This window comes from Camellia sinensis, chromosome 6, assembly GCF_055761805.1.
Source record: "Camellia sinensis isolate YWXY chromosome 6, ASM5576180v1, whole genome shotgun sequence".
Lineage (NCBI taxonomy): Eukaryota > Viridiplantae > Streptophyta > Magnoliopsida > Ericales > Theaceae > Camellia > Camellia sinensis.
Window position 1 is genome coordinate 91,607,525 of NC_138966.1, and position 72,089 is coordinate 91,679,613.

Consider the following 72,089-nt stretch of genomic DNA (forward strand, 5'->3'; position numbering starts at 1 on the left):
ACTTAGTATTCAGCTGGAGAGTACTGGTAGAATAGATGACACCTGGCTGACTCGCAACAGAAACAGAAGATTCCGGCGGCGGTTCGTCCACCCGGGGGCACTCCGACGATCAAGTCAGTATATCTCTCAAAGATAATTAATTGCTAAACTCACTGTTCTGAGTATAAATTGCGTACCTTAGACCCATCGGGGGTGCCTCTCTTTTATAGCTAACTCAATCCTTGTCCCAATAGAAACCTTGCTCTAATGGACTTTAGCTCAGTGCTTATCCCGGATTCTTTTATAGATAAAGATAAACTCCTAAGAGTTTTTATCCTTATCCAAGCTGAGTTCCTTTCCCATTCTAGGACTCTTGTCCCTTATCCGCTTATCTCAGATTTCGATATCTTCGGAGATAACCTCGGCGTCATGACTAGGGCACGTGGCACCTCGGCTGACACGTCGGCGTCACCTTGGCCACGTGTTGGCATTTAAAAAATATATCCCCATAACTGCCCTCCTAGGTTTTATTACCTCAACATTTCTGAGGTGATAGAACCTATATCGGCACTTCCTGCCAATACATCGGCTTAAAGTTTCTCAACTAAGATCATCATATAGGCCGACATGTCTCTTTAAGGATTAAAAAATTCCAAGATCTCCTTCATGCGTATGAGCTGTCATGCAAAATAATTCAACTGTTTCAGCCACGCGTCTTCCCTTTACTGGATTGTACTCCGTACACGCTTGTAAGTCGTCTCGCGCCTGCATGCGCCGTCTGACAAATCTGTCTTTCTAGGCTCATCAATTCCTTTTTGCCGCCTTTTCGCATTTTGGACAAAACCAATATCCCTTCTCTTCGTCTCTTCACTTTACATCGTTTTTGAAGATCTCTCTCTCTCTCTCTCTCTAGCTTTCTTAAATCCTCCATTGTTTCAAGCTTTCAAGCTCTACTATCACCACTGTTTATCTTCCTCCGGCGAGGCTCTTGCTAATCTTCTCTACTGTTGCCGTTCGTCTGACTTCGGCGAACTCAACACCGGCTTCTTTCCTTCGGTGAGTTACTGTTTCTTCCCAATTTTAGTTCTTGTTGCTCTTCAAGAAGTTTTGCTTCATTATTTGCCATTGCTGTTTTACTCAAGTATTTGATTTATGAATTATGCATCTAAATGTGTTTATTTCATGACTTTGCTCTTGCCCATGTCCTGAATACACATACTGCTCACAATTTTCCAGCACTCTTGCCACTGTTCTTGGCCTTATACCCTTTGCACTTACTTTGGCACAATGTTCTTGATAGTTCATCATTGTTCTTGACTCTGAAGCGCATTCTTGCTTTTCTGTTTTCCAGATTCGTGCCTTCAATCTTCATTTCCATAGATCTAGGTTTGGGATTTGTTTGTAGAACCCACAAATTCTTAGGAAAAACCAAAACGATCCCCACAATTTCTTACCCCACAAATTTTTAGGTTTTTACCGAGGTCCCAATAACCCTTTTAAAACACCTTCTTTCTGAAACCCGGTTCCTCCTAGTTAAGCCGATATCATGGGTATGTGGAAATATAAGGTAGACATCCCAACCAAGTTAGATCACTTTAGGCATGAGTTTGACATCCCGGCCGATGTCCATCTGAGGTTGGCTAGGGAAGATGACTCCATTATGCCTACAACTGATTCTATGCTCTTCCCTGTGGTAGCTTTTATCGAGTGCGGACTTCGGCTCCCACTAAATACCCTTTTCCGTGAGATACTTCATTATTATAAGCTGAACCCGATGCAGCTTGCCATCAACTCCTACCGAGTTATCAATGGCATAATAGCCTTAGCCAAACAAGAAAACGCTAGGGTTACCTTATCCGATATCCAATACTGTTACACTATGTGTGGCCTCAAAAAAGATACGGGCTACGTTTACAACTTCAAGCCGAGATCCACAGAGTACAAAATTGTCGCCGACCTCCCTGACTCCAACAAGGGAGCTGGGGATGACTATTTCATTACCTCGGGGAACTAAGAGTTCGCTCTAGATGAGGACCTCCACCTCTATCCTCTTCCTCGAACAGTTGTTGTAGAGGGTAATGGTAAGAACCATGTGTTCATACTTACTTGTTTTTAATGTCTTCAATACTTTGTTTGTTCTAATGTCTGGTTTTTCTTGCAGCTCTTCTAAAACCAGAAAAAGGCTTCCGCAAGTCTTTTTACCCCAGCAAGGGTCTAAAGAAGCTACTGGACCTACCAGTCCACAAGCGTAGAGCTCCTCCGGTACTCAATTTCATTCCCACCTACAAATCAGTACTCTCCGACGTTCCAAAAAGGAAGAAAAAGAGTCTATCTCCCCCTTCTGCCACAACTCCTCAAGCTGCCTCCACATCTCGGCCAGATCAAGGATCAACTTCTGATCCAGCAGAGCAGCCGTCAACCTCGGCTCCATATCTAATCCCGCCATCTTAACGCCAACGTCGGCGATGAACTATTTTTTCTGCCAAGATGGGCCGCCAGAAAGTAGTTGCTAAGGATCTTTTGGCCAACATTCCATCCTTTGTTGATGCTCAACCAGCTCCAACCCAGCCTCCAAAGCCAAAACAAAAAAAGATAAAGAAGGCTCAGCCAAAGGCAACGGTGACTCAGATTGATTCTGAGAACACCTTGCCAATTTCCAAATTGGCTGAGAGTGAGAAGACCACCTCTGTCCCCGAGAAGAGGTCTGCTGAAACACAACCATCTGAATCCACCAGATCAAAAAGGCCGAGGTCATCCTCTGCAACCACCTCGGGGTCCCTACAATATGATGCCCCCTAGGCCCCCAAAATTGTATTGGAGGACAAGCCAGTTAGGGCTGGCGACAGCGCTGATGACATTAATGTTGGCGTTGCCCTTAGTACCACTCTGCTTCTTCCCGACGATCTCAACTGAAACGCCGAGTTGAGAGAATATGAAAACTATGCTCTGATGCTCCAGCGCTCTGTTCAAGTAAGTGCCTTTATTTGGTATTTTTTTTTTCTTTCTCTTTGTTCTACTTTAGAAATTTTTTTAATAACTTCTACTTTGTATTATTTTTTCTCAGGCAATCCAGTATGCCCATTCCTTCTCACTACAATCTTTTGAGAACCGGAAGGAGCTGGCCGACAAGAAAAGGGAGGTCTCCAGTCTTCAGAAGACTAATTAAAACTTGCAATCAAAGATGAAGATCTTGGAGGATCAAGTTGAGGATGCTATCAAAGCTCAAAATGATGCCGAAGAAAAGGCGGAATCCGCTGAGGCCATCAGGAAAGTTCTCGAGGCCAAAAAAAAAGAGGCCGAGGAAAAGATGTCCCAGGCCTAGAAAGAACTTCAGGATACTCTGGCAACAAAAGAGGCCGAGCTCAAGGCCGCCGATGAGAATGGCTATAACAAGGGGGTGGCCGATGTCACAACAGACTATGAAAAGCAAGGGAAGCAGGCATGCAACAAGGGTTTCACCCTTGGTTAGATGTCTCTTCTAAAAAAGCTTGAAGTCCCCAAGGACTCGCCCCTCAGGAACGCCGACGTCATTCCTCTTCCATTCTCTCCAACTCCAAGTTAATCCGATGACGAATCTGAGTCTGAGGAGGAGACCTTGGTGAGAAATCAAAGGAGGCTGCTAAGACCAAGTCCCCTTCTCTAAATGAGCAAGTCCTGGACTTGACTCAAGATGAGGAGGGTGAGGAAGTCCCCAAGGATGCCACTCCTGAGAAGGCGTTATCGGACGTGCCTCTTGCCGATAAGAGCCTCGATCTAACCCTTCAAGAAATTGACGCCGAGCTTACGGCTGAGAAGGCCGCCGAGATGTCTTCTCAGTAGTCCTCCAAAGTCCAAACCCAGCCTACTAATGATGCTGAAGAATCTTAGTTTTATGTTTTTCTCTTTCTTCTGTGCTCTGTACTTTTGTTTTTCTTTTGAAATAGTGTAAGCTCTTCATATGGCCGAAGTGCCTTCTTATAAATACAACTTCTTTGTTTTGAACTTTTTGTATGTTTTCCTTCTCTTTACTACTCTTGTATGATTCCATACATAGAATATTTTGTGTATCTTGAATATACACTTCAATCTTGTGCAACCTTCTCGGGGTGACACACCTCGGTTATACAAACTGACGATTTACCTCGGCAAGTACCCAAGTACCTTTCTTAGCACAACCTTGGTTTCAACTTGTAAATTTTTTCATAAAATTTCAACAAGTGTTTAACCTTGGTTTAACTTCAACTTGTAAACTTTTCTTGAGTTTCAACAAGTGTTAAACATGATCTCGGTTTAACTTCAACTTGTAAACTTTTCTCAAGTTTCAACAAGTATTAAACATGATCTCGGTTTAATTTCAACTTGTAAACTTTTCTCAAGTTTCAACAAGTGTTAAAACCATTTTTCTACTCTTTGTCCCCTAATGTGAACCTAAGTTCCATTTGGGTTCTCATTATGCATGTATCATAAACTATCTTTTTCAGTCATAAGTGTAAGACATCAAGCTAAAACTTTATTGATTTATTTCGAAAAATAATCAAAAAACACAAAAGTCTAATGATAGAAAAAATTCAAATTGCAAGTATTCTAGGGTCTTGGCAACTCTTTGCCTTCATTACCCTCTAGCCGATATGCCCCATTGCCCAATACCGAGATGATTCTATAGGGTCCTTCCCAATTTGGGCCAAGCTTGCTCTCCCTGGGATCCTTCTTGTTGCCGACGACTTTTTTTAAGACTAGGTCGTCGACTTGGAACTCCCTTGGGTTAACCTTTTTATTGTAAGCCCTGGCAAGCTGCTGGTGGTATGCTGCTAGCTGAATTGCAGCTCTCTCCCTTCTTTCTTCTAGTAGATCCAGATCTCGGGCTAAGAGTACATCATTAGTCCGTTCTCTACTCCCTAGGTTCTGATCCCTGGTATGCCAACCTCTAGTAGAATGACAGCTTTTGTGCCATAGGCCATGGCAAAGGGGGATTCCCTTGTTGATCTTCTCGGCGTAGTCCGATATGCCCAAAGTGCACTTGGCAGATCATCCACCCATTTTCCCTTTGCTGCTTGCAACCTCTTCTTAATCCCATCCAAGATGACTTTGTTGGATGGTTCTTCTTGTCCATTGCTCTGAGGAAAACTCGGGGTGGAAAAGTAATTCTTGATTGGCACAGAAGCTCTTGATTAGCTTACTGTCAAATTGTGTTCCATTGTCTGCAATTATTGCTCTTGGAATCCCAAACTGGGTGATGATGTTCTTCCATATGAAGCTCTTTACATCAACATCTCGAATTTTGGTAAGGGGTTCAGCTTCTATCCACTTGGTGAAGTAATCTGTTGCCACTAGTAGGTACTTCCTTTGTCCAGTTGCTTGGGGTAGTTGTCCAACAAGATCCATGCCCCATTGGGAAAATGGCCAAGGACTGGATACTGGGTTTAAGTCTGCTGCTGGTTGGTATATCAGAGGTGCAAACCTTTGACACTTTTCACACTTCTTCACATAGGCTTCTGTATCTTTCTACATGTAGGGCCACCAATACCCCTGCGTAATGGCCCTATGGGCAAGTGATCTACCCTCAGCGTGGCTTCCACAAACTCTTTCATGTATTTCATATAAAAAATCTTCAATTTGTGAGGGATGTACACACCTCAAAAGGGGTCCAGTGAAGGATCTTCTGTAAAGATGTCCCTTAGCTGTTAAACTGAATCTTGCCGACTTCAATCTGATCTTGTATACCTCCTTGTGGTCATCTGGCAGCTTTCCTTCTTTCAGGAATGCAATAATTGCATCCATCCAGCTTGGTCCCATATCCACACACACTGCTTCACGCTCTGTGGTTAGTGGTTCGATGCTCGGCCCCGACAAGTAGTCGACCATTATCATCCTTGCTTTTTTAGGTTGTATTGCACTAGCCAGGTTGGCCAGTGCATCAGCGTGACTGTTATCATCTCAGCTTACCTGATGTAGTCGGCAATTCTGAAACAAGGCCACCAACCTGTTGACCTCTTTTGCGTAGGCTGACATCCTTTCATCACGAGCTGCAAACTCACCCGTTGTCTGGTTGACTATGAGCTAGGAGTCGTAGAAGACTATTACTTCATCTGCTTCAGCTACTACTGCCAGCTTCAGTCCTGTAATTAATGTTTCATACTCTACTTCATTGTTTGAGGCCTTGAAACCCAAACGAATGGACTGTTCCACTGTCTGTCCATCTGGAGATACCAGTACTACTCCTGCCCCCGCTCCTTGTCGGTTTGAGCTCCCATCGATAAACAGTCGAAAGGAGTCGCCGATGTAAATGCTGTAGGGTCTAAGTTTTTCCTTCTTCCTTTGTTCTGTTGCATTCGGCTGGGTTTCTCCTTGTTTGCTTGGACATCGTTCACCTCGGCTCAACGAAGCCCGATCTACGATGGATTCTGGTGTAAACTCGGCCACGAAGTCGGCCAAAACTTGGCCTTTGATTGTTGTTCTGGGTCTGTACTCCAAGTCATACTATCCCAAGGCCACTGTCTATCTGGCTATTCTTCCTGTTAGGTCTCCCTGCTGCAATAGGGACTTCAATGGATGTTCAGTTAATACCACAATCTTGTAGGCTTGAAAGTAATGGTTCAGCTTCTTTAAAGCCATTACTAGTGCCAGCGCCAACTTCTCTAGGGGTAAATACCTGGTTTCTGCATCAGTCAGGGTTTTGCTTACATAGCAAACAGCCCTTTGTTCCCCTTTTTCTTCTCGGATTACCACTGCATTTACCGCATGTTCTGAAACTGCCAAGTACAAGAACAGCTCCTTCCCAGGTTCTGGATTTGAAAGAACTGGAGCTGTGGTCAAATAGTTCTTTAAGTAGGCCAGGGCGACTTCACATTCTTCGATCCACAAAAAATCTGTGGCTTTCTTTACTAAGTTGAAGAAAGGTTTACACTTGTCTGAGCTTCTGCTTATGAACCTATTCAGGGCTGTGGCCCTTCTAGTCAGCATTTGTACCTGTTTTGCCGATGTCGGGCTCTTCAACTCCAGAATGGCCTTGATCTGATCTGGGCTAGCTTCAATGCCCCTTCTGGTCACCAGGTATCCCAAGAACTTACCAGATCCAACTCCAAATGCACACTTCGATGCATTGAGTCGGAGCCAATATGTTTTAAGGATTTCAAATACTGCTTTTAGGTCGGCCAGATGACCTTCAGGTTCCTTGGTCTTCACGACCATATCGTCAATGTAAACTTCCACCGTTCGACCGATCAGATGTCTGAACATCTTGGTTACCAATCTTTGGTAAGTTGCTCCTGCATTTTTCAACCCAAAAAGCATCACTTTTTAGCAATACAGCCCTTTTGGGGTGATAAACGCAATCTTCTCTTCATCTGGGGGGTACATGGCTATCTGGTGGTACCCCCTGTAGGCATCCAGGAAGCTCATTCTTCTATGCCCTGAAGTGACATCCACTAGCTGGTCAATCTTGGGTAGAGGAAAACTGTCTTTGCGACAGGCCTTGTTTAGGCTGGTAAAGTCTACGCAGACCCTCTATTTACCATTCTTTTTCTTCACCACCACTGTGTTTGACAGCCATGTCGGGTAATTTACCTTTCGAATGGTCCTGGACTCCAGAAATCTGTCTACTTCCTCCTCCACTACCTCGACGTGCATCAACGTCGGTCTTCTTGCTCGTTGGATTACAGGTTTGGCTGACTTGTCAACGTTTAGTCTATGGCAAGTGACCTCGGGGTCAATGCCAGACATCTCGTAAGGCGTCCAAGCAAACACCTCAATATTTGCTCTCAAGAAAGCTTCCAACTCCTTTTCTTCTTCTTCGGCTAAGCCCAAGCCGAGAAGAAAGAAGCGTTCTTCATCCCCTTCCAAGATGAGGATTTTCTTCAGTGTTTCTTCACTCTTCTCGGCTGGCTCCTTGCCGACATCCTCTAAGACCTCCACGTCTTTGTCTTCGATCTCTGCTTTCTCTGGTTCTCGTATGCTGCAGGTGGATTTCATTGCTGCCATAGAGCAATTCTTTGCCTGCAGCTGATCTCCTCTGACCTCCTCAATCCCATGTTCTGTTGGGAACCGCAGCAGTTGATGCAATGTTGAGGGAACAGCCCTCATGGCATGCAGCCATGGTCTTCTCAGGATTGCATTATATGGGGAGGGTATGTCGATTATGGTGAATTTTGTCATTATCTTCCTGGTGCCTGCCTGCACCTCCAAGCTTGTTGTTCCCAGTGGCCATGTCGGCGTTCCATTGAACCCGACCATTGGGCCATTGGATTGCTCCATATCATCTGGATGAAGGCCAAGCTCCTTCTAACACCTGACGTACATGATGTCACAAGAGCTGCCTTGGTCAATTAAGATGCGCTTCACTTGGCACTCCTCAACCTGGAGGGATACTACCAAGGCATCGTTATGTGGATGCTGCACCATCTCAAGGTCGGCTTCTGTAAAGGACACTACTGGTCACTGGCACTCCTCTGCCCGATGTCTCTTCTCCCCGACTTGGTAGACATGCTGCAAGTGCTTTACCTTCTGAGTCTCCCCTCTAATTTCGTTCTCGTTGACCTTTGAGTGAATTATATTAATTACCCGAGGTCCTCCTGCCTGAGGTTGTTGTGCTGGGGAAGGCGAAGCTGCTGGTACCTGTTGCAGTCTTGCCTGTTCTTCCCTTGTCCTGGCCTCATCGACAAGGTCTCGCAGATGGCCTTGCCTCACCAGGTCTTACAAGTGTGTTTTCAGGGCTCTGTAACCCTGAGTCATATGCCCATCTTCATTGTGGTAAGCACAATGCTTGCCAAGGTTTCTTCCCATAAATTCTCCTGGTGCCCTCGCTGGCGCTCTGAAATAGGGTTGGTTTCGAATTTTATTCAGGACTTTGTGAATTGGGATTCGGAACATAGTCGTAACTGCCTGTGTAGCCCTTAGTCCTATCTCTTGCTTGCTGGATCCATTGTTATCTCGGCCTCGCTTCGGCGAGCCGTTTCCTTTTTCTTGCTTTGTCTCCTTAGTCCCTGATGTATCTTCCTCAGCTCTGGTATACTTCTCGATTCTAGCCATGAGCTCTTCCATGCTTTTTGGCAATCTCTTTGCCAAAGATTTTCGCAGTGGACAGTCGTCTCTTAAGCCGTTCTTGAAGGATACGACTGCCACCTCTTGATTGCACTCGGGTATTCGGTTGAACACCTCGTAGTACCTTTTTGCGTAGGCCCTCAGGCCTTCATCCTTACTGATTCTCAGAGCCATCAATGTGTCCACCCACAATGGTTATAGCTTGTTTGTCACGAACCTGGCCACGAACATCTCGGCCAGGCCTTCCTAGGTCTTCACACTTTCCTTCAGCAGTTTGTGGAACCAATCTGATGCAATCTCTCCAAAAGACGAGGGGAACACTTTGCAGAGCAATGGCTCGTTCCCACTATATAATGCCATCGAATTTAGGTACAATCCAACGTGAAAGTTGGGGTCTGACTTATCATCGTATATTTGAAACATCGGCATACTGAATCTCTTTGGAGCCTGAAATTTGCCTAGCTCCACTGAGAATGGTGTTCTCGGCTTATCAGGGGAGGTTACTTTAGCATCGGCATTTTGTTGCTTCCTCTTGAGGTAATCTCTCAAGTCTTCTTTGGTCCGACCAGGAGCTCGGCTATCTCCTGACTTCAGCCTTTTAGGGGCACTGCTCTCAACTTCGTTGTGAACCCTTTTCGACCTTTCTCCATGAGTTGTGTCGAAGCATAGCGCCTGCCCTTGAACAGGCCGATGTTCTTTGGGGTTTGCCTCCTTAGTGCGGTGCGTCCTCTGCGATTCTTCCCTCATTGACTCTCCTCGCCCGACCTCCCTTAAAGGTCGGTGAGAGTGTCTTTCGCTCTTGGTGTGCCGGGGGGGCTGCAGGGATAGTTTTCTATCCTCCTTTCTGGGCATTGGCCGCTGGAATCGGTGTGTCCTGCAGTGGGAATGGTGGTTGCATGACGTTGTTTTGCATCATAAAATTGATGACCGATTGCAGGTCTGCCAATTTGTTTGCCATCTCTTTCACCTCTTCGTCCCTCCGCAGGCATCTATCCTTCCATACCTGGAGGTCATCCTCGTTGTAGCACCCGCTCCGATCTGGTTCCCTTGGCACGTCGCCACCCTGGCCGACGTCTTTCTTGCCGTGATTCTGGTTCTGAGTCTCTTCATTGTGACCATCTCCCTCCATATTAGGATAAGTGTGCTTACCGTTCCCAGCAGGGGTTTCGTTCCCAACCTTATCCTTCTGTCCGTCGCTGGCCATCTATTCTCCTTTCTTTCCCACAGATGGCGCCAAATTGTGTGAGTGAATTTCCGATCACACTGCCAACTTAGTATTCAGCTGGAGAGTACTGGCAGAATAGATGACACCTGGCTGACCCGCAACAAAAACAGAAGATTCCGATGGTGGTTCGTCCACCCGGGGGCACTCCGACGATCAAGTCAGTATATCTCTCAAAGATAATTAATTGCTAAACTCATTGTTCTGAGTATAAATTGCATACCTTAGACCCATAGGGGGTGCCTCTCTTTTATAGCTAACTCAATCCTTGTCCCAATAGAAACCTTGCTCTAATGGACTTTAGCTCAGTGCTTATCCCGGATTCTCTTATAGATAAAGATAAACTCCTAAGAGCTTTTATCCTTATCCAAGCTGAGTTCCTTTTCCATTCTAGGACTCTTGTCCCTTATCCGCTTATCTCGGATTCCAATATCTTCGGAGATAACCTCGACCTAACCGAGATCACCTCGGTGTCATGACCAGGACACGTGGCACCTCGGCTGACACGTCGGCGTCACATTGGCCACATGTTGGCACTTTAAAAATATATCCTCACAAAAGCCAAAAAGCTGACTTTTTACCATTGTTCTGAAAAGACTTAATAAATATTGAAAAATTCTTCCAAACTAATTTTAAGTAAAACATTTATCAAGCCATTGTGTAAAGATTACTTTTGCCTCAAATTAAGAGAACTTTAATAGTGAATGTAACGTTGAGAACCAAATTACAATGAGGAAAATAAATGTGATGAATTGAAGTAAGGAAAGATTAAAGATAAAATTAAAATTAATTAACTGAATAACACAATTACAAGTTGAAAGTTCATTAAATTGCTACTTCCATTGTTTGAAAATAAAAACGCAAGTAAATAAAGTGCTAAAAATAAAAGTACAAGAAATGAAAATATGGCTATGGCTATTCTTACTAGAAAGGAAAATCCTTAATGTCACGTTTATTTGATAGATTAAGTTGAATAAGATTATTAATGAGAGCATGGTTCATGAAGAGATTGTTAATGTGGAGATTGTTAGTGAGGGGATTAAGTAAAAGTATATTTGTTTTGATGAGATTGTTAAATTATTTTTATATAAAATAAATCAATAAATTATTTTTATATTAAAAAGTTAAAACAAATATTAAAACAAACAGATGCACTTGATAAAATAAAAAAATAAAATTTTATATAAAATAGATTCAATCACCTCATTATTTTCCTAATCTCATCCAAAACGCAGTCAAACTAATTCCCTTACTAAGAGGGATTACTAAGCTCCTTAGACTATCAATCCACCCTCCTATGTTACTGCCAAACATGCTATGGGTGGAACCCACAGCCATAGTAGTCCAATCCGGTCACTCATACCGCGAAACAAACATGACCTAAGAGTAAACTAAGTAGGTTTTAGAAAAGAAAACAAGCAAGTGCTCTGTCATTGGCACAATTAAGGTTTTTTTTACTTTTAAAATGGTTTTTAGAATAACTAGGACCTCGTTTAGGAACAGCTTATTTTAATAATTTTATAATTTTTTGACTAGAGTATGAGATAAAAAAAATTAATATGTTTGGGATATTTTTAAGTTTTTTACGAAAAAATGTACAAAAAGTAGAGAGAAAAAAAATCTTTGACTTTTTTTTTTGTATAATTTGTTAAATTTTTGACTTTTTTAATGATTTTTTAATTTTTACGCTAAAGATTGATATTTCCAAACGAGGCCTGAAGTTAACCTTTTATTGCAAAAAATAAGTATTGTCCAAATGAATTAAAACTTTTTGAGCAAAATATTTTTTTAAGGCAAAATTCCAACGAGTCCTACTTTTTTCATTAATGTTTTTATTGAATCCTATTAGCTAATAAATCAGCCCTCTCACTATAGTTTTAATACGACTTGATAAGAATTTTATGAAAAATATGACTCATTATGAATTTTCTAATCTTTTTAACTAATAAGTTGTTTTTTAAAGGGGTGCCAAAAAAACCTTGAGGCATGTTTGTTTGCCGGTTTGAGTGGTTGGACTGGGCTACTAAGCCTATGAGTCCCATCCACAGTATGTTTGGTAGTGAAATGAGAGAGGTGAATTGATAGTCTAGGAGCTTAGTAATCCGCTTTGGTGGGTGGATTAGCTTGGCTGGGAAAAGTGTGAGATTAGGGAAATAGTGAGTGAGAGTCTATCCGGTCATCCTCTTAGACATCCGGAACAGTGCAAATTATTTTTTATTTTTTATTTTTGCAATTGTAACTATTTTTTTTTATAAAAAAAATTATATTTGTTTTAGATAATTTTTAATATAGAATTTTTTTTATAGATTTTTTATAAAAATAATTTAACAATCCTATCGCTAACTATCTCTCATACTATATCATCAAAACAAACACACTTTCACTTAATCTCCTCATTAACAATTTATATATTAACAAACTTTTCACTAATTATTCCGTCACTAACAATTATATCTAACATAATCTGTAAAACAAACATGACATAATTGTTATGTAGCACCATATTATGTGAGATTACATGTTCAAATTCCATAGAGAGGTTTGACACTCTCTCCTTGTTGCCTCATTCCTCCTAATCATATCAATTTATCATGAGCGAGCGAGCCAAAATAAGTAGGAGAATAAATTATATTTTGCACTTTTGTGCTTTACACTAAATTTTACTTTAGTCAATATTTATGAAATTATGACAATCAACTTAGTTACACTTTTGGCAAATCTTACTTTGATTTTTGCACATGAAATCGTGACAGTTAATCTCTTGTACTTTTGGTTTGGTCCCTACACAAGTGTTAATGTCCGCTTCTATTATTTTATTATTTAAATATTTAACAAAATCTAATCATTTGGCAAGAATGTGACAAGAAATGAAGGTAAAAAAGGAAAATCATTCAAATTCCCCAACAGTACACACTTTGTCTCAAAATTTATATCAAATTATGACTGTATTATGCTAAAATAAAATGTAAATTGTGAACGATTAAAAAGATGAATTAGAATTTTACATAAATTGAAATCACGAAACTTATTTTTCAAAGTAACACATTCTTCTATCCATTGCTCTTCCTTTCACTTCGATTCAGTTGCCATCGTCTTTTTTTTTTTTTCCTTTCAAAATCTCTATTTTCTTACCTCTTCATCCAAATTTTAAGCATACGAACATATATATATGTATTATATAACTCTCAGGTACTTATCACGTATGACAAACTATAATATGGATAATTTTCCTTTCTTATCCTTATTTTGTAGTCACATTTTAGTCATATGATTGAATTCTATTAAAGATTTAAATAATGGAATAATAGAAGAAGGACATTAATACTTGTGCATGGGTCAAAGTGAAATTTGATCAAAAGTGTAGAGAATTGACTGTCACAATTTTATATGTACGGATCAAAATTGTCACAATTTTATATGTACGGATCAAAATTGTAGAGGTTTGATTGTTATAATTTTATATGCAGGGATTAAAATAAAATTTGATGTAAAATACAACAGTGTTAAGTGTAATTTACCATAAATAAAATAAAAGTTGCCAGAAGAAGCCTAAAAAATGTGTTAAACTCAACACCGTCTCAAATCAAAACTTTTGTTTCACTGGTTGTTGAGCTTTATTGTATTGTTTAATTAATTTATTTATTTATTATGGAGCCTTTTTTTTATAAAAAGGAAATTAATTATTGAGCTTATATAATTATTAAATTATGTGTGAATATAATTTTTTGTATATTTATAAATAATCTTTTCCACATCTAGCAAAAGAAAAATCTAAGTTTTTATAGGCTTATTTGGTACAACTTGTTAGAGCATCTCCAACGGTGAACTTTTTTCACCAAATCTGAGTAAAAAATGACTCATTTCACCAAATCTGATATCACTAGCTCCAACGATGCATCAAATCCCATAGGGCAACCGGTGGGTCGACCGGTAAGTGTAATTTTTTTTTTATACCCTTTTGAACTGTTTGAACCCACCTTTGCGAACCGGGGAAAGGGGCAACCGGTTGGTCGACCAGCGGGTCAACCGGTCAGCCAATTTTTTTTTTTTCTTTTTGTTTCCCTCCATTCTGTTCCCAATTCTTTTTCCTATTTCTGTTTCCCTCTATTACATATATGTCTGGCATATGGATTATGTTCTCATATAAACCCATTATCCATATGCCAGACAACTCCACACAACTGATACGATCATAGCTTAAACAAAACAGAGCATAATGAATACCTTCAAATTCAAATCCATGATATTGACTTCATTTTCATCCTCTTCTTCTTCCTCTTCCTCTGATGATGATGAATATATCGTCACACTTTTAGGAGCTTATGAGCAGAATAATACTAGTATGTTTCAGATTCTTAAGTCAAGTGATAGCTCAAAGAAAATAGGTGGTTCTGTTGTAGGTCATAGATATATACACAGAGATAGAAGGCAGGGTCATGACAGATTGTTTGCAGATTATTTTGCTGCAAATCCAGTGTATTCACCTACAATATTTCGGAGACGTTTTCGAATGCGTCGTCCTTTGTATCTACACATTTTGAATGCAATCCAAGCACACAATTCATATTTTGTTCAAAAACAAGATGCAGCTTATGTACTTAGATTATCTCCCCTACAAAAAATGACTTCGGCAATGAGAATATTATCATATGGTGTCGCAGCAGATATAATTGATGATTACATTCGTATTGGGGAAAGCACTGCAATGCAAAGTTTGCAACAATTTTGTAATTCAGTGATTGAAATTTTGGAGAAGAATATCTGAGATCTCCGACGCCAACTGACATTGCTAGATTACTTGCTATTGAGGAGGTTCGGGGGTTTCCTGGCATGTTGGAAAGTTTAGATTGAATGCATTGGGAGTGGAAAAATTGTCCAAAGGCATGGCAAAGTCAATATGTAGGCCATCAAAAAAATCAACCATTATTCTTGAAGCAGTAGCATCTTATGACTTATGGATTTGGCATGCATTTTTTGGAATGCCTGGCTCACACAATGACTTGAATGTGTTGGACCGATCGCCTTTGTTTTCTAATCTTGCGCAAGGTAAAGCTCCCCCTGTCCATTACACAATTAATGGACATAGTTACGATATGGGTTATTACCTTGCTGATGGTATATACCCTCAATGGGCAACATTGGTTCAAACAATTTTTTCTCCTCAAGGAGCAAAGAGACAACATTTTGCAATGATGCAAGAGTCAGCCAGGAAAGATGTAGAGCGGGCATTCGGAGTCCTTCAATCTCGATTCACAATTATAAGTGGTGCTGTACGTTATTGGGATTCGAAAATGCTTGCCAACATAATGAAGAGGTGCATCATATTACATAATATGATTGTCGAAGATGAGAGGGAGGAGCACCTTGATTTCAATTATGATATTTCATCAACCAACACACCAGTGCAACTTTCCTCTACTCCTACCAATGACTTTCAATCATTTTTGTCTCGTCATTTAGGTATTAGAGATAAGGATGCATATCATGCCCTCCGTAATGATTTAGTAGAACATATGTGGCATCTTCATGGTGAACACTAAATTCACCACATCAATACATGTAATTTTGTTTATAGTTTTGGAATGGAAGGTTCTCTTGTTTGTAATCTTCATTACGATGCACTATATTAACTAAGTAATTCAGAAGTTATGTGATAATGGGCTGTTGTAATATTCAATCTTTAATATTCAGAATTGTGCAGTGTTCAGTTCATGACAATTACAAATGATAATATATATAACTTAATTAGTTACAAATGATAATTTCACATAAAATTAATATGATTTTCTTAAATTCTTTGTTGATGTGCCACATATGATAATACAACATCCATTTATGCACATTTCATAATCATGTCTTAAATGATAATTTAATAATAATATATTAAATTACTGATGTTCATGTGCATAATCATAATGTTTTCAATTACTGATGTTGAAGTGCATAATCATAATGTCTTCTTTTACTGATGTTGATCTGCATAATCATCATTTAATAATAGTGTCTTAAATTAGTATTCTTAATTCAAGGTCAATTCTTAAATTACTGCATAATCATTATTTTTGCATATACAAATTTATTGATGTGGCATTGATTTACTGATGTTGATCTTGCCATTCATTTATTACCTCACTTAAAATGCATTCAACATACATAGTTAAAAAATACATAATAAGCCATTCATTTAGTCAGTAGATAAATGCATTCCACCTACAAATCATAATGTCTTCAATTATTTATGCACACATTGCATACATTTGAACCACCTACCATTCATTTTACACACACCACCTACCATACATTGAATGCATTCCATCTACCATGCCTCATTTTACACACTGCATACGGTTGTTGAGTATTAATTTCCTCACCACCTACCTCAAGAATGGAGCCTCTATATCAGCTCAAAATTATATACAAGCCTGCCATCAAAAAATTAACAACCTTCACTGAATACCTCTGCCCACAGATTGCTTGTCTGTCCACAAATTGCCTCTAAGAACACAATCAGTGTATTCCCTCCACCACTACCTTCAAATTCGGCTTAACCAAAATCTAATCCCAAACTCTGCATATTCATTGTAGTGTAAGTGTAAATCCACAGACTGAGCAAGGGAAACCATTTGAATCAAGAAAGGCAGGAATAGAAACAAGAAGGCAGCATCCAAGAGGTAGTATGTTGCATGGTGAAAGGCACGGGTCAACCGGCCCTGTTTTTTTTTTTTTTTTTTTTTTTCTTTCAGTGTGTATGTTGTATTTTTTAAGTGTGTATGTTGTATTTGTTCAATTTTATGTTTTATCTGTTCAAGTTTAACTTTCTCAAGAGCATGAAATTCATGTTTGAATCAAACTTTATGTTCAATATTTTAAAACATAAAATTGTTCAATATTTTAAAAATTAACAGAACTGTATGCTCAATTACTGATGTTGTTCAACTTTAACTTTCTCAATATTTTAATCAAACTTTTTGTGGTACTGGCATATGATGATTTTTAGGATTATTCATACAGAACTGTAATTCATACATAATAGAGAATATGTTGAAAGTCAACATAGAATATGAAAATGAACTCCCTATTGATTTTAAGGCAACACAAAACTGTAATACAGCAAATGAATAGAGAATGTGCTGTATGAATTTTCAACTCCCTATTGACTTTCATAGTATATTAATGCAACACATTCATACAGAACTGTAATTCATACAGCATATTCACTATTGACTTTTAGGGTAATTAAAAAAACATGTAATATGAAAATAACATGTAATTAGTATGCATACTGAAATATGGTAATGTTTTTCCATTTTAATATGCATTGTAATATTAAAACTATATTCATTTGAAATTCAACAGATTTTGACATCATGCCTAGAACTAAAAGAGCGAGAGCACAAGTTGGTGAAAGTTCTAACCCTCCACGACGCGAAGAACAACAGCCTCAAATTCAGTCATCTCCTACTGATGATTTTCTCAGTGAAAGTCATGCACTAGTCTTTCCAAACTTCTCTAGCTGACTAATTGTAACAGGGAGGAGGGTAAATCTTCCATCTCAATATGATGCACTATTAATTAGTAAACTTGAAGCAATGGGATGGCTAAACTTAATTAATTTGCCCCAAAATGTATATCCACAGCTGGTATCTCTATTTTATGTTCACCTAAGAGATACTCAGGAAGAAGATGAAAATTTTACTCTTTTGTCATATGTGAAAGGAAATGGTATACAGTTTGATATTCCTACTTTGGCAAGCATTATTGGAGTTGAGTTAGGTGATGAAAGTATTCATTTTCAGACTGAGGTTGAGTTAGCTAATATCGTTGGTAAATGCTACTGATGTCTATACTACTATTTGTCGGAACAGATTTACTGGGACTAGTTTACAAGCAAGACATTTAAAACCTTATCTTCAGATTCTCCACCGGTGGATTGTAGAAAATGTCACTCCAAAAAAAGGACATCATGATGCGGTCCCATATTTTAATGCCTATTTGTTATACTGTTTTGAAGTTGGTCAGAAGTTAGATTTGTGTTACATAATTATGAAAGAAATGATACTGGCAAATCAAGGTCAATTCACGGGTCGGTCATTACTATTTGGGGCACTTTTAACAAAAATTTTCAAACATTTTAAGGTTCACCTTGTAGATGAAATGGATATCAAAATCCGTTCACCAATTAATCAGTATATAGTGACTCGTGTTAGTGCAGCTCTAATTCAATGGGAAGTGTTAATGCTCCAGAAGATTCAGAAGATGAAGTCCCAGAAGATGATGCTCCAGAAGGTTCTCATGCCAATGTGATGCCATCAACTGAACAACCTCAACATTGGACTGAGTTTTTGGCCATGGAAGAACAACGTTATAATCAACGCGTTCAATGGGAACATCAAATGGCTAATCAGGTCAATTCGTTGGGTACTCAGTTTGATACATTTGCCACTGCACAGAACTCATTAATTCAACAATTTGGTGATTTTCGTGTGGACATTGAGCATCACGTAAGTGACATATACCATCACTACTACCCTTCTCCACCACCACCACCACCAGATAATGACTATTAATGTGTTTCACATTATGTATTTGTATTGTTTTGTATTTTGTTATTTTAAAAACCTTTTGTTCGGTCAATTTGTTAAAGAGAACGACATTAATTAAAACCTATTCAGTTATGACCATTGGCCTATGCAGTTATTATCACTTTATATTGTAATTTTTCATTTTAATGCCTAGTTGACAAAGGACATGATTATGTACATCCTGAAAATATCACAAAAAGGTCATTATCCAGTTATGATTTCTCTGGTACAAATCATGTTATAGTAGTCAATGACTTCACTTTAAATATCATTTTAAAGAAGAGGAGGTTAATTAAAAAAAAAAACACATTAAACTACAGGCCAAAGATCTCCCTATGCAAAAAACATGGCAACAATTAGATATTGAACTTGAAATATGGCAAAAATACGTATCGGGGGAAATTCATAAAACCAATAAAATTAACCAATACAAGTTAGACGTAATATTTTTAAATAATTAAACCAATAGATGAAACCCACAAATATGGAACCTTTCAAGGCAATCTATTAGTTGTTCGAAATAAAATCTGTCGTTGAAGATCTTCGTAGTACGCCATTTGCATAGGATTTAAAATTGTCATGTCCATTAACATAATTTTATAATCTTCATTTTGTTGTTCTCTTTCATTCATCATAGATAGGAGTTTTAGTTGTTCTTCCCTATCTTCGGCCCTTCTTCGACGCTCTGTAGCCTTCTGCTCACGGTCTATCGCCTTTTGTTCATCTCGCTGAATAGTTCTGGTGGAGATAGTTGATAACACTTCAACAATTTTGGATTGGTTGGCAGCCATTTCATCAAATCTACTATCGTGCGTTGTTTGATTCTTCAACTTCTCTTTCGCTGCCTTAGTACCAATTGGTCGTGTTGATGTATTAGATGGTTGTTCGTGCACCGCATTATTCTGGTTGGATTGAGAAACCTCATATTCACTTGGTGGATTCGAACATGGATCAGCATGTTGCGTGCTTTTTTTTGATTGAAATTCATCCCACTTACAACTTTGGCGCAAAATCTCCCAACATGTATCAAATGTGAAGTGTTTTTTCTGTATTGCATGATACATCCGCTTCGCTTCAGTGACCGACAAAAAAAAATTACAAAGATTTCAATAACAAGTATACATTTAAAAAAGAAAATTGATATTTAATAACACAAATAAATTTTACCATATCTGCCTCAGTTGTTCCATGTTGTTGCCTCAGTTGAATTTGTTTAAGAAAACCACAGAATTTATTAATTGCATTTTGCATGGCAGACCAACGGTGAGTCAAAGAAATATGATTTTGATTTGATTCACTGCTCAATTGTGAATTAAAATAAACAAGTACTCGTTCCCAAAATATAGCCATAGTCTGACTATTACCAGTAATGGGATCTTGAGAGACTGCTAACCAAGATCTACATAAAGTTTCATCTTCTATAATTGTGAATGCTTTACCACGAGAAACACGAGAAGTTTCTGAAATAAAATGATTATCACTGTTCTGCGTGTTCTGTTCTCGTGAAGATTCCGACATAAAATTAATATGAGTGTTGTGCTCAAACATTTGTGATTCCTCAAACATTTCGAAATCTTCCATAGTTTAGAAAAAATACAATACACTTACTGAAAAATATTGTAATGATATAAAGCTCAAACTCAGAATCAGATAATTTAATCAGATAATATTAATTAAAATTTCAAGGGAAACAAATATCTAATGACACAAAAGAAAAAAAATTCACAACATATAAATGCTATTTTGAAAATGAAATACTCTGTCAGCTTGATATAGAAACCAGATCTATTTTATAGAGCACATCATTAACGGTAAATTTTCAAAATACTCTGTTCATCCAACGGTAAATTATTGTAACGGCTAGTTGTGAAATATGTATGTCAAATATATAAGGAATTAAAATTTATATCACCCTTCAAATTATTCATAATCTACAAATTAACCTATGTCTAAATAAACCAGCTCAAACAAGTTGAAACCAACTAGTTCAAACCTGTTCTTGCTAGTTGTGCACTGTAGCCGAATTGCCTAACCCGGTCGACCGATTGGTCAACCAGGTGGTTGACCGGTTGCTCTCCAACGGTCACGCGAGGCACCAGTTCAAACCAACCAGTTCAAACCAACCAGCTGAGGATTCAAACGAACCAGTGGCTTAAATGGTGCATCGGTCAACCGGTTGGTCAACCGGCCGGACAACCGACTGGTTGACCGGTTCCTCCCTCCAACGGTCACACACAGTGTTTTGGTGAAATCTGCATGTTGTCCTCAGTTTGATGAATTGTTTGGTGAAATCTCAATTTGATATCGATTTGGTGCAACCGTTGGAGCACCAAACAGTAACTTTTTCATCAAAATTTAAATTTGATGTCAACTTTGGTGAACCGTTGGAGATGGTCTTATGAGTTAAAAGTTGATAATAAAAAAATAAATGTCAAAAGAACTTCTCCATTTTTTTTTAGTTTATTTAACCTATTTATGCTTAATAAATTATAAATAAAAAAATTACACCAAATAATTTGATACAAACTTTCAAAACAAAGTAAAGGAGCTCAGGACGGAGCTACATCGGGTCTAAGGGGCACATGCCTCTCTTATTTTTTTAAAATTACACTTTTATATCTAATTGGAAAAAGTTTTTCATTTAACTCCCTTTCAATTTCCAAATATAGTTCAAAATATTTATATCTCATCTTTCTTTTCTCTTTCTTTTTAATAAAATCCTTATAATATACCATTATAAATATTTAATTTTATTGAAATATTCTCTTATAATTATTTCTATCTCTAGCATTTTTCTTTTTTCTTTTTTTTCACTCCACATCTATCTTCTTTTTTTCTTTTTTCTTTGTATTTTGAATATATGTTATTACATTTTAAATTGTGATTATCATCATATTTGGTAACTAAAATAGTAAATAAAAAAAGCATTCGTTAATTAAAATATATCTAAAGTACATAATTTTAACATTATATTAATCTTTGATCATTATATCAAATAAAAAATAATTTTATAATTAATACCGTTAAGGATTAATAGCATCCCTATTAATGAAAATTTTTGCTCCGCCAAGCAATGCATCAAACCAAGGCTCTATTTTGTGAGAAACTGGTAAAACTGGCCTATTTTGTGAGAATCGGTCGGGGTTTGATGCACAAATTTAGATCACTTTAAATTTTTGCTTCGTTGATTGGTCGGGGTTCCAGTCTGGATACACCCAGTAAACCGTTCGTAATAAAAAATTGGCCTATTTTGTGAGAACCGAGAAAATCGACAGTTGAACCACCGAACTGGTCGATCCGAGGGCAGTTCACCAGGTCAATAAAATCGAAATTTTGTTTTTTTTTTTCCTTTCTTTTTTTATTATATATATATACTAGCGTATACCCGTGCCTGAAGGCACGGTGTAAATAAGGTTGCAATTAGAATATAATTGTAATCCCAATACTATTTAATAAATTATCAATTATCAATTATTAATTTAATATAATTGTAATCCCAACTCTTCTTGTCTTAAAAATAAATTATCAATTATAGAGATGAAATTATGCCTTCAACCTGAAAATCCCTATTTCTATACCAAGAAAATGGCATAGGCAAACAACCATTGTTGAGCTTTGGTGACCCACCACGAAACAAACTCAAAAACATCTATCTAAGTTCACAGAAGCTGTGGGAGTTTCCAATCAAATGAAAGGATTTGAAATTAAACTTTATAAGAACATAGGCGAGTTTTCAAATGAAATTCAATTAATGCCCAAATAGTTTTATTTTAGTTTAATTACGTGTTTATGTGATCTTTAAATTGCTGTTATGTTATTTCATTTACAGTCAATAATAAAGCAAAAAGTTTTGCGAACAGGTAAAGAACAAAGTTTTCCAACAATCAAAGCAATGCAAACTCAATGTTTGAACTTTCAAAGAAGGAGAAAAAAAGAAGCTTGAAAACAAAAACCTATTTGGTAAATTTTTGGCAAATTTTCGACAGACTTAGAAGCCTAGAAATAAAACGCTTACTGTTTAATTGAGATTGAGATGGGCTCAACTCCAAAATACATTATTATTAACTCCAAAATTGGACATATCTCTATAAAGTTACATGTCAAATAGAAGACTGACTATTACAAAAGGGAAGCACTGTGTGCTGTACATGAAATCTTAAAAGTAATACAAAATATTATCAACCAACAAATCCTTCAGGATTCAGAATTCAAACAACATAATTAACCAACAACAGTGATCAAGAGCAGAGAAAGGGAATTTCAAGAGACAATGTAAAATACCTCTATTTTGGTGTTGAACGATGGGTCTTGAAGCCACTGTTGGGAAATTAAAAAACATTAAAAAATATTCGAGTTATTGACATAGAATGGTAAAACTAAAGGCGCCTCAAGGAGGTCTATTAATGTGTCCCCAATCTGGGAGTCCTTTGCATTATATAGAGGACAATCAGTAGTGATGGTTCATCACTCATGTCCATCTATGTCTGTCCATCTCTCACCTCACCCTTTGCCTTCTTCTATGCAAACATTTCAACTATCATATTTGTAATCTCTCAATCTCCTCTTCTGTGTATCTTTGCTATTTTCATCTTATCCCTTCAAATGCCAACCACCAATCTTATCATTCTCTGTAATAATTTTTAGCGTAATAATCTTGTAATTTAAACATGTAATTGATTGCCTTTTGGGGTTTGAACTATCCTTAAATCACCCATGCAAGATTATTATACATTTTTTGTGTGTGCATAGAATCCTAGTATCTATATATACACATAGTGAATACATTGTTTGATTATTCACGATGACTTCAAATGAGGGCACGTCAAAAGATTGTTCACTAAAAATAAAAAGTGGATGAATTTAACAATTTCTATAATGGAAGCGCGATAGGATATAGTCAGGATTTGGAATTTTGTTATCTTGTATGTTATCTCATGAAAAGTGGATGAAGATTAGAGGATGATTAGTGGATGAAAAGTGAATGAATTTTGTTATCTTGTATGTTAATAGTTTGGTTGAAACTAATTCTTTTCTATTATACTAAAATTGCTATAAATTAGAGGAAGCCCAGTTGTAGATTTCTGCATGGCAAAGCATGGGGTTGCCGAACCAAAAAAAATATTGCAAATGAAAGAGAAAAAAGGGGTAAGTGTGTGCATGTTTGATTAGCAAGCCAAAAAAATTAGATACAAAAACACAGTTAACAGAATTACTATTAAAGGGTTTTGACACATATGTATACAACTAACCAATGATGAGCTTTGGAATGTGTCCTATGCATTCACAAACACTGGAATGTAGCCCATTTATAATAGAGAGAGAAGACCAGCAAGAAAAGTTTATGGGATGAAAAGTTTCTACAGCAAGAAAAGTTTATGGGATGAAAAGTTTCTGCAGCAAGAAAAGTTTTTGGGCTGATAAGAAAAAAATAAAATATTACCTGGGCTTCTTTGTAAGGCTATGTGCTTTGTTGCAGAGGAGGTGGGGCATCATTTGGAGTTTCAAATCCTGACTATATCACATTTACACAAATAGATTATCGTATCAAAACCTAAATAAAAATGCTAGATTTTCACGCCCTCACATTTACACAAATCATATCACATTTTACGCAAATAGAAAACCCAAATAGAACTCCTTGATTCTCACACCCTCTTCCAAAAAAAACCTAACCTAACCCAACTGAATAAAATTGATCTCAACCATTGAAATCTCCCAATAAAACTCTTCTCAACTATATTTAGGCTCTATTTGAAAATTGCTAACTTAGTTAATTTTCTAAGTTTTGACCCAAAAAAAAAATCTAAAAAAAATGATAAAATATTTTATAGTGATTTTTAAATTTTTAATTAAAAATTATAATTTCGAAACAAACTTTAAATTTTTTTTCTTTTACACACCCACCCTGAAAGAGTTCATTCACACACCCACCTCAAAAAGCTAAAGGGCCGAGTCGACTCAATTTTTTTTCACTCTCATTCAAACCATAAATCCCAAACGGGTTACAAATCATAATTCGATTAGAAGCGGGTGAGTTTTTTTCATCCGATCTTGTCAAGTAAGTTGACCAATTGATGGTAAAATTGAGCCTCAATTTGTGAACTATACATAACACAATACTATCTTACTTAAAAAAATGTTACATGAATCATCCAAAAGCACACAACATAGAAGAACCAAAGTAATGAAACCCAGGGATCTCAAAACTCAAAAACAGGTTCTAATTGCTTCTTTGAAATCAATGTTAATAGGAAAATCTAACTAAAATTAAACCCAATAATTATTCATTCATTACCAAATAATTATTTCGTTTTTATTATTCATTCGTTACTAAAATTAAACTCAAAAACAGGATCTCAAAACACAACATATTCGTTACCAAATAATACCAGCCAAAGCTATTGTACATATATCAATACTTTACAATATATAAAAAAAAATTACCAAACACCAAATGAAGCACACCAGTCAGTGCTATGCAATCCAGAAAATAGAATTAAAAATTAAATAACAAACAATGCACATTAGCCAGTGCGCTGCAATACCAAAAAAATAAATTTAAAATAAATAATAAACAATGCACACCAACCAGTGCTCTGCAATCTCAAAAAATGAAAAGAAAAATTAAAGTGAAACCTTATAGAAGAAGAGATTCGAGACTTTCCGAACTTGAATATGAGACTGAAATTGTCTTAAACACCTGTCACTTGGAGAAAACAAAAATTTTTATTAGAAGGACCATCTACTTTAATGTGTGGTACACCATTGATGTGTCGCATAGAACTAATGTTGTACATACCATGATGGAGAGGCTTGAATAGTCAAAATTAGGGTGTCATAGTGTTGGCGACCGGTTCATACCCAAATCTTGCACATACCATGATGGAGAGGCTTGAATAGCAATTTCATTCACCTATAAAGCTCAAAGCATTATGAGCTACTTGAAATACTTTTGTTCAACAAATGGAATTAAAGTGCAATACTCACAACTTACATATGTCAAAATAGACAACAAAAGATAACATTCATTTGAATATTTTATCAGGCTTGGAATTGAATTCTTACTTTCTTTTAATGCTAACGATGTGTTTAAATCATGAATTTGGATAGAGATTTGAAAAGGGAAAGAAAATTAGAGAAATAATTTAGTTTATATTCCATTCACATTTCACTCATTCTTTTCCTCTATCTTTTCATAATCCTATCAAAATCCACGATCCAAACACACTTACGAAGATTATACAACACATCCGTAACATAGACATTTTCATAAAGAAACATAAGCATAACTATGCCAATCTTAAAAAAAAGAAAAGAAAAAGGTCATATTAGCACCTCCACAATTCAATCCCACGGGAAATTGAAGTGCCAAAAATGATTATTGAGTAGTATTTATTAAGATATAAAGCTCATAGGCATGGCTACTAATAGAATATATTTTTTTTAAATAATTTTAAAAAAAAGAAGCAAAAAATCATATGCATAAAGTAACCATTCCCTTTGGAATTATACCACTGGGATTTTTATTAACCCAAGAAAGACAAATTTAGTGATGTACTAAATTTGTTGTTAAAGTGGCAGATAACATCAAATTTTATTGCAAAGAATATAATTGAAACTACCTAATAGAATTTCCAACTAATTCAATCAAACTTATAATTAATGTAAACAAATATTAGCTAAACACACATACATGTTCCTCAAAGAGATAGAGAGAGAAAAAGAAAGTGAGAGGACCAAACATCAATCAATTGAAGACAAACTCATTACAAATATCTTCTGTTTATTCTCCACTACAAAAGTTTCTCTTTCTTTCTCCGATTCAAATCTTAGGAAAGTAAATGCAAAATATCAGCCTATACCCATTTTTTATATAATAAGGATATGAAAACAAAACAGTTAATTTCAAGAAACAGAGTACCCATGAATGGCACCTTAAACTTCACAAAAACATCAAAACAAACAAAACCCAGTAGAAATTATAACCCAATAGATATATATGAAATGAGAGGAGGTGAAATATGGGGTTTCATGAACCTGAGAAGAAAACAATATAACTGCTAAATGATATAGAATATACTATCAATAATAAATTCAATATAACTACATCCATAAAGGATAACCTGATAATCAAGAACAGGAAAACATACATCAAAACAGTTTAATTTTGACCAGTTAAATCCTATTTTCCCCATAGAATTTCCTTTTCAATCATATTAGCACTATGTTGAGAGAGTTGATTCAAGTGTTAATAAGACCTAATGGACATTTCATGGGAAAGTAAGACTTATTGGAAATTTTCCCTTTAATTTGACATTCTTTGGATTCAAATGCATCATACAACCTAAACAAATCATTTCTCCAATTACTTTGAACATCTCTACATATTTAGATCTGGTAAGTATTTATTGAGTAACGTGGATACTCCTAAATATACTTAGATCTGGTAAGTATTTACTTTGATTAGTTTTGGAATCAACCGAGACCAAGAACAACCCCTGCCATGTAAAGTCCAAGTCATTAGAATAGGAGAGGGAGGGCAATATGGTAAAAAATTGGAAGAAGTGAGCAACACATTTTAAACTTGGTGGCTAGTCGTAATTCACATGATGATATAAGTTGGCAATTTGTTTAGATTTTTCCCACTAAACAGCAGAGCTAATTATTCAAATAAATAAAATAAACCCAACTGCCGAGGCGGCACTTCCACATTGAATCAAAAAAAATAAAAATTAAATCTCAAAAGAATGGGAATAGCAAACCAAAACAAAACTAAGAGGTGTGCAGAGAGATTCACAGACATATGTATTCTTTCTGTCAAATTATTCAACTATCCTCCAAAAAAAAATATTGTGGCATGTGTAAATAATGGTCTCAATTACGTACATTGCATAAATAAAAAAAAATTAAAATAAAAATTGAATGGATTCATCCAAGACATCAAGTTAGGTTAGATAAGATTCATCATCGATCCATCCATTTCATAATTATTATTTTTATTGATCTGAAAACATTATATCAAATGTTGGTATCAAAAATCTCTTATACTTTAGTCTCTTTTGAAAAGATGAAAAAAATCCAACTTATTAATTCATTGGCTTATTTAGATCATATTATATATTTATTTTTTTTTTATATTTTTTCATAATAAATTAAAAAAAAAAATCGGTTCCCAAAATAAGCTAAAGTCAGCATCAAATTAGACCATACTATCATCTCATATTGCACATTGAGATCATCAAAACCAAGGTACATTTCATGACCTTCTTTCAGGGAGTTAGGTTAAGAATGTGATAGATTTATATATGAAATGAGAGGAGGTGAAATATGGGGTTTCATGAACGTGAGAAGAAAACAATATAACTGCTAATGACACAGAATATACTATCAATAAATTCAATATAACTGCATCCATTAACAGCTAATGAAAGTTAAGTAAACATAAAGGATAACCTGATAATCAAGAACGGGAAAACATACTTCAAAACAGTTTAATTTTGACCAATTAAATTCTATTTTCCCCATAGAATTTCCTCTTCAATCATATTAGCACTATGTTGAGAGAGTTGATTCAAGTGTTAATAAGACCTAATGGACATTTCATGGGAAAGTAAGACTTATTGGAAATTTTCCCTTTAATTTGACATTCTTTGGATTCAAATGCATTATACAACCTAAACAAATCATTTCTCCAATTACTTTGAACATCTCTACATACTTAGATATGGTAAGTATTTATTGAGTAACGTTGGATACTCCTAAATATACTTAGATCTGGTAAGTATTTACTTTGATTAGTTTTGGAATTTTCCAAGACCAAGAACATCTCCAAGACCCAACCCCTGCTATGTAAAGTCCAAGTCATTTGAATAGGAGAGGGAGGGCAATATGGTAAAAAATTCGAAGAAGTGAGCAACACATTTTAAACTTGGGTGGCTAGTCATAATTCACATGATGATATAAGTTGGCAATTTGTTTAGGTTTTTCCCACTAAACAACAGAGCTAATTATTCAAATAAATAAAATAAACCCAACTGTCGAGGCGACACTTCCACATTGAATCAAAAAAAATAAAAATTAAATCTCAAAAGAATGGGAATAGCAGACCAAAACAAAACTGAGAGGTGTGCAGAGAGACTCACAGACATATGTCTTCTTTCTGTCAAATTATTCAACTATCCTCCAAAAAAAAAAATTGTGGCATGTGTAAATAATGGTCTCAATTACGTACATTGCATAAATAAAAAAAAATTAAAATAAAAATTGAATGGATTCATCCAAGACATCAAGTTAGGTTAGATAAGACTCATCATCGATCCATCCATTTCATAATTATTAGTTTTATTGATCTGAAAACATTATATCAAATGTTGGTATCAAAAATCTCTGATACTTTAGTCTCTTTTGAAAAGATGAAAAAAATCCAACTTATTAATTTATTGACTTATTTAAATCATATTATATTTTTTTTTTTTTTTTATTTTTTCATAATAAATTTAAAAAAAAAATTGGTTCCCAAAATAAGCTAAAGTTAGCATCAAATTAGACCATACTATCATCTCATATTGCACATTGAGATCATCAAAACCAAGGTATATTTCATGAACTTCTTTCAGGGAGTTAGGTTAAGAATGTGATAGATTTCAATCATTTTTTACCATATTTTAGGGTCTTAAACATTTTACTAAGAACAACTTCAACTCTTTATCAATTTTATACACTGGATTTTACATCTATTTCAGACCCACAACTTTATACACTGGACTATGAGAACATGGAGAATATCAATTTTATACACTGGAATATCCAGATTTTTTATATATATATATATATATATATCTATCAAGTGAAACCCATTTGAAACCCATTTCAAACATCTATCAAGTGAAACCCATTTCAAACCCAAAATTTTTTAAAAATGAAAATATCCAGATTCAAAATCTATTTCAAAATCTATGAAAACAGAGTGTATAAACTGGGTTTATATATTCAAAATCTGGGTTTATGTATTCAAAATCTGGGTTTATTTATTCAACTGGGTTTACATAGATTTTGGGTTTACATATCTATGAAACAGATTCAAAATCTATTCAACAGTTAAGAATGTTTCAAAATCTATGAAACAGATTTTGGGTTTACATATCCAACGTTTATCTATTCAAACTCATTTCAAAATCAAAATCTATTCAAACACCCACATGTCAAAATCTATTCAAACTCATTTCAAAATCAATCCAACCAAACACCCACATGTCAAAAATATCCAGATTCAACTTTACAAACCCACAAAAAATTCAGATTCAAGCAAAAAAATATTATGAAATGCAACTTCACAACCAAACCCACAAAAAATTCAGATTCAAGCAAAAAATATCATGAATTCAAGTTGGAAGTTCTAGTTTACCTTGCAAGGGGAGAGAGACGAAAGAGGAGGGTGAGAGGAGAGGAGGTGGTCGGTGATGTCGTCGAGAGAGGATGGCATACAGAGGAGAGGTGGTCGGTGGTCGTCGGCGTCGCGATGGTCGGTGGTCGTCGCACAGGATGGGCTCCGATGCAGGTAGGGAGAGAGAGAGAGAGTTCAAAAATTGAAATGAGAGAGAGAGAGGAGATGAGTACCTGTGATGGAGAGGAGAGAGGGAGAGTGATTTTTCTGACCATTAGGTTTTGATGTCGTTGATGCTCAAAGAGCATTTGGGCAGGAAATGAAGATATCCTGACCCTTGAAATTTAGATGAGACAATTTAAACCGTTGGATCAAAATATATCTCACATACATTTTATACATTTTCAAAAACTCTTCTCCCTTATTATATAGATATATATATTATATATAAGAAAATTTTAATTGGAAATTCTCTTTTAAGGGTCTCCTCTTGTGAGGAATCCCATTGAGAGCTTGAATTGAAATTATTGTGAAAGCCTCTACCTATTTATAAGAAAAAAAATTCTTCCAAAAAAACTCAAGAAATGTATGTGTGATTCAATCAAATTTATTGGAGGGAAACATAAATTTTGATATCCGTCCAAAATTTTTACTCTTTTTTCAATCAAATTATTTGAATTAAAATCATATGGAGAAAATATTGAATATTTGATTTCTTCTTCCAAAATTAAAATTAATAATATTTTAAAATATATTTTTATATTTTTTAGTAAATAAAGCATTACGAGAAATATTTAAGATTATTTAATTTTTTTAATTTATAATTTTATTACTTATATTTTTATTTAAATATAATTTTAATATATTTATAATATCACGGTACGACTCTGGTTCAATCTGACAATTGAATCGATGACCCATTCATCCAATTCTTTTTCCAATTCACACACCTGTCTGATTTTTAAAACATTGCATCAACCAACCCATGAACGACTTAACTAGGTGGAAAATCTTTCCTTGTTGTGAGCATTATTCGGAGTGAGCAATGATTGAGACTTTCATCTCCATAAAACTCTCACAAATTTAGATCATTCATAATATGGGTCCAACAGATAAATAAAGAGTCAAGATTACTTTACGGGTATGGCAGTCATTCCGAAAAGAGTTCCAGACATTTTTGATTCGGATAATCACAGTTCATCTGAGGCTATTGAAGATTTTGACGGTTCTGATTAAAGGAGGAGGTACAGGAGAGAGGAGTAGGGGAGAGTTTATCGTAAATGTTAAATTTGTTAATAAAGGGCTCAATAAATTACACTCACCACTCTTAATATTTGGTAAAAAATATAATTAACTCAACGCTTTTAATATAATTACGCTGGTCTTTTTTAAAATTTTAATTTATAAAATAAATAGATTACTTTTTATTAATAATTCATTAATTGTATTAATGAAAATATAATATTATTTTTTTATCTACTAATATATATATATATATATATATATGTTTTGTTTATTTTAATATCTATCCACTATTTGTGTCAATTAATTTGACCTTACTACGCCTCCGTTTGGGAAGTGGGTTGGCTTTTTGGCTTTTTGACTTTTTGGCTATTTTAGCCTGGGGCTAAAAAGCCTGGTTTGGGAAGGGCTTTTTGGCTTTTTTGGCTTTTTGACTTTTTGGTGAGGTGTCATCTTGTTAAATGACGAAATTGCCCTTCTCTATTTTTTATTTTTTTTTTTATTTGGGTTTGGATTTGGCAGATTTTCGGGTTTTTTTTTTTGTTTTTTTCCAATTTTGGCTTTTTGTTGGGAATAAAATTTTTTTGTTTTTTTTTTTTTGTGTTTTTTTTTTTCAATTTTTTATTTTTGTTTAAATTTATTTATTTATTTATTTATTTTTGGATTTGCCATATTTTGGTTTTTTTTTTTTTTCAATTTTTTTTATGTTATCTTTTGATTTCGCGTATTTTGGTATTTTTTTTATTCTTGGGGTTTTGGATTTGGCTTTTTTCTTGTGTTTATTTATTTATTTATTTTTATATTGGGTGTCGATCTGCCGACTTTTTAAATATGTCTTTTTTTTTTTAATTGGTATACAATTACTTTTTTATGAAGATATTTATGTGTTTCATTTATTTCTAATTTACGTCGCACATGACAATTTGTGTATTAGTTTTCTTTTTCATTTGAATTTATTTGTTTCACCTTTTTTTGTTTTTCCGAAAGCAAAATTCGTATGGATTGTTGGTTTTTAAAGTTATGCACGTCAGCAACTACAAGGGGTTACATTCCCGTGGCAACTCATACATATTATACATGATAATATATTTGAATACAGTTTGTTCCACGTGTGTCATTACGGGACAACCATACGAAAATTATTTCGACTACTATATATTTCCTAACATTCCGTTATTACGCATGTAACATAATTTGTCACGTATGTGAAGGCGGACCAATGCCATATGGGGGTCCTCATCTCCAACCATTAAACCATCCTCGTCATGTTCAACTTCTGGTATGGCAGTTACTATTGTCATAGCCTCTTCCTCGTCACAGATTGGCTGAACAGTTGTTGGGTTACCTGTGTTTCGCCGTATGTAATTATGTAATGCCATTGACGCACCTACTAACTGAACTTGCACATTTGCAAAGTCATACCGAGGCATGTCTCGAATAAACCCCCATCGATTTTTCCAGGTACCGAAAGTGCGTTCCACCACACTGCGTAAGGACGAGTGCACTTTGTTAAATAATTCCCTTGGCGTGTTTGCCATCGCGTTCCGTGCAATACGCCGGAATTCTTGTTGGTGGTAACGGTGGCCTTTGAATGGTGCTAAGTAACCAATCCGGTTTGCATAGCCAGAATCGACAAGATAATATTTGCCTGCAGATATGACGACAATGTATGCCACCAAAACGAACATTCTGCGTCATTTTCATATAACGATTTGTCAGGAAAAAAGGATTTGTTAACAAACCTAATAACATGACCATGTGTTACCTTCATCAGGATGTGGGAAGGGGACATTGTCATTTGTTAGTATCTCGTTGAATATGCGACTATCATGCATACTTCCTTCCCATCCGCAAGAAATGAATATGAAACACATGTCGAAATCGACAGCGGCCATTATATTTTGCGTGTGACAGTATTTCCTACCGAAATATGTTGCCGCATCTGGCCCCGTAACCCATGCACTGACATGTGTTCCGTCTATTGCGCCAATGCAGTCCTGCAAACATGGATAAATTGTTAATAACAAGTGTTTCCTTCTTGCCAAGCGTCAAGTGCAGTTAATAACACAAACAAAATATATTTTCTTGGTTTATATGTCAGTCAGGTATTTCCGTCTACAAGTACCTTGAACGGTAGGTATTTCCGTCTAGACCGCACGTATGGATGTATACGCTGCTGACTATATGTGGGCCGGCAATGAACAACTGTGAACTCTTTCATGGAAGTTAATACGTTATGCACGTGCCTCGACACAGTCTCCCCGGAATGTTGGAACCGTTCTTGGATTTCCCGATTTTGCTTCCCTTTCAACACATGAATAAACATCGCAACGCTTTCTTCAACAGCTAAGCCATGTGGACGTTGCGGGACTTGTAACCCAAAATCATTTACTAATGTCTCACACAATGCGGCAAAAACTTCCTTCGGCATGCAAACATTTTCCTCAAATCGACCCTTATGCCCCGCATATAGTTCGCATATCCATGCATTCCCGGTTAGTATAGAAGTGCGACACGGCGTTTTATTCATGTGTTTCTCGTACCATTCTGTCGCCCACTGACATGCTTGTACAAATGTGCAATTCTGTTCTTGTTGCACCTGGACCGCCATTTGATTAAGCATTTCCGTTATGTCATCATGGTTGCTTCCATCCCAGGGATTCATCGCCTCTTCGTTCATGCGAAACCTACAAAAGTGGCAGCCTTTCATTCAGTTGGCACGTGAATCATTGACTTAAATTATTTTCAAGTTTGCAATTAAAAAATTCCGAGAATGTTTTTAATCAAAGCAATGCCGTCACAAATGTCATATGGAACGCATGCTCATATGAATTGCACAAAAAATGAAGATGTTCAACTTATGCTTTACAGGGGGGTCATGGTGGTGACAACCACAAAAGTAGCCAGCAAACTACACTAAAGTTTGAACTTCAGACATATAGGCATTCACAAGCGTGCAAGTAAAACGTAATTCCCTGTCTCAAACGTAGGCACACAAAATATTAAAACACAAACATCCCATTCATTTCCCAAAAACGAAGCACAACCATGCTTCCGGTCCGTCAACCCATACACTTACCTAAAACCTGTTGCTGCCCGTAGCTAGCAAGAAAAAAACAAAAAAGACATAATGAAAACATTCACACAGCACCATCCTGTTTTAGTACATTGCCAACAATACCATAAGTCTACATTTTAAAAAGGAAGACAAGGAGATGTTTCTTAAACACTCGTAACACCGCTACATCACATCCGGCGACCCCCAAACAAGTTTGCAAAAGGCGCCGACGTAGTACACTGGAGCAGTTTCTGTGTAAGCCATCCAATGATGTGGTCGTCATCAGGCTGGCACATCATGATCTCCCGGTTATCAGCGTTATCCATAAGTGTGGAGGCGAAGTGGAATAACGGCGTACCAATCATGGATGGAATACTGCTCAGCTTATGCATGCACTCGGAAATAGTGTACAGCGATTCGTTGCCTGTGAGGTGCCTCACCGTGACCTGCTGATTCTTCGAACGAACCACATCTGTCATTCTGTCCATGCTTTCCGCAATAGCGGACGCACCACTTGTTGCCTTCTTCGACTTTGAAACACTTGTTGACGGCGTCTTTCTCCTTTTTGGCTTCTCAATCGGAACATGCTCGAGTGAAGAATCGGAATCCACGTCGTGTACTCCTGCGGGTATCGGATCAGCAAATGGCTGCGCTCCCAAACTACGCACTGAATCAGATGAGGCCGCATCAGCTTCAGGGACGATCTCTCCCGGGGTCCAATGGTGCTTCCCAGTAGCTGATGCCCCCATGAAAACCGTCTCCATCAAGTCACGGTGTTCCAAAGTTTTTTTCCTGAACTTCGCACACACCTTGTTGATCTGCAGAAATGTAGATGTACAAAAGAGGCAGACGTTATATTTCATATAAATATATTGCAGTTCATTTAAATGAAGAACTAAAAAATGTACTTGTAAATGACAGATATGAAACTTGTTTGTACATGTACTTACTGATTCCATCTTGTCCCACCACTCGTCAGGTGCCTGAAACAAACCGGTGTCATAGTCAAAGCCTATCCCGGACACTCCCTTACTTGAATCCATCAACTTTGTCCACGCCTGCCACTCTTTTTTCAAGCTCGTATACTTATTCTTCAACTGTTTTAGTCCATGTTTTTTTCCAGTTTTTCTCTCAAAGTTCCTTGACAACGACTTGTACCCTGCCTGACTGAGGACTAAGAATGGGCGATTTCCTTTACTAATCTCATTTGCGATCAACTGGAGGAAAACTCGGACTGAGTTACTGTCCCACGAGGCCTTGTGGCTGAACTGATTTTGTGTCTCTTCAAGGATGCTTGACTTGTCACTGACAGTGCCTTTGCTTTTCAAGTGGTTACGCGGCGAAGTACGTGTGGAAGCCATTACTAATGTACGGTTACAAAAGATTACCATCACAAATTTGGTTGGTACATACACACGCATAAGCCAATGACACATTATTAACAACAAACACACATGAATGATGCTAAAGTTAAATTTGCATATACCCATTCGAAATTAGTAACGAACGTAAACAGGTTCCATGGAAGTTAGTAGTGGCCACAAAAAATTTGGTAGTTAGTATTACGGCTCCCATATGCGAGAACATACTACCAACATACTATGAACGTACGAACTACATACTAACAGCATACTAACAACATACTAACGTCTTCGTACATAGTAACAACATAATGACAACATACTAACGTCTTTGTACATACCCCCAAACATGGTACCGGTGCTTACATACGGCACACCAAAATGACAACCACAATGCAGAGCACATACACAATGGTCTTAAGGACACGCAAGGATTGTTGAATGTCTATGACATCAGCCCTCAAGTGCATGGCAATTTCATCTCCGGGAGACGCATAGCCTTGGTTCTCTCGCCTTGGTTCTTCACACCAACCAATCCAACTGACACAGGGCTGATGAGTGGAAATTATGGAACTATTAGTTTCAACGGTTGGTCATGTTCATACAGTTATGATCGGTAAAGATTGGGTCACTCACCACAGGGCGGGGACAGACAAAGTAGGGACGCCCTGGATTTTTGGTGGACCTGGAAATCTTAACAATACAGGGGCCATGTCCACAGGCACACATTCGACGTGGCCATGTACTGGAAGTTGCACTAGAGGTAAATGAAGCCATGCTATGTTTGACAAACATTCGAAAGTAACAATGAATCATAGCAGTAATTAGTTTATGATATCCATATTTCAGGTTCAACATGAACTGACTACGCTGATGCACAAGTTTCATAGGATGGGTTTACAAACTCATTAGTTTATTCATTTTATGTTAAAGAAAAACAGCATACCATTTATGGTTTCACTGTCAACATGTTTGTAAAATGAAAATTTTAAACTAAAATAATGACAAATCCCCACATGATATAAGCTGGATATTTTACTTCCTCACATTATCACCTTCAATTAAAATTATGCCAAAGGTCAAGCACTGAAATGTTTGTTTTACATTTTTGATAAATATGTCAATGAAAACAGAAAACAATTACTTTATGCCATATGCAATCGAGTGCTCCAATGGCAAGTTTACATTCATGAATCCACAATATAATAATAGTGTAGTTGAAGTTCCATACATTTTCTAATAACAGTTTGAAATGTCCAGTGTAATGAGAAGTGAAGTTGAATAACCACAAAAAAAAAATCTCATATATATGAATGAAGCCACATATGAATACAGATTTTTTGAAGAGCCATGGAGACATTCTCAATCAAAGGAAGTGGTGTGGACATCTGGGTTTATGAGAGGTTTGTAGGGCTGGAAAATTGATTCCATACTTGCGTATGTGTCCAACAATTGTAGGTCGGTTACATGAAGCTTGTTTTACCATCCTACTCAATCAAAGCCGTACCGAGCCATAATCTTAGTTAAACCACAAGGTAATATGCCTTTCTTTATTATGTCAAACCAATTTAATTTGTTCTCCCTCAAATCCCAATGTTACCTTAAATGTACATAATGTCACTCTTTCTCATCTCCTAAGCAACATGATTCTTGTGTTATAACAATGAAATTGATTACATGGCAGCCTATGTTGAAATGCTATATGATTGTTCAGTTCAAAGCAAGATGAGGGCATGATGATGTGGAGACATTCTCATATTTATGACGACAAAAGCATAGGGTTTTACTCAGATTTAAGATTATTATGAATACATAAAATTAGATTTTAGATTTCAGCAAAAAAATTGATTACAAATTCGAAATTTCATAAACAAAAATCAGAAAACATCAGAAATTCATAATTCATAATTCAGGAAAATCAGATTGCATTCACCATTCACAAATCAATAAACACTTTGATATGAACTTTTGTTTGTTGCTGTAATGAGAATTATAAGAAATCAAATTAAGAATTTATGAACTCAAATTTGTTTGTAAATTCAGATTTCTTTAAGACAGACATTGTGAGATTTATGAAGATAAACATAGGGCAAATTCAGATTTCAGATTATTATGAATACATATATTTAGAAATTCCAGCAAAAAAAATGAATGGGACAAAATAAAGAAGGTAATCAATACATTATCAACACATAGAGTTCAGATATTTATGAAGACATTATTATCAATAATTCCATATTTGAGTTCAATACATTATTATCAATACATGATCAAGACATAGAGTTCAGATTTCAGCCAACAAAATGTAAATGACAAATTCCAGATTTGAGGAAAAAATCAAAACAAATCAGAAATTCAGATTTCAGATTTCATATTTTGGAAAAATCAGATTTCATTTTCGGCATTCAAAAATCAATGAACACTTTGATATGAATTTTGTTATTTTTTAATGATAATTAAAAGAAATCAAATAAACAACTTATACAAAACTGATATTTGTTATGGAGACACATGGAGACATTTGCAAATTAATGAAGAGAAAAATTCAGAATTTGTGTAAATTCAGAATTGTTCAAGACACATGGACACATTTGGAAATTAATGAAGAGAAAAATTTTGATTTCATATTTCAGCAGAAATCAGAAATTCAGAGTTCATATTTCACAAAAATCTGATATGAGCATTCAGATTTCAGCTTAGGCAGAACAATCAGATTTATGAAGATTGAAATTTAGATTTCAGAATCTCGAAAAAATCTGATTAGAAAGTCCAGATTTAAGGAAAAATTAGCAGAAACTAAGCAGAAAATCTGATTTCAGAACCGTTCATGTTTCATAACTTTTTATGTCATCTGTGAAGAACACCTCAAAAAATTGTCAAAGAAATATGTGTTTTCCACCACAAATCAGCCGTGACGACCAGTTTCCATGACTGAGCATCTATCGGAGTGAGGTTTTGCAGTGAGTGCGAGAGATATGACACTGGGTTTCCCATTTTTGCAAACCGAAATGAACAAAATGTAACCCAAAGAATTAGAGGGAAATTTTGCAGCAGCAACAACAATGTTTCAAAGATCAACTTTCCAGATCGGCTTCGAGGATAAGCTATTATGCGAACAAACCCCCAAAAAAACCAAAAAAAAAAAGAAGGTAAAACCAACCATTACCTGAAAATCGATCGTGTTTGAGAGACTGAGGATGAGGGTCGCCGCTGATATGAACTCCGGTGGTGTTGGCCTGTCAGAGGTATGGCTGTGGTTCTTCCCCGAGCAACGCTGTTTAGGTCGCCTCCTTCGACGAGCGGCTGTGGATGACCTAACTACTGCGAAGTGTGTGTGGGGGGAGGGGTTACAGGCTGTGGATTTGTCAACACAGTGCCAAGGGTAGTTTCGTACTTTCAACTCGGCGTGTAGGTAAGTCATGCCTGTGAACTCATTTTGTCGTGTAATGGCTAATTTAGCCTATTTTGGACTGTAGTGGCTATTTTAGCCCAAGTTGAAGTTGCCAAACGGAGGTTAGTTTAATTATATTAAAAATATAAGATTATATGTAATTGTTTTAAATTTCAAGAGAGGTAAATGTAATTTATCTTGAGGGCTCGTTGGGCAATAGGTTAGTTTAGCCAAAATAATAAAAAAGCCACTAAAAATTCAAAAAATTAAAAATCTAAAATGTCCAAAAAGAGTTAAAGATATTTCTCATCCTCCATACTTTTTGTACATTATTCCATATAAAAAAAAAAAATCATTCTAAACATTAGTGTTTTGGAAAAATTATAAATAAGTGGGACAATAAGCAAATTAAGTGCGTGGTACAAATTTTTCCTGTGTAAGAGTTGTACTAAAAAAGATTTCATCTATAATGTAATTCACCTTGTTTGGTTTTGATTTATTTTTTAAAAATTGAGTTTTTTATTTTTCATATTTTTTTAGAATTTTTTTAATATTTAAAGTATTTTTTTTTCTAAATGCACATAATTTAGATGCACATAAAAGGTAAAATATTTACGAAAAATTAGTTTAAAAATTCAATAAATACAAAATAATGAATTTTTATATTTTTTGTATTTAATGAATTTTTAAAAATATTTTCCATAAATATTATAGTTTTTAAGTGTATCTCTGTTAGGTGCATATAAAAAATAAAAAATATTAAAATTTTTGACCTAAAAAAATACGAAAAATAAGAAAACACAATTTTTGAAAAGTCAACTCCACATTTGAAACCAAATTATTTGCAATTTCTATTAATTATTTTTACCTCATATTTTACTTAAAAACCTAAAATATCACTAAAAAGAAGTCATTTCCCAAACAACCCTTTAATAGAATGAGCATGATGGGTCGCGTGAGGAAGAGGGTGCTTTTTTCTGCTTAAAAAGTAGTTTCTGCAGTTGCCTCTACTGTACCTGAGATTTCATGGTCGGGAATCGAAAGATTTTCACTCCATTTCTTATTACTCTCTCTCTCTCTCTCTCTCTCTCTCTCTCTCGTCTCATTTTTATTTATTTTTTTATTTATGTAATTAAATTAGAGACAAACTACACTAGCACTCCTTATAGTTTAGAGGTTGTATCACTTTGGTTCCTAACTTTTTAATTATGACACGTTTGATATTGAATTTTGAATCTCCTTCCAAATAAGGGCAATTGAAATATCATTACTCAATTTTAAAGACAAAATAGTCAATTTGATAAAATATAAACTAAATTTGACAAAAATAAATGTCAAAAAATATTTTTGAATTTTTTAAAATTATTTATATTCATTAAAGATAAAATTATGTAAAATTGATAAATCTTTTAGACATTTATTTATTTTTACCAAATTAATTTTTATTATGTATTTGGATGATAATCATGTAATGGGTGATTATTTTTATTTTTATTAAATTAGTTTTTATTTTTTCAAAAGTCAAATGTGGTGACAATTTTGATTTAATTATTAAATCAATCCACTAAATTAAAAAATCTAAATCTAAAAACATTTTATATATTAAATATATCGATTGCACATTAAAATCTTAACAACCATCCATTACATGATCATCATCAAAATACATAATAAAAATTAATTTAGTAAAATAAATAAATAAATGTCTAAGAGATTTATCAATTTTACATAATTTTATTTCGGATGTGTAGAAATAATTTTTAAAAATTTTAAAATATTTTTTTGACATTTATTTTTATCAAATTAGTTTATATTTTATTAAATTGATGATTTTATCCTTAAAATTAAGTAATAGTATCTTCAATTATCCTTATTTGGAACAAAATTCAAAATGTAGGGTCAAATGTGTCACAATTGAAAAGTCAGAGACCAAAGTAACACGAGTCCCAAACTATAGGGACTATTATAGTAATTTGCCCTTAACTTAGTCTGGACGTCTCGTTGATTAATGTTGATAATTAATTAAGGGAGTAGTTTCCCTCCAATCCTAGATCAAACTGGAGGATGTTGTTGGGTTCGTGGGGGTTCACCACGGATCTCGTTTCGCTAATTTGAACCGTTTGATATGTAAGAATCGTGGAGTATTATATGCCAATAAAAATCACGTTGATCGAATATCGATAGCTATCTCATCGAATCAATTTTTTGTCAATTATTAATTTGTTCACCGTCTATTTTTTTATACAAAACGAATTTGATCACATAGCTATTACTATCCAATCAATGTGATGTTTTACAGAAATATAGTACTCGATGAGTTCTACACAATAAGTGGTTCGGATTATTGAAACAGAATCCGTGATAAGCCCTCATAGGTCCAACAGCACATTCCAGTCCAATCTAAAGCTGAAGGAAAGCTACTCCCATTAATTAATCAACTTATTGTTTACTTGATTGTATTAAATTACTCTCTCTTTTATGTCTCATTTTTTTTTTTTTTTTTAGTCTGAGCATGTAATTAAATTAGCCTGATTGATTAATGTTGATAATTAATTAATTAACTTATTGTTTACTTGATTGTGTTGAATTACACTACTATCCCCGTGTTAGGGTCATCCTGTGAAACTCTAATATTATATACAGGTCCTTCCAAGGTCATTAGGTAGAATGAATTGATGAGCATTCATCATCTCATGATTTATACAAAACTCTCTTGTTCAACTTTGAATCCCATTTTTCAGGACTGGTCTTACATGTATTGGCATTTACATGGTTATAAATATAAAACAAAAAGAGGAATACTATATGTACTAATTGATATATTAATTAATGTACTAACGTATGATATGACATAATTTTAGAAATTCTAGATCTTTGTAATTTATATAATTGTGACATAATTTTAGAAGCTGTAGATCTTTGTAATTTATATAATGGATAGAATCATAATTTTAAAATGACAATATCATAACATATATTAGTGAGAGGGTAATTTTTGGAGAAATTGGACCGAGCTGTGAGATGGACTTTATGGCCCAAAGTGTGAAGGACTCAGTAAAAGGCCGTAATGATATTCCGGTCTAGAAGAAGCATAGTTACACCGGCCCAGGAGAGGAATGGTTACTCTGGTTTAGGGAGAGGTGTAATTGCTTCGGCCCAAGATGGGGTAAAGCTACTCTGGTCTGGAGGTAACTTGATGTTAGTCCGGCCTCACTGTTAGTTCGTAACTAGAGTTAGTCCGGTCTCGGATTTAGTCCGGTCGTGACATATTGTGGTTAGGTCGGTCAGAACTTATTACTTGAAAGTTTGATCTAAACACACCATGGTTGAACAGGAGAAAGCCGAGATGAGGAGTTGGAGGAGAGGACCGAACTAAGGACAGTTCGGCCTTCTCTGTGGCTTTGCATAGCCAAGCTTAATTCGGTCATATGGTAGTTCGGCCAAAGTAAAAACCATCCCACTTGGTTTAAGTAGTGGGGGAGGGTGTAAAAGGATAAGCATTATCCTTAAGAGTATGAATCCTAGGAGGACTCTGCATAGGGGAATAAAAGTCCTGCTAGGATTGTGCCACTGGAAACTTATAAAAGCTCACAAACATCACCTTGGAGGAGGTAATTGAACATAATTCTTTCTGAGAGCATAAAACTTTGTCTATTTGTCAAGCTTACTGACTTAGGCATCGGAGAGGTTTCTGGCACACACCCGCCGGCTAGCTCACGTTTGTGTTTTCAGGTTATAAAGCGACGTCGTACGGAGGAGCGTGGACTTGGTCAACAGGATTATACGAGGAGAATTATTTCCTCCCCGTACAATTGGCGCCGTCTGTGGGAAGAACAGACAAGAACAAAAACCTCTTGACTAAGCTTCTCCTTTTTCTCAAATCAATGGCACACATTGAAGAACTACCGCAGTCCGCCGTCGACGGGCTAACTCCAGACGGGGGCGCAAGGTGAGAAGGATTACCCTCTGTCCCTCCTATGGCAGATCTGGAGCCCCAACAACATAACTCCAGGAGGAGTGGCAGGGGAAGGCGGAATGGCAGCCCTCGTCACTCTCAAAGTCCTGACAGGCAAAGGAGGAGGATTGATCCTCAAGCCCTGGAAGATCGCGTGAAGGAACAAGATGAACTAATTCGGAAGATGGCGGCGGACATGGAAGCATTAAAACGCCAGATGAAGACTAAAGATGTGGCGACAGGAGAGGGGCGCAAGCACAAGACGCCCCCTCACCACTCAGAGAATCGTAGTAGGAATACTACACCCTCCCAAGGAGAGAGCAGAAGCCTCAGGACAGGCGACACTCATTCCTTATCTTCCAGGACTCGTCACTCCAGGTCTGAGAGGACGAGATCCGAAAGATCATACACTGAAGGAAGCACGTATTGGCCTTCACATTCACACCAAACCAGATCTAGACAAATAGAGCTGCCCAGGTCATCCGACTTACGAACCGTGCTCGAAGAAAAAACACGATGCAAGGAGGATGCCAGGGCAAGGGATCCACACCGAGTTTCGGCCTTACAACGGTTGGCTCCTCGGACGCATGGAAGCGTCGAGGTTGGAATGCCAATACCGCGACCGGCCTACGAACCAACGGACAAGGCATTGGCAAGACTACAGACTTCGCCGTTTGTTCCAGCAATCGAAAACGCGCCCCTACCATCAGGCTTCCTTCAGCCGAAATTCACTACCTATGAAGGGAAGACGGACCCGTATTCACACCTGAGCCACTTTCGCCAAGTCATGGCTGTGTACAGGCGAAACGAGGCCTTAATGTGCATACTCTTCCCGTCAAGTCTTGGCGACCTAGGCTTGACTTGGTTCGAAAAGCTCCCAGAGGGCAGCATAGCCTCCTGGGCCCAATTGGCAGAAGCGTTCGTAACGAGGTTTCGAACAAACACTAAAACACCGGTGGAGATAGACCAGTTACTCTCCATCGACATGGGTGAAAAAGAGACCCTCAAATCTTACAACAGTCGTTACTGGGAGACATTCAACCAGATTGGAGACTGCCCCACCAATCTAGCCATTGCACAATATAAAAGAGGCCTACCAGTAGGGAACAGACTAAGGGATTCGATTACCATAACGCCACCCCTCACCATGGAGGCCCTGATGGAAAGAGTGCATCAGCACATTAGGGTAGAAGAGGATGGCGCACGTGCAAAAGCAAAATCTAGTGCAACCGCAGTACCAGAAAAGAAGACCTCAACAAAGGTCAATACAGTAGATCGGCAGAATAAAAACGGGCGTGGCAGACGAGATAACGGAGAAGACCCAGACAAAAGATGGTTGAGAATCCGCACTGCCATAACAACGGTGTTCAAAAAACCAATATATCGGATTCTGAGCGAAATAAAAGATGAGCCTTTTGTCAAGTGGCCAGCCAAGCTAGGGAAAGCTCAGAAAAATTACGACGACAGATCACGGTGCACCTTCCACAAAGAAAAGGGGCACCGAACTGAGAATTGCACGCCACTGAGACAGCACTTGGAAGAATTGGTGGCAACAGGCCACTTGGACAAATACATTGAAGGAGGGACGCAACCTGCCCCCCAAGATCATAATAACCATCCCAATAGAATGCCAGTCGACGCACCACCTCAAGGTATTATTAATGTCATACATGGAGTTTTTGAACCCGAGCGTGTATGCGAGCTCAGAGGATTAATTAAAAAGGCTGAGCACTTTAAAGAAGTGCTAGGTGCCCAACCAGCCACCAAGAAAGGGAAGACCGAGGCAACAAACGTCATGTCTTTTTCGGATAAAGACCTGGATCGAATATACTGTCCTCACAATGATGCTCTGGTTGTCACTCTCTGAGTCAAAGATTTTGACGTCAAGCGGATTCTGATTGACCAGGGTAGTTCATGTGAGATCATGTACTACGAAACATTCAAACAACTGAAGCTACAAGACAAAGACTTGGCGCCTGCAGTTTCTCCCCTAATTGGATTTAACTCCATGCCAGAGTGGCCCATCGGCAAAATAATCCTTCCAGTCAGAGCAGGAAGCGTAACAAAACAAGTGGAGTTTTGGGTATTGAAGGTCCCCTCCACTTACAACATCATCCTGGACAGAACATGGCTGCATGCCATGCGATCGGTGGCGTCATCCTACCACCAAGTAATGCGGTTCCCCAACGACACCGGTATAATTGAAGAAGTCTATGGAGATCAGATCATGTCAAAACAATGCTTCGCCACAGTGAATGGCAGCTGCGCTGCCAAAGGATATGTTCATTCAGTGGAAGAACCAGAAAGTAATGAACTATTCGCGGACGTCGGTAAAGAGGCTGATCAAAAGGCGGTGGAGGACTTGGTGGAGGTAAAAATAGATGAGAAGAACCCGGATAAGTTCTTCTTGCTTGGATCATCGTTGTCTAGCACTGAGAGATTAGAGGTCTTGGAATTCTTGACCTCTAACATCGAAGTGTTTGCCTGGACGCCCTACGACATGCCAGGTATTGATCCAAACTTCATCAGTCACCAACTCAATGTCCACCCATCCGCCAGACCAGTCATTCAACGCACACGCAGATCGGCACTCCACCACGCCGAAATAGTGGCGGGGGAAGTAGGCAACCTGTTGGAGGCAGGAGCAATTAGAGAAGTGCACTACCCAAGATGGATCTCCAACACAGTTGTAGTGCCAAAGAAAAATGGCAAATGGCGAGTATGCGTCGACTACAAAACAGTCAACAAGGCCTGCCCAAAAGATAGCTTTCCTCTACCAAGGATTGATCAACTGGTGGACCTGACGGCAGGGCACAACCGACTCAGCTTTCTGGATGCATACAGAGGCTACCACCAGATCGCCATGCATGAACCAGACCAGGAGGTCACATCCTTCACGACACCAAGGGGATTATATTGCTACAGGGTCATGCCCTTTGGCCTAAAGAACGCAGGGGCGACATTCCAATGGATGGTCACCAAGATGTTTGAACCATTGTTAGGCAGAACAATGGAGGCTTACATCGACGACATGGTGGTCAAAATCAAGGATGAGAATGACCATCTTAAAGATCTAGACGAGATGTTCCAGATCCTGAAGAAACACAAGTTGCGCCTTAATGCATCCAAATGTGCATTCGGAGTTGGATCTGGCAAATTCTTGGGCTTCCTGGTGACCAACCGAGGTATAGAAGTAGACCCATCTCAGATTAAAGTAATCCAGGAGTTGGAGAGACCAAACTCAGTCAAAGAAGTCCAGCATCTCACTGGTATGGCAGCTGCGCTCAACCGGTTCATAAGCAGGTCATCAGACAGACTACGACCATTCTTCCAAGCTTTAAAGGCCAAGTTTGAGTGGGATGAAGAATGCGACCGAGCTCTGGAAAGCTTGAAGGAGTACATGTCTTCCCCACCACTACTTGTTACTCCAGTACCTGGTGAAGAACTCTTTCTATACCTGGCAGTCTCTCAGCACGCAGTCAGCGCAGTGTTGGTTCGTGCAGAAGGAATACAGCACTTGCCCATCTTTTATGTCAGTAAGACATTGTTGGGAGCCGAAACAAGGTACTTGCCCTTGGAGAAACTAGCATTAGCATTAATGTTGGCATCCAGAAAATTGGCGCACTATTTTCACGCCCACACCATAGTCGTCCTCACAGCCTTTCCACTAAAAGCTCTGTTTGAAAGGGCGAACTTTAGTGGGCGAATTTTGAAGTGGGCAGTAAAGTTGGGACAATTCGACATCAAGTTCCAACCCAAGACCGCAATAAAAGCCCAATCTTTGGCAGACTTCGTCGCAGAGTTTACTCCTGGAAGTCATCATATCTGCCCAGTCAACCTAACTAACACAACCGAACTAGGGACGGAAGTTGACGCCGGAATAGCGCAACCCCTAGTGGAAGGTAGTCAATCAAGCACCAAGGCAGACCATACTAAGGACAACAAGGAAGAGACAAACAAAGGCTCACCAGCAGTTCAAACAGAGGACAAAGGGCAGACAGCCAACATGGACCTTGAGGAAAACACCATTCTTGACCCCGCGACATCATCTGATCCTTCCACTTGCTGGAAATTATTCGTTGGAGAAATGTGGAAGCTCTTTGTGGATGGAGCATCCAACCGACATGGTGCAGGGCTTGGCATAGTCCTCATCTCTCCAGACGGCCTGGTTGTAGAGCAAGCAATCAACCTTGGCTTTCCAGCATCCAACAATGAAACGGAGTATGAGGCGCTTCTCGCAGGACTTAAGTCAGCATACTACATGAAGGCCATCGAACTAATGGTATACAGTGACTCTCTGCTGGTGGTAAACCAAATTTCTGGCGAATACGAAGCAAAGGACGACAGAATGGCCAAGTACCAAGAGTTAGTCAGAACAGAGATCAAGAAGTTTGATGTAGTAAGGATAGAACAAATTGGCAGGGAGGAAAACTGCCGAGCGGACGAACTAGCAGGCCTAGCCTCAATGGCAGATACATCAATCCCTCATCCATTACTCATCGACTTCTTACCAAGACCAAGCATAGAAGACCCCGAAGCAGAAGAAGTATGTTGCGCAGAATTAGGCCCTTCTTGGATGGATCCCATCATCCTGTTCCTGAAAGACGGCATCCTACCAGAAGAGAAAAAAGAAGCCAACAAAATAAGGGCAAAGTCGCAGCGATTTTGGCTATCTCCATCTTTGGCATTATACAAGAAGTCATTCTCTGGGCCTTACCTCAAGTGCGTTCATCCCAGCAAAGTAGAAGCATTCTTGTTCGAAATACACGAAGGGGTGTGTGGAAGTCATCAAGGGGGAAGGTCGCTCGCTTACAGGGCTATTTCGCAAGGATATTGGTGGCCATATATGCAAGCAGACTCAGAAAAATATGTGAAGAAGTGTGAGAAATGCCAAAAATTCGCGCACCAAATACATCAACCAGCAAGAGAACTCCTACCATTAACTAGCCCATGGCCTTTCGTAATATGGGGCTTGGACATAGTAGGACCACTTCCAACAGCGCCCGGGGGCAGAAAATTCTTTCTCGCAGCAACAGACTACTTCACAAAGTGGGTGGAAGCAGAAGCATTGGCGTCAATCAAAGAAAAAGACGTGAAGAAGTTTGTTTGGCAGAATATCATCACTCGGTTTGGCATACCAAAGGCACTGATCTCAGACAATGGTACTCAATTCGACGGCAGAATCTTTAGAAGCTTTTGTGAAGAATACAAGATAGAGTTCTACAATTCTACACCGGCATATCCTCAAGCAAATGGGCAAGCTGAAGCATCAAATAAAGTCGTCTTGGATGGACTAAAGAAAAGGCTAGAAAAAGTAAAAGGCAAGTGGGCAGATGAACTTCCTCACGTCTTATGGGCTTACCGCACCACGCCTCGGCGATCAACTGGAGAAACACCATTCTCCTTAGCCTATGGAATGGAAGCAGTGATCCCACTAGAAGTTGGCCTCCCCACAATTCGAAGCGAAAATTTTGATCCAGACTTAAATGGAGAAGCCATAGCTCGGCAAATTTTGCTTCGGCTTCAGCCATTGCCTGCCTTGTGGCTTTTCTGAGTTCTTGGACTTTCTTGTAAGTAATGTTGTTCTTTTGTAAGGCCTGACAAAACAAAGACTTCTCTTAAGCCGAAGTAAAAGTTGGAAATTAGACAAAAGAAACGGACAGAGCTACTTACCAAGATCATGGACTTCGATGTGGACCGGATTGACTTCATTTCGGTGTTTAATTGCTTTAAGTGGTGCTCCATGTCCTTGGGGAGGCACACACTTTTGGCCAGGTTAAAGGCCAATTGGTGATCTTTTTCAGCGACAACCGAGTTAGTAGCTTTGATGTCTCGGTCGTTGAAGGTCAGCGGCGGAGCCCATTTCGGAGATTCAGCTCGATCAGTTTGCTCCGATTGGAGGGCAGGTTGAGGACTTTGGGGGATGGATTCAACCTCATCGACAAGTTGCTGTTCGGTCGATGTAGATCGGGCACGTTTGGAAGGACGAGATGAAGAAGGCTGCTGAGAAGGGAGGGCCACAACGGCAGGCTGCGTTTCTAAGGATGGTTGCACTTCGGCCCTGGTTGTTGCGGTCAGAAGGGCACTCACTCTGCTTTTCTTCGCCATCTCTTCTTCAGCGGTTAATGGGACAAGTCGTATTTCGGGCAAGTTTGGGTCCGGTTCAGGTGCTTCCTCCAGAAGGAAATCGGTCACTCGGGCCTTTCGACGACCGCTATATCGGTAGGTCGGTTAAAAGTTTAGAAGCTTGGCCCAACTCCTTTCTTTACACCGTAGTGCGGCTCGCAAAATCGCAAGGTTGGGATAGTTGTATAGGGAACGGAGGTGGGCGAAATCTGCAAAAAGAGAAGTGTTAGTTCGGTTAATAAACTAAAAAAACCGAAATAAAATACAAGGAAGAAGACCGAAGTCAAATTACCGGGCTCTCCCTTTTTCCAATTTATAGGTCGGCCAGGAATTTGGGCTTGAAAATCCTCAAAGTTCCCAGAGACCCAGAAAAAATCATTGTCATTAAGATCTTTGTCCGGTGTGTGTTTAACTATCTTCTCTCGGCGGCGGCGAATCCTAAGGTAATAGACCCACCCAGCATCTTTTGAGCCGATGGAGTATTGATGGAAAATTTCGGCCAGACCAAAGTTTAATCCGGTTTGGTGGTTCAGTGCGGCTACTCCCATGATAATACGGTATGTATTGGTGGACAGTTGGGTGGGGCATAATCTAGTCTGCCTAAGAAATTCACAGATTAATGGTTGGACAGGAAACCGTAGTCCGGTTTCTATTATGGATTGAAGAGTAAAAGGGACGAAGCCTTCTTTTTCCCAAGGAATAACATCTTTTTTGGCCAACATCAGATGGACGTCATCAGGAATTTGGTAATCTTTTCTAAATTCGGCCATGCCACCAGGGGTCTCAACTAGATACCTATACTTACCCATTTGATGTATAATTTACTTATAATTTATATCGGTGCAAAAATCGTGCTCAGTAGCTCGGTTGAGCGCACGCAGGAGTGCCTGGGTAACCTAAGTCTGCAAAGTAGAAAACAGAGGGGGTTAAAGCACTGATCAATGGACCGTGCTACAATTTAAAAGCAAGGTATAAGAGCCCTACTTCGGCCTCAAAAAACTGGTTCTATCTCGGTTCACCGAAAGGTTTGGTAGACCGGTTTATCGTCTAGGGGCAGCTTTCTGAGTTCGGCCTAAAAAACTAAGAAAGCTGGTTTAGCCCCAAGGCCTAAATCGGTTGTAGTGTGAATAAAGTTACTTCGGTTAAGCCTCTAGGGGTAGCTTTCTGAGTTCGGTTTAGGAATTAAGAAAGCTGGCTTGGCCCCAAAAGCTTAGTTCAGTTGAAAACCGAGGTTCCAAATATAATATGTTCAAAACTCGGTAATCTTATTTCGGCTAAAGTGAGTGAGGCGCTGGTGACTCTTTGAAACTTTCAAGTTCTAGTTCGGTTATGGACTACAGTGATCTACCTATATAGGCAAACAGTACCCTGGATCGGTCGCTACTCTATTTTGGATCTAAGACTGGTTTTCTACAAGAATAGTTCATACACACATGAAGCTCTACTGGTTTTTTTTATATAAAAATACAGAAGCAAAAGCAACAAATGGAAGAAAGTGTTTGCAAAAAACATACAAAACAAAACCATACAAATGATGAAGCAGACAAAGAGCAAGAAGGATAGGCTTACTTACCCGAATAAGAAGGAAGTTAGGAAATGAAGGCAATAGCAGCGATGGAGGCACGAACACAGCAAGCTCAAAACTCAGGGGCTCAAGGAACAAGGGGGAGAGGAAGGTGAATGTTCAAGAATGAGAAGAGTGTTTTGTGAAATGAGAGAGAGGGAAAGGAAAAGGGAAGAAGCGGGAACTGTCCAAAAATTACGAAACACGAAGACGGCATTGACAGCTGCCTTCTACGAATGGGAGCATGCCACGTGTATACGGAAAGGGAAGCGTTACAGTCGTGATTGAAGAGACGTTTTGACCGAACAAAGTGAAGCCCTAAGTAAAGATTAGCTCGGCTGGAGAGGCTAAAGGTTTTTTTAGCTCGGTTGGAAAGACTTGATAACTTCAGCTCGGTTGGACTGGTAATCCCAAATCATGCTGTGCAGATGGAATTAAGGGTAATTGAGAGGGTAATTTTTGGAGAAATTGGACCGAGCTGTGAGATGGACTTTATGGCCCAAAGTGTGAAGGACTCAGTAAAAGGCCGTAATGATATTCCGGTCTAGAAGAAGCATAGTTACTCCGGCCCAGGAGAGGAATGGTTACTCCGGTTTAGGGAGAGGTGTAATTGCTTCGGCCCAAGATGGGGTAAAGCTACTCTGGTCTGGAGGTAACTTGATGTTAGTCCGGCCTCACTGTTAGTTCGTAACTAGAGTTAGTCCGGTCTCGGATTTAGTCCGGTCGTGACATATTGTGGTTAGGTCGGTCAGAACTTGTTACTTGAAAGTTTGATCTAAACACACCATGGTTGAACAGGAGAAAGCCGAGATGAGGAGTTGGAGGAGAGGACCGAACTAAGGACAGTTCGGCCTTCTCTGTGGCTTTGCATAGCCAAGCTTAATTCGGTCATATGGTAGTTCGGCCAAAGTAAAAACCATCCCACTTGGTTTAAGTAGTGGGGGAGGGTGTAAAAGGATAAGCATTATCCTTAGGAGTATGAATCCTAGGAGGACTCTGCATGGGGGAATAAAAGTCCTGCTAGGATTGTGCCACTGGAAACTTATAAAAGCTCACAAACATCACCTTGGAGGAGGTAATTGAACATAATTCTTTCTGAGAGCATAAAACTTTGTCTATTTGTCAAGCTTACTGACTTAGGCATCGGAGAGGTTTCCGGCACACACCCGCCGGCTAGCTCACGTTTGTGTTTTCAGGTTATAAAGCGACGTCGTACGGAGGAGCGTGGACTTGGTCAACAGGATTATACGAGGAGAATTATTTCCTCCCCGTACAATTAGTATGATATATCAATTGATGCATCTAGTATCACCGAAACAAAAATTTAAAATTTAATGTTTTAATCTACCGATTGCAAGTCGTTGAGTTAAAATAAAAGATCTTCCCTTAGCTGCTTTGGGTTTTAATATAAAGATTTATTAATGTCACTAATTGCGTATTTTTATTTTTTATTGCGGATTCCCATATTTGCATATGCAGATGAGACAACTCTGTTGTTTAAAAAAAAAAAAAGGTAAAAAATTTCTGTTACGAAATCAAGAGAGCTTTTGCCAATTCAAACAATGGTTTCAGGTATGATTTAATATTTTGGAAATCAAATTGGTTAGCGGATCGAAAAAAAAAAAAGAAGAAAGAAAAAAAAAGGTGGATGGATCACTGGTTTCACGGTTGAATCAAATCAAATCAAACTATGATATCATGAATACATTTAAATTTATATAAATATAAAAAATATAATTTGAAAATTACTCCAAAATATATACTATCAAACCCCTCAAAAATTAATATTTTTTTAAACATCCATCACAAAAGCCAAAAATATGAAAGAAAAGCTAAATACATTACTCAACCGATTCTTTGTGTTAAGCAGTTTTCATGGGGAAAAATGTTTGGGGGCCCTAATTTTGTGGCTCAAATGTGGCTCAAATGGCTAAAACGACGTCGTTTTGGCCATTTTGATGTTGTTTTGTACTCAAAACGACGTCGTTTTGGCTATTTGAGCCACATTTGAGCCACAGAATTTGGGCCCTCTACCATTGCTCTTTCATGGGTGGTTTGGACCGTAATCAAGTCTAGTTGTCGGTTTAAACTGACCGGTCCGGTCCGGTCCGTTTTCAAAATCACTAGTGTTTTTTGTTTGAATTTTTTAGATTAAATTTTTTGAAAATTGAGTTTTTTAGTTTTCGTGTTTTTTTATTTTTAGTGAATATTTTTAAAATTTTAAACAATTTTTTTACTTTTTTAAATGCACCTTACTTAAATGTATCTATAAAGTAAAAAATTTGTGAAAAAATATTTTTAAATATTAAAAAATACATAAAAATACACAAAATATACTGAATTCTCGTATTTTTTTTTTATATTTTTTGGTATTTAGTGAATTTTTAAAAGGTTTTTACACAATTTTTTTACTTTTTAGGCATATTTATATTAGCTATGTCTAAAAAGTAAAAAAAAAAAAAATTGCTTAAAATATTTTAAAAATTCAATAAAAACAAAAAAATACGAAAAATAAGAAAGTAGAATTTTTTGAAAAGTATTTTTTGAAAAACCTAACCAAGGTATTTTAATAAATTCTATTATTTTAGATATTTAATTTATTAAATTTTAATTCTCATATTTAAGGTATTTTATGAATAATTTTATCGTTACAAATATTTTTTTAACCCTTAGTAACTTGGTGATATAAACATTCACATTATATAAATTTAACAGTATGAATGTTTACTTTGACAGTATAAATGTTCACATCATAAAACATTCACACTGTCAATATAACATTAATGTGCACTTCATCATATTATTATTAGGTGTATTTTGATAACTATGTCACTTATAAAGTTTATTAAAACATAAGAAAATAATTTGAATTAAGAGGAATATAAGTAGGTTAAAAGAGATTTATGAATAAATGCTCATTTCTTTTATTAGTTTAAAAATTTGTGTTAGAATATTTGGCATAACTTTTATATTATATGATGCTAAAATAAATTGAAAAAATTAATTATAAGAAAAGTAAGGAGATGTACTTTTAATTTTTATTTTTTTGATTATCAACTTTTAGACTTTGTTTGTGATGTTGGATGACTTTTTGAGTTTTTAACTATTTTAACCTAGGGTTAAAAAGTATTGTTTAGAATGAATTTTTTTGACTTTCTTAACTTTTGTAAGAGTAAAAATAAAATGATTATGATTTGAATGTGATATTTTTTTGCCTAAGCTAAAAAATCTATTTTTTCTTTTTTAACTAGCCCAACTTCCCAAACCAATGCTTAATTTGTTAAAAATTACACCAAACATGCCCTTATATTTGGAATAAAAACTCCTCATGTAGCAGCTATGCTTTGATAAAACCACTCTAAAAATAAAAAATGTAAATTTTATATATACTTTCAGACAATATTCAATATGTTTGATTTCAGTTTTTAGAAAATTGAGTATTTTATTTTGCATATTTTTTATTTTTAGTGATTATTTTTAAAATTTTAAGAATTTTTTTTTTTACTTTTTTAGATACATCTTATTTAGATGTATCTAAATAGTAAAATATTTGTGAAAAAAAATATTTTAAAAAATTAATAAACATACAAAAATACAAAAAAATTAATAAATTTTCGTATTTTTTTTATTTATATTTTTGGTATTTGGTGAATTTCTTAAAGATTCTTTTTACAAATATCATATTTTTTAAGTGTATTTATATTAAATGTGTCTATAAATTAAAAAAATTACTGAAAATATTAAAAACAAAAACATAAGAAAATAAAAAAGTAAAATTTTCGTAAAAATATTTTTTTGAATACCAAAATCAAGAAGCTGATTATTGCTGACATAACACCTTATATTAGCAAACTATTTGAGTTACACATAACTCATTAGCAAACTATTTGAGTTAGAATTTGTAACCTGTAGCAGGGTATAACATATTAGATCTTAGATTAAAATAATTTTAAAAAAAAAAATTGGTGATAAAAATGACCGAAAAAGTTGTTACTGTAGAAAAGTTATTGACGGAGGCAATATCGATCAGTGGTGATAGTAAGGAGGTTAAAAAATGTGTGATATCCAATTAACCAATAAATAAATTATTGAATGTGTGATATGTATTATATTTTAATGGATAATTAGTTTGGTGAATTTTAATAGAGATAAATAAACTGATTTTAATAAATAGGTTGATTTCAATTGAGAGGGTAATTTATATAAAAATTGGGCCGAGCTAGGTAAATGGGCTGTTATGGGCCGCAGTACGAAGGGCCGAGTAGAATGGCCATATAAGTTACTCCGGTCTTGTGAATGTTTTGGAGTTAGTCCGGTCCGAAAGAAGATTGAAGTTACTGGCCTAGAGATGCTTTGGAGCTAGACCGGTCCTAGAGTTGAACCGGTCTTGACATGTTAGTTCGGTCTAACTGTACCATGAGTTGTACATGAGAAGCCGAAGTAAGGAGTAAAGGAAAGAACCGAACTACGTATAGTCCGGCCTACTCTGTGGCTTAGCATAGCCAAAATTGCTTCGGTCATGATGGAGTTCGGCCGTGGTAATAACCATCTCACTTGGTTTAAGCAGTGAGGGGGTGTTGGAGGATAAGGATTATCCTTCAGGAGGTTAAATCCTAGGAGGACTCTGTGTGGAGGAATAGAAGTCCTACTAGGATTGTGCCACGCGAAACCTATAAAAGCTCACAAACATCACCTTGGGAGAGGTAACACACAACTTTGCTTTCTGAATTCCCAGAGCTTTGTCTATTTGTCAAGTTTGCTGACTTAAGCATCGGAGAGGTTTCCGGCACACACCCGCCGGCTAGCTCACGTTTGTGTTTTCAGGTGATAAGGCGACGTCGTACAGAGGAGCGCAGACTTAGTCAACAGGATTATACGAGAAGGTTTATTTCTTTCCCGTATAATTGGCATCGTCTGTGGGAAGTTACAGACAGAACAAAACCTCTTGACTAAAGCTTCTCTTTACAAAACAATGGCTCACAATGAAGAATTGCCACATTCCGCCATCGACGGGCAAACTCCAGATGGGGGCGCAAGGCGCGAAGGACTACCTTCTATCCCTCCCATGGCGGACTTGGAGCCCCAACGACATAACTCCATGAGGGATGTTAGGGGGAGGCGGACTAACATCCCCCGTCACTCTCGTTCACAAAGTCTAGACAGGCAAAGGCGGAGGATCGATCCTCAAGCTTTGGAAGACCGCGTGAAAGAGCAAGATGAATTGATAAGGAAGATGGCGGCGGACATGGAGGCCTTGAAACGCCAGATGAAGAAAAGAGAAGTGGCGACAGGAGAGGGGCGCAAAAACAAGACGCCCCCTCGCCACTCAGAAAATCGTAGTAGGAATACCACACCCTCGCAACGGGAGAGCAGAAGCCTCAGGACAGGCGACACTCAATCCTGATCTTCCAGAACTCGTCACTCCAGGTCTGAGAGGACGAGATCTGAAAGATCATACACTGAAGGAAACACGTATTGGCCCTCGCATTCGCACCAAACCAGATCTAGACAGACGGAATTACCCAGATCATCCGACTTACGAATCGTGCTCGAAGTAAAGGCACGATGCAAGGAGGATGCCAGGGCAAGGGATCCACACAGAGTTTCGGCCTTACAACGGTTGGCTCCTCGGACGCATGGAAGCGTCGAGGTTGGAATGCTAATACCGCGCCCTGCCTACGAACCAACGGACAAAGCATTAGCAAGGCTACAGACTTCGCCGTTTGTTTCGGCGATTGAAAACGCACCCCTACCATCAGGCTTCCTTCAGCCCAAATTCACTACATATGAAGGGAAGACGGACCCCTACTCACATTTGAGCCACTTTCGCCAGGTCATGGCCGTGTACAGGCGAAACGAGGCCTTAATGTGTATACTCTTCCCATCAAGCCTCGGCGACCTAGGCTTGACTTGGTTCGAGAAACTTCCAGAGGGCAGCATAGCCTCCTGGGCACAATTGGCAGAGGCGTTCGTAACAAGGTTCTGAACAAACACTAAAACCCCGGTGGAGATCGACCAGCTACTCTCCATCGACATGGGCGATAAAGAGACCCTAAGATCCTACAATAGTCGCTACTGGGAGACATTCAATTAGATTGGGGACTGCCCCACCAATCTCGCCATTGCACAGTATAAAAGAGGCATTCCAGTCGGGAACAGACTAAGGGACTCGATCACCATGACGCCACCCCTCACCATGGAAGCCCTGATGGAAAGAGTGCATCAGCATATCAGGGTAGAAGAGGATGGCGCACGTACCAAAGCAAAATCTGGTGCGACCGCAGTACCAGAAAAGAAAACCTCAACAAAGGTCAATGCAATAGATCGTCAGAACAGAAACAGACGTGGCAGACGAGATAACGGAGAAGACCCGGATAAAAGATGGTTGAGAATCCGCACTGCCATAACCACGGTGTTCAAAAAACCGATATATCGGATTCTGAGCGAAATAAGAGATGAGCCTTTCGTCAAGTGGCCAGCCAAGCTAGGAGAAGCTCAGAAGGACTATGACGAAAGATCACGGTGCACCTTCCATAAAGAAAAGGGACACCGCACTGAGAATTGCACACCATTGAGGCAACACCTGGAGGAATTGGTGGCAGCAGGACACTTGGATGAGTACATTGAAGGAGGAACGCAACCAGCCCCCCAGGATCACAATAACCCCAATGGGATGCCAATCGACGCCCCGCCTCAAGGCATTATCAATGTAATACATGGAGTCTTTGAACCTGAGCGTGTATGCGAGCTCAGAGGATCAATCAAAAAGGCTAAACATTTAAGAGAGGTGCTAAGCGCCTAACCAGCCACCAAAAAGGGGAAGACAGAAGCAACAAACGTCATGTCTTTTTCAGATAAAGACTTAGAACGAATATACTGCCCTCACAATGATGCCCTGGTCGTCACTCTCCGAGTCAAAGATTTTGACGTCAAGCGGATTCTGATTGACCAGGGTAGTTCATGTGAAATCATGTACTACGAAACATTTAAACAACTGAAGTTACAAGACAAAGACTTGGCGCTTGCTGTATCTCCCCTAATTGGATTCAACTCCATGCCAAAATGGCCCGTCGGCAAAATAATTCTTCCAATTAGAGCAGGAAGCGTGACGAAACAAGTAGAGTTCTGGGTATTGAAGGTCCCCTCTACTTACAACATCATCCTGGGCAGAACATGGCTGCATGCCATGCGATCGGTGGTGTCATCCTACCACCAAGTAATGCGGTTCCCCAATGACACCGGTATAATTGAAGAAGTCTATGGAGATCAGATCATGTCGAAGCAATGCTTCGTCACAGTAAATGGCAGCTGCGCTGCCAAAGGATATGTTTATTCGGTGAAAGAACCAGAGAGTAATGAGCTATTCGCAGATGTTGGCAAAGCGGCGGATCAGAAAGCAGTGGAGGACTTAGTAGAGGTAAAAATAGATGAAAAGAACCCGGATAAGTTCTTTTTGCTCGGTTCGTCGCTGTCCAGCACTGAGAGATTAAAGGTCTTGGAATTCTTAACCTCTAACATCGAAGTGTTCGCCTGGACACCGTACGACATGCCAGGCATTGATCCAAACTTCATTTGTCACCAACTCAATATCCACCCATCCGCCAGACCAGTCATTCAGCGCACCCGTAGATCAGCACTTCACCATGCCGAAATAGTGGCAGAAGAAATAGGTAACCTACTGGAGGCAGGAGAAATTAGAGAGGTGCACTACCCAAAATGGATCTCCAACACGGTCGTAGTGCCAAAGAAGAATGGCAAATGGCATGCCTGCGTCGACTACAAAACAGTCAACAAGGCGTGCCCAAAAGATAGCTTTCCTCTACCACGAATAGATCAACTGGTAGACCTAACGGCAGGGCACAACCGACTTAGCTTTCTGGATGTATACAGAGGCTACCACCAAATCGCCATGCATGAATCAGACCAGGAGGTCACACCCTTTACAACTCCAAGAGGACTATACTGTTACAAGGTCATGCCCTTTGGCCTAAAGAACGCAGGGGCAACGTTCCAACGGATGGTCACCAAGATGTTTGAACCATTATTAGGCAGAACAATGGAAGCTTACATCGACGACATGGTGGTCAAAAGCAAGGATAAGAATGACCATCTCAAGGACCTAGGCGTGATGTTTGAGATCCTAAAGAAGCACAAGTTACGCCTCAACGCGTCAAAATGTGCTTTCGGAGTAGGATCTGGCAAATTCTTAGGCTTCTTGGTGACCAACCGGGGCATAGAAGCAGATCCTTCTCAGATCAAGGCAATTCAGGAGCTGGAGAGGCCAAACTCAGTAAAAGAAGTACAACATCTCACCAGCATGGCGGCCGCACTTAATCGGTTTATAAGCCGATCGTCAGACAGACTACGACCATTCTTTCAAGCTTTAAAAGCCAAGTTCGAATGGGATGAAGAATGCGACCAAGCACTGGAAAGCCTGAAAGAATACATGTCTTCTCCACCATTGCTGGTCACTCCAATACTAGGAGAAAAACTCTTCCTATACCTTGCCGTCTCTCAGCACGCAATTAACGCAGTATTGGTCCGTGTAGAAGGAATTCAACATCTGCCCATCTATTATGTCAGCAAGATATTACTAGGAGCCGAAACAAAGTACTTGCCATTGGAAAAACTTGCATTGGCCTTAATGATGGCCTCCAGGAAATTGGCACACTACTTTCACGCCCACACCATAGTTGTCCTCACAGCTTTTCCACTAAAAGCTTTGTTTGAGAGGGCGAACGTTTCTGGGCGAATTTTGAAGTGGGCAGTAGAGCTGGGACAATTCGACGTCAAGTTCCAACCTAGAACCGCAGTAAAGGCCCAATCTTTGGCAGACTTCGTCGCAGAATTTACTCCAGGAAGTCATCATATCTGCCCAGTCGACCTAACTGACACAACCGAACTAGGGATGGAAGTTGACGCCGGAATAACGCAACCCCTAGCAGAAGGTACTCAGTCAGACTCCAAGGCAGACCAGACTATAGACAGCAAGGAAGAAGCAAACCAAGCTACAACAAACCAAAACTCACCACAAAATAAAGACTTGGTTCAGTCAGATAGCGAGGGGCAGGCAGCAAGCATGGACCTTGAAGAAAACACCAGCAACATTCTTGACCCCACGACATCATCCGACCCCTCCATTTGCTGGAAGTTGTTCGTTGGTGAGATGTGGAAGCTCTTTGTGGATGGGGCATCCAACCGGCATGGTGCAGGACTTGGCATAGTCCTCATCTCACCAGACGGCCTGGTTGTGGAGCAAGCAATCAACCTTGGCTTCCCAGCATCAAACAACGAAGCGGAGTATGAAGCGCTTCTCGCAGGACTTAAATCAGCATACTACATGAAGGCCACCGAACTAATGGTCTATAGCGACTCACAGCTGGTAGTAAATCAAATTTCTGGTGACTATGAAGCAAAGGATGATAGAATGGCCAAGTACCAAGAATTGGTCAGAACAGAGATCAAGAAATTTGAAGTAGTAAGGATAGAACAAATCGGCAGAGAGGAAAACAGCAGAGCGGACGAACTAGCAGGCTTTGCCTCAATGGCAGATACATCCATCCCTCATCCATTGCTCATCAACTACTTACCAAGACCAAGCATCGAAGACCCAGAAGCAGAAGAAGTATGCTGCGCAGAACTAGGCCCCTCTTGGATGGATCCCATCATCCTGTTCTTAAAAGACGGCATCTTACCAAAAGAGAAAAAAGAAGCCAAAAGAATAAGAGCGAAGTCGCAGCGATTTTGGCTTTCCCCATCTTTGGCATTATACAAAAAGTCATTCTCAGGACCTTACCTAAAGTGTGTTCATCCCAGCAAAGTGGAAGCATTCTTGTTCGAAATATACGAAGGGGTGTGCGGAAGCCATCAAGGAGGAAGATCGCTAGCTTACAGGGCCATTTCGCAAGGATACTGGTGGCCATACATGCAGGCAGATTCGGAGAAATATGTAAAGAGGTGCGAGAAATGCCAGAAATTCGCACATCAAATACATTAACCAGCTAGAGAACTCCTTCCATTGACTAGCCCATGGCCTTTCGCAATGTGGGGCTTGGACATAGTAGGATCACTTCCCACAGCATCCGGAAACAGGAAGTTCTTTCTCGCAGCAACAGACTACTTCACAAAGTGGGTGGAAACAGAAGCATTGGCATCAATCAAAGAAAAAGATGTGAAGAAGTTCATTTGGCAGAATATCATCACTCGGTTTGGCATACCAAAAGCCCTAATCTCAGACAACGACACTCAGTTCGACGGCAGAATCTTCAGAGGCTTTTGTGAAGAGTACAAGATAGAGTTCTACAATTCTACACCAGCATATCCCCAAGCAAATGGTCAAGCAAAAGCATCAAATAAAGTCGTCTTGGAAGGACTGAAGAAAAGGTTAGAGAAGGCAAAAGGCAAGTGGGCGGATGAACTTCCTCATGTTTTATGGGCTTACCGTACCACACCTCGACGATCAACAGGAGAGACACCATTCTCCTTAGCCTACGGAATGGAAGCAGTAATCCCACTGGAAGTTGGCCTCCCCACAATTTAAAGCGAAAATTTTGATCCAGACTTGAATGGAGAAGCCATAGCATTAGAACTCGACCTTACGGAAGAAAGAAGAGAAAGAGCACTGGTTCACATTGCCTCATACCAACAAGAGTTATCCAGAAAATACAACAAAACGGTGCATCCAAGACAATTCAAGATTGGAGATTAGGTACTGCGCAAAGTGATGGGAAACACCTTGATATCAGGAGATGGCAAGTTAGGGCCAAACTGGGAAGGTCCTTATAAAGTGGTTGGGTTAGCAGGCAAAGGGGCATACCACCTAGAAGAGAAGAACGGCAAAGCAATCCCTAGGCCATGGAACACGGCCAATCTCAAGTTATTTTATTTTTAGCTTTCTTCTTTTCAAACATATGGAATTTCTTTTTCCTCAATAAAACAATCAATTCTTTTCAGCATGAGTTGTTCTCTGTAAAAGCTAGCTTTAGTGAAGTTTAGGCACATTACAAACATTTTATTCTAAGTTAGCTGGAAAAACTAACTTAGAGGTTAGCTGGAATAAACCAACACCCCTCTTAAGCCCAGGATAAGGATCCAGGCTACAGGACGTTTGGTCAGAATAACCAAACATTTTATTCTAAGTTAGCTGGAAAAACTAACTTAGAGGTTGGCTGGAATAAACCAACACCCCTCCTAAGCCCAGGATAAGGATCCAGGTTGCAGGACGTTTGGTCGGAATAGCCAAACATTTCATTTTAAGTTAGCTGGAAAAACTAACTTAGAGGTTGGCTGGATTAGACCAACTCTTTGTACTCTTCAGCCGAAGTAAGGGTATGGCTGAAAAGTGACTCTTCATACTCTTCAGCCGAAGTAAAGGTATGGCTGAAGAGTGGTTGGCTGGATTAAACCAACTCTTTGTACTCTTCAGCCGAAGTAAGGGTATGGCTGAAGAGTGGTTGGCTGGATTAAACCAACTCTTTGTACTCTTTAGCCGAAGTAAGGGTATGGCTGAAGAGTGGTTGGCTGGATTAAACTTAAACCAACTCTTTGTACTCTTCAGCCGAAGTAAGGGTATGGCTGAAGAGTGGTTGGCTGGATTAAACCAACTCTTTGTACTCTTCAGCCGAAGTAAGGGTATGGCTGAAGAGTGGTTGGCTGGATTAAACCAACTCTTTATACTCTTCAGCCGAAGTAAGGGTATGGCTGAAGAGTGGTTGGCTGGATTAAACCAACTCTTTATACTCTTCAACCGAAGTAAGGGTATGGCTGAAGAGTGGTTGGCTGAATTAAACCAACTCTTTGTACTCTTCAGCCGGAGTAAGGGTATGGCTGAAGAGTAGATTAGCTGGCTTTTTAACTCTTTTTACTCCTCAGCCGAAGTAATTATGTCGGCCAAGGAGTGGTTGGCTAGTAAGCATAGTTAGATTAACCAGCTAAAACCGAGATAACAGTTGAAAGTAAAAAGATCATGGAAAAATCATAACAAGTACAACGTACAGATCAACTGAAGTAAGAGTTCAAGCAAATTTTCATTAAACAAAAAAACTACAACGGAGAGGCCACAGCACGGTTACAAGTTTGAAAACAAAAGAAAAGCAAAAAGACAATCAGTTGAAAAGATCATCAATTTCGGCATCAAACGCAGCATCGGCATCAACACGAAGACTGGTTTCAAGCGGGAGCTCGCTCTCGGTCACAAGGGTGGTTTCGGTCGGAACCACGGTTTCACCTGGTAGTTCAATAGTCAGGTCTTCCACCGTGGGCTCCAGCCGAACTGACTGGTCTGCATTGACAACCGGAGTGTCCTCAGAGGCAGAGTCTTCGTCAGAGTCTGAGCCTTCAAGAAATTGCTGCTGAATGGCATCAGCATACTCCACTAGGGAGTTCGGTATGAAGTAGGCTGGAGGGTTGAAGACCTCGGTCTGTGGATCGTGGCCGAGCTTCTCGACAGCTGCCCTCCAGCCGCACTTAAAGAAGAGTTCCTTGGCGGCTTCGCACTGCTGGGTATAAGCATTCTCTGCCTTCTTGAAGCCTTGCTTTTCGGCTCCTTTTGCGCTCTCCTTCAGCTGGGTTATCTCGGTATCTTTCTTCTTTTCAAGCTTCGCCAGCTCGCGCAGATACTTATCCTTTAGCTCAATGGCGGCCTTTTGCTTTTCTGCTTCGGCCGAACTAACCAGTCCGGCCAGTCGACCGTTCTCAGATCGTAGCTCGACCATTTGCTTTCTGGCTTCCTCTAGCTCGGCCGTCTTCGCTTCGGCTTCTGCCACGGCTTGCCTTGTTGTTTTCTTGAGCTCTAACACTTTCTTGTGAGTGATGTTGTTTTTCTGAATGGCCTGACAAAACATAGACTTCCCTTGAGCTGAAGTGAAAGTTGGAAAAATTAGACAGAAAAACGGACAGAGCTACTTACCAGGATCATGGATTTTGTTGAAGATCGGATGACCTTCAGTTCGGTGTTTAGTTGCTTTTGGTGGTGCTCCATATCTTTGGGGAGGCACACACTCTTGGCCAGGTTGAAGACCAACTGGTGATCCTTAGCAGTAACAACCGAGTCAGAATCTTGGATATCTCGGTTGTTGAAGGTAAGTTTTGGTACCCAGCTAGTGGTAGTTCGGTAAGAAGGCTCCGGTTGGGGGCTCGGTGGCGGGCTTGGTGGAAGAGCAGTTTCTTCTTCATCAACCAAACGTTGTTCAGTTTCGGTAGTCCGGGCGCGCTTGGTTCGGCGGGATGAGGACGGTTGTTGAGTAGGAAGGGCCACCACCATTTCTTGGGTTTGACTTGATGGTGGTACTTCGGCCCTGTTGGTCTCGGTCAAGAGGGCCCTGACTCTGTTTCTTTTAGCCATTTCTTCTTCAGCAGTTAGGGGGATTAGTCTGATTTCTGGCAAGGTTGGGTCCGGTTCAGGGGCCTCTTCTAGCAGGAAATCGGTCACTCTCGCTTTTCGGCGACCGCTGTATCTATAGGTCGGCTCGAATTTGAGCAGCTTGGCCCAACTACGTTCTGGATACCGTAGTGCGGCGCGCAAAGTCGCTAGGTTTGGGTAGCTGTATAAAGAATGAAGGTGGGCATAATCTGCGAAAGAAGAACTGTTAGTCCGGCTGAAAGATTAAAAAACCGAAATATAAAATAGCACGCAAGAAAACCGAAGTAAATTTACCAGGTTCTCCTTTTTTCCAGTTTATACGTCGGCCAGGAATCTGGGTTTGATGATCCTCAAAGTTCCCAGACACCCAGAAAAAATTGTCGTCATTTAAGTCCTTATCCGGTGTGTTTTTTATTATTTTCTCACGACGGTGGCGTATTCTGAGGCAGTATACCCAGCCGTCTTCCTTCGAACCAATGGAGTATTGGTAAAAGATTTCGGCCAGACCAAGGTTGAGACCGGTTTGCCGGTTTAGTTCGGCTATTCCCATTATTATGCGGTATGAATTGGTGGATAGTTGGGTAGGGCATAGTCTAGTTTGCCTAAGAAACTCGCAAATTAAAGGTTGGACTGGAAATCGTAGTCTGGTTTCGATTATGGATAAGAGGGTGAAGGGGACAAAGCCTTCATTACCCCAAGGAATGACATCCTTTTCTGCTAAAATTAGGCGAACGTCATCAGGTATATTGTAGTCTTTTTTGAATTCGGCTAGGCCGCCCGGAGTGTCTACTAGATACCTATACTTCCCCATTTATTGTATAAGTTATTAATAAATTAGTTCGGTCGGAAGAATGTGGTCAGTAGCTCGGTTGAGCGAGCAGAAAAGTGCCTGGGCAACCTAAGTCTGCAAAGTATAAAACAAAGGTGTTAAGCACAGATCGCAGACCGTGCTACAAAATCAAAGCAAAGATAAAAAGTCATACTTCGGCCTATGGGGGATGCTGTATCTCGGTTCAGCAAAATGCTTAGCTCGGATTGAGCATAGGGTTCGCGAGATCGGTTTTTGTATGAGGTTGGTTATCTCGGTTTGAACTAAGGGTTTTGTTACTTCGGTTGAGCCTCTAGGGGAGCTTTCTAAGTTTGGTTTAGAAACTAAGAAAGTTGGCTTAGCCCCAAAGGCTTAGCTCGGTTGAAGGCCGAGGTTCCTAGTTTACTGAGTTCAAACTTCGTTCGGTGAGCTTATCTCGGCTAAAGTGAATCAAGAGTTGGTAACTTACTGAAACTACTGTTATTTCTATGAGTTCTAGTTCGGTTATTGTCTGAATTGATCTACATATATAGCACAAACAGTGTCCTAGTTCGGTTGGAACAAGTTTCTGGATCAAAACTACGTTCTACAGGTTGCTTCATGATATTCATAGTTTTCTTATGAAGATTTTTTCCAGAAAATACAAGACCCATGAAAAGTAGAAACAGAAATGTGTTTTGTATTTTGCAAAAAACACACAAAACAAATTACAGTGAATGAAGCAAATACAAACACAAAAGAGATCTAAGTAACTTACCAAGGTAAGAAGAGGAAACTGGAGATGGAAACAGTAGCAGCAATGAAGAGCACGAGCTTGGTAGCTGAAGAAGTAGAGGCACAGAAAGAGAAGAAGATGAATAGTGTAGATGAATGATTCAAGGACAGAGGATTTGTTGTGTGCAAAGAGAGAGGAAGGGCGGGAACTGTTCAAATTTTTCAGAGTACAAGGGTGGCGTGACAGCTGCCCCAACCAATCGGAGCCTGCCACGTGTCACTGGAAAAGGAAGCGATTCAGTTTCTGTGATTGAAGCAACGTTCTGACTAGATAAGGATAGTTCGGCTTAGTGCTAGCTCGGCTCTACAGGCTTAGAGTATTAGCTCGACTGGAAATGCTAAAACTTTAGCCCGGTTTATAGACAGGTAATCCCTATCAAGCTACGCAGATGGAATTAAGGGGCAATTGAGAGGGTAATTTATATGAAAATTGGGCCGAGCTAGGTAAATGGGCTGTTATGGGCCGCAGTACGAAGGGCCGAGTAGAATGGCCGTATAAGTTACTCCGGTCTTGTGAATGTTTTGGAGTTAATCCGGTCCGAAAGAAGATTGAAGTTACTGGCCTAGAGATGCTTTGGAGCTAGACCGGTCCTAGAGTTGAACCGGTCTTGACATGTTAGTTTGGTCTAACTGTACCATGAGTTGTACATGAGAAGCCGAAGTAAGGAGTAAAGGGAAGAACCTAACTAAGTATAGTCCGGCCTACTTTGCGGCTCAGCATAGCCAAGATTGCTTCGGTCATGATGGAGTTCGGTCGTGGTAATAACTATCTCACTTGGTTTAAGCAGTGAGGGGGGTGTTGGAGGATAAGGATTATCCTTCAGGAGGTTAAATCCTGGGAGGACTCTGTGTGGAGGAATAGAAGTCCTACTAGGATTGTGCCACGCGAAACCTATAAAAGCTCACAAACATCACCTTGGGAGAGGTAACACACAACTTTGCTTTCTGAATTCCCAGAGCTGTGTCTATTTGTCAAGTTTGCTGACTTAGGCATCGGAGATGTTTCCGGCACACACCCGCCGGCTAGCTCATGTTTGTGTTTTCAGGTGATAAGGCGACGTCGTACGGAGGAGCGCAGACTTGGTCAACAAGATTATACGAGAAGGTTTATTTCTTTCCCGTACATCAATAGATAGACAGATACATTAATTTCAATATATACTTCTCATTTTGAACAAATTGTGTTTTTTTGTTCCAAAAATATTAGAATTTGGACATAATGATCTAAAAAATTTAGGAATAGATTTATAGCCTAGGTGCCTTATATATCTCATATCCTAAACATATTATCACATTTTGTAGCTTTAAAAATTCTATATTCTTCTCAACCTCTTATATTTAATCCGAACAACCAAACAGGGCATGAAAGGTCAAGAGTAAAATGTCACTGCTTAGGCCTCGTTTGGAAACATGTTTTTTTAGTAATTTTTTAACTTTTTAACTAAAATAAAATATAAAAACACTGGTATGTTTGGGATGACTTTGTATTTTTTAAGAAAAGATGTGCAAAAAGTATAGAGAAAAATGAATCTTTGATTTTATAGTATAAATTGTTAGATTTTTGATTTTTTTAGTGATTTTTTGACTAAAAAAATCACTTGCCAAATAAGACCTAAAAGTTAGTTTGGCATAATATTTTGGACTAAAACAGTCATATAAGATAAAATAGACTATTTTAACCAAATAGGATAAAATATGACATCCAACTCATAATTATTTTATTTTTTTTTCAAAAAAATCAAAAAATTTATTCTAAACAAAACCTTTTAATCCTAAATAAAAATAATTAAAAATTAAAAAGTCAATAAATTAACTCGCATTCCAAACCAACTCTGAGAGTTGTAAGTCGCAGTTTGTGACACCATGAAATGGCTTCGTTTGAAGTGCTGAGTTGGTTTGTTCAAAAAAAAAAAGAAAGAAAGAAAGAAAGTGGAGAGTTGGTGACAACTGTAACAAAAAGCATCATGGTCAAGGGGAGGGGTTGTTCAGTCGCCTACGTTCCTCTCTCTAGTATATAAACATTCACCTTGAATTATTCTTTCTAATCCAGATGAATATAGGGCACAAAATCAATGGTGGGCGGCATTGTAATTAAGTCTTGAGATTTAAGTTTCAAGGTTACAAGTTTAATTTCTTTTTTTTTGGGTCAATCTCTTGGGCGAAGTATAGTTGGTTAGGAGATTGGACCTCAAGTTATTTAATCAGCACTTGGTGTGGGTTCAATGCTCCCCGCCTGTGCGAGTCCTGACTTAAGCGGTGCTTGTCTTGGAAGGTCGGGACAATTTCTCAGGTTATAGTCTCATTGCTCGGAACGACTAACAGGACATCCTGGTGATCTTTACAAGGGGTGCTGTCTTGGATCTGCGGGAAGGTAGGGAGGATTTTCCTGTAACAAAAAAATTAAAAAAATTAAAAATATAGAGCACAATTACATGTTAGATTTGGGAAAAATTCTATTATACACTAGGGGTGTTTGTGGTTTAGTTAGGGTTAGCAAACTTTCAATTCGCCATTTATTCGTTGAATTGATGGATGCGAATTAAGCGGATTGACAGATGAATGAGAATCGATTTGGTTGTTTAAATTTTTACATATTTTGAATATAACACAACTTATCAATATATATATTTTTTATAACAATTTAACTTAACATAACTAAAAAATTATCAAGTAAATTGTCAAATACTAATAATAAATACTTATAAGAAAACCATACATTATCAAAATTATTTCATTAATTTTTTTTATTTAAAAACTATTTAATTTATTTTTTTTAGAAAATGACAAAATTAAGCCTTATATTTTTCACACAAAAATACAAACTATCAATACTTGTCATTTGATAAAAGGATTTTGAAATTTACAAAAAATTAAAAACACAATAGAATATATAAACTCTTTTTTAATTGAAAATACAAATATAATATCTAAATAAATTGAAAATAAAAAATTTTACAAATTACTAGAGGTGGTCGCGGTTTGACGGTTCGGTTGCAGCCACAGGAACCTCAAATCCGTCATCCGTCCAAAATTAGGCGGATTGAAAAAAATCAATCTGCAACCGTCCGCTTGTCATTACGTATCCGTCCAAAATGTAGCAGATCGGTTCGGTTCGGTTTGGTTGGTTCGGACAGATTGAAATATCCGCTGCCCACCCCTATTATACACAGCCAAGTTTAAAAAAAATCATAATTATGGTTATGTTTATTTTAACGTAAAATATTTATTAAAATTGCGTTTTTTATTAATTTTTGATTAATTACACTTAATATTCTTATTCTTATATTAAAATTTACTTTTGCACCTTTACTTTCAATTGTAACAATCAATCTTTCCCGCATTTTAAGTTAAGTTGCAATATCACTCTTTTATCCGTTCACCATTAACAAATTTGCCGGCATTTATTTGAAGTATGTGTAACATTTTTATTGTCTCAATGATACTTTTACACTTTTATTAAAATTTCAGTTTAGTTCATCCATTTTAAATTTTCGTTAGCTTCATTAATGATAAATATACGTGTTAGAAATTGGGCGCCCATGTGGCATGACCCTTAGAACCTTTTGAACCTCATCCAAATGGGTTTTGAATTTGAATTCAAACTTATTTGGATGAGCCACTCAGGATATATATCTATCATATCATGATATGGATAGATGATATAGATATCAGATATTATCTCATTTAACCAATGGATAAATGAGATAAATATAATATATATCTGATATATGGTTATGGGTAACCTAAGAGAGAAACAACGTTGAGTCGGTTTCTACCCATATTCTGACTCTCTCCCAAGAAACAACGATCAAGTCAGTTGCACTGTGGTTTGTGTGGGTGATATTCACCATTGTAATATCACCCCACTGCTGGGATTGATTGATCTGATTCTGGAAGCACGTGATTTATCCACGAGGTTCTATCATCAAAAGGTATGATCTGATGATTTTATTCCGCTGCATGTTTTGTGTTTTTAGTTTACATTGGTATCAGAGCCATTGATGGATATTTTCGTGTTTCTATTTTTACATGTTTATATATACATGTATATGCATGAATATTAATGGAGGAGGAAGATGAAGTGCACGGTTTTCTTTTTTGCATTTTAACTCCATTTAGATTGAGAGAGTAATAAACCTCAATTTTATGTTGCTTAAATGTTATTTTTTATGCCATAAATACTTTTATTGCGAAAAATGGAGTCCGACAGTACAAAAATCGGACCGGAAAACACCCGGGAAGGCGGCGCGTGTGATTCACGCGCTGTATGACGCCGAACAGCAGCGCCACGCGCCACCACGCGCTTCCACGCGTCACCACGCGCTGAGCGCGTTAGGCACGTGCCCCCACGCGCCACACGCGCGATCTGTCCCTTCCCTTCCACACGCGCGCGTTAGCCGCGCCGCTTCCAGCCGCGCCACGTGTGCGACACACGCGCGCCATGCGCCGCGCCGCGTTGACTCGCGCCGAGTTGCGCTGAACGGCGCCGAGCCGAGCCGAGCCGTTTTTCCGCGCTGGCTTGGCTCTAAGGCTCTGTTTGTTTGTTTTTTAATTCTGAATTGCGTTAATTAGCCATAATTTATTCGTTATAGCTTTGTTTTAAGCATGGTTGATACCGTTAGACTCAGAATTAATTTTTCTACATTCTGTAAAATTTTGAAAATTTTATGAAAATAAAAAATATTTTTCCTGAAATAATAATGCATTATTTTTGCTTTAAAATGCATCTGGTGTTGCATGATTAATTTTCTGGGGTTGAAATTTTTATTGTGGACTTCTGAAATGTTTTACTATCTACTGGTAATATTGTCTCAGTTTATCAGTTTCTGGATTTTTTATTTCTAATTTTATGTGTATTTATTAGTCATTTAAAATTCCAGAATATTTCAGAAAAATTTCAGAATATTTTAGAACAATGTACATTTTAATTATGGCATAATCTGAATATTGTTTCTGTTTACTAGTTTCTGGATTTTTTATTTCTAATTTTATGTGTGTTTATTAGTTATTTAAAATTCCAGAATATTTCAGAAAAATTCCAGAAAATTTCAGGATGATGTACTTTAATTATGGCATAATCTGAATATTGAATACAGCATATTTTTTTTTGAATTTGTAATATGTTGTAATTAGAAGAGCATGATTATTTATTTATTTATTAGAATTCCATTATTAAATAAATATAGCATGAGTTATTTGTAAATTTACATTAAGATGCTATTGTATGGAATTTATCATGCTTTGTATATGCCATAGTCAGTGGGAGGTTATTCGGTTGAGAGAAATCTTTGTAGATTAACTCCCGAAAACCAATATTTTGCGCATAAATTAAACTAAATTTTGGATAATTGTCACTTGTGGCGCAAGAGATGATTACGAGCATAGCGGATTTTCGATCTTGCGACTTGTGTAATATTGTCACTATTTAATTTAGATTTTTGCGGCAAAATTATATTATGCTAATCAAATTAATCCCAATGCGAATTTCTCTCTAAATTGATTTAGCTTATAGAAGTTAATTTGGTTGACCTAAACTTAGTAGAGATGCTCAAATGTGAACAAACTAATCCCATTCTTTAGATGAGCAAAAGTCTTGGAGACTTTAGGTCAAACCTTAATTGAGCCAAAGTAAGGAAACATGACTCAAAGTCGCCGTGTTTTTTGTTGCCTTGTTTGGCACAATAAAAACTAATGTGTGCGCTATAGTTACCGGCACGCTACATAGTTTTGGTTGGCGAGTTTTGGAGTTATGAAATTAGTAAGCCCTCAATAGATCTGTATATGATCTTGACTAATGAGCTGCGCGGATTGACTTTGTAATTTGACTTGTAAATAATGTTACATCATTGGATGAAGTAACATTCAAGAGTCACGTCATCCAAGAAATGCGAGCTTAAATAAATTAGTCATTAAGTGTAAGACGAGTAACCAGTATGGGCAGTGTTTTGCTCTCTAACCAATTATTGGGAGTTAGATGGAGCAAAATTTCATGCACTATAATAGTGTGCGTTGAAATATCATGTGAAGTTAAAAGATTAGCGCTTAGAAGCTGCAAAATCTATTAACACTAAGTGAAAAGATTAGCGCTTAGAAGCTGCAAAATCTATTAACACTAAGTGAAAAGATTAGCACTTAGAAGCTGCCAAATCTATTAACACTAAGTGAAAAGATTAGCGCTTAGTGGCTGCAAAATCTATTAGCATTGCCAACTTGTCTAAGTGTGGACACTTACTGTTTCCACACTTGAGTGTGAAACATGGATGAGGTGC

At 38.2% G+C, this 72,089-nt stretch overlaps 1 protein-coding gene, 2 long non-coding RNA genes and 1 pseudogene across 4 annotated transcripts; 2 read left to right on the plus strand and 2 right to left on the minus strand.

Annotated features, from left to right (window-relative positions):
• Nucleotides 1-14,456: 14,456 nt before the first annotated feature.
• LOC145793413 (uncharacterized) lies at nt 14,457-15,756 on the plus strand (annotated as a pseudogene).
• A 992-nt stretch (nt 15,757-16,748) lies between these two features.
• On the plus strand, nt 16,749-18,120 carry LOC145792326 (uncharacterized). The gene is made up of 2 exons (XR_014331711.1): nt 16,749-16,887; nt 17,573-18,120. It is a non-coding gene; the product is annotated as an uncharacterized LOC145792326 (long non-coding RNA).
• A 5,813-nt stretch (nt 18,121-23,933) lies between these two features.
• LOC145792772 (uncharacterized) lies at nt 23,934-30,585 on the minus strand. Of its 2 annotated transcripts, none has more exons than XR_014332649.1 (3): nt 30,203-30,585; nt 25,598-25,711; nt 23,934-25,504 (listed from the first exon to the last, which is right to left on the minus strand). It is a non-coding gene; the product is annotated as an uncharacterized LOC145792772 (long non-coding RNA). The 2 variants fall into 2 exon arrangements; XR_014332648.1 differs by having other exon boundaries at nt 23,934-25,498; nt 30,203-30,578.
• Nucleotides 30,586-34,423: 3,838 nt separating this feature from the next.
• On the minus strand, nt 34,424-35,555 carry LOC145792327 (uncharacterized). The gene is made up of 2 exons (XM_082873080.1): nt 35,432-35,555; nt 34,424-35,299 (listed from the first exon to the last, which is right to left on the minus strand). Exons 1-2 carry the CDS (start codon nt 35,522-35,524, stop codon nt 34,670-34,672), a joined length of 723 nt encoding a protein of 240 aa, XP_082729206.1. The 5' UTR covers nt 35,525-35,555; the 3' UTR covers nt 34,424-34,669.
• Between the last annotated feature and the right edge of the window lie 36,534 nt (nt 35,556-72,089).

What these genes read in the sequence shown, in the direction of transcription:
- LOC145792327 (XM_082873080.1), bottom strand. Translation starts at nt 35,524, where the DNA reads ATGGATTCAAGTAAGGGAGTGTCCGGGATAGGCTTTGACTATGACACC. An exon ending in GGTGGGACAAGATGGAATCA is followed by an intron (nt 35,300 to 35,431) that starts GTAAGTACATGT and finishes ACATTTCTGCAG; the next exon opens with ATCAACAAGGTGTGTGCGAA.